Raw genomic sequence first — 72,089 nt, 5'->3', positions numbered from 1 at the left:
AAATGAATGTTGTCATTTTGTAATATAATACTAATCTAATTAACATGTGAAAGGATTAGCTGCTATGGCATTGGATGCTATAGAAACCTCAGGTTATACAGATAATTAGAGACTGAAGAGGACTCTACCACATGATCCTCCAGGGCATGAATAAAGACAGTTATGCTAGGCTTCTGCTCTAAACTGTCCCTTGGAGAAGCTCATCTCTCTTCACTGACTACAGTGAGAAGTTATGGAGATTCGCCTAAGCTATAATTGGCTGGTGTGTATTCCCCCTAAGTACCAATGCAGAGACTTCCACCAACTTCAGTGGAACTTGAGTCAAATTTCTAGTCCATCCTCTGCTAATACAGTATAATTCATGAAACTATCTCACATTAAGAATTCTGTTATATTGTTTGCTTGGTAGAAAGAGAGATTCATAGCCTCAATTAATAATTCCCATTTAAAATTTAATTTTTATTATTAAATATGTAAATCTGCTACCCATAAATAATTCTAAAATGTTAATAAAATAATGTAATCTCCAAAGTAAAACAGAGACATACAATGTGTTCATATCTCATTTTGGAGGGTGAAATGTGTTTGAATACACACAGCATCTGTATGTAAAAGTATATAATTATTATTTCAAACAACCTGGAATAATATGTAATCAGCCACAATGTAGTATTGAATCTAATGGAAAAATATTCAAGTGACATTCTTTTTGAAGCTAAAATAACTTTCTTGTTATACCTGAAACATAAGAAGGACATGGACCTGTTGGGGCAAGTCCAGAGGAGGGCCACAAAGGCGCTGGAGCACCTCCCCTATGAAGACAGGCTGAGAGAGTTGGGGTTGTTCAGCCTGAAGAAGAGAAGGCTCTGGGGAGACCTTATAGCCCCCTCCAGTACTTAAAGGCACCCTGCAGGAAAGATGGGGAGGGACTCTTTATCAGGGAGTGCAGTGATAGAACGAGGAGTAATGGTTTTAAACTCAAAGAGGGGTTGTTCAGCCTGGAGAGAAGGGTCCAGGGACACCTTAGAGCAGCCTTCCAGTATCGGAAAGGGGCTTACGAGAAAGCTGGAGAGGGACTTTTTGCAAGGGCACGTAGTGATAGGAAGAGGGGTAACGGCTTCAAACTGGAAGAGGGGAGATTTAGATTAGATATTAGAAAGAAATTCTTTACTCTGAGGGTGGCGAGACACTGGCACATGTTGCCCAGAGAAGTTTTGGGTTCCCCTTCCCTGGAAGTGTTCAAGGCCAGGCTGGACAGGGCTTTGAGCAACCTGGTCTGGTGGAAGGTGTCCCTGTCCATGCCAGGGGGGTTGGAGCTAGATGACCTTTAAGGTCCCTTCCAACCCAAACCATTCTATGATTCTATGATCAGACAAGAAAATCAATACAGACAAGTAGATTAAAGAACAGTCTAAAATCTGAAAAGGAAGTATTAAGAAATCTTTGGAAACCAAGTGAGATGAGAAATCAATACTGAACATAGACTATCAAACAGAGAACATAGAGCCTATGTGTAGCAAAATACCTGAGCTGAATTCTAAAGTAAAGCTTTTTACCTAGACACACTGTAAGACTCAAATAGGAAGTGGCAAGATCATCCTAGCAAGGACAGTTTTGAAGTCGTGATTCCACTGACATTCCTCTTCACTTAGTAGTATCTTTTCCCACATACCCTTCTCTTATCTCCTTGTTTCCCCCCACGTTGCTCTCACACAACTGCTTATGAAGCCATGTAAACTGCACCAGGGAACTCATCCAGCCTAAAAATAAGCCTGCAGAAAATAACTACACAGAACAGGAATGAACTGTTGACAATGTGGCAGGAACAGCCTGACCTGGCACTCTTACTAAGAGAAAGAGATGAAAAACTGTGGCCTAAATGACCAAATAATTGTTTAATGTGCTATTCAAATATAAGCGCTCAGCCCTCCATGAACAGTTACTATACAAAGCAAACAGAAAAAGCTATTTAGTTTAGTTTCCTTGCAAGAGATCTCATGTATCAGTCTACAAACGTGGTATATACTTACACCTCTTGTTCTAAAAGAGGAAATATTGGTTTTGTGCCAATACTGTATGCTTCCTACTTTTTTTCAATGGGGAAACTAATGCAAATTTTTACATTGGCCTTCCAGGTCTGCAATAAGCTGGTCTGGAGCAAAGCGGATATTTGAAATGGATGAGTATTTTCTCCTGAGCTAAATCTGAATCTTAATAGGAACAAACCAGGTTCATTTTGGTTGCTAAACCACGCACCTATTAGTTCTTCAACCCTGAGGGAAAAAGCAGGGGGAAAGTACAATGTAAATTATTCAACCTTGATGGCTGCTCCTCAGAACCTGTAGAAACTAGTCTTTTAACCTACCTTGTGGCAATGAAAGTCTGAAGAGTAAGTGCCACTGAAAAAGGACAATCAATAAGCAACATAGGTCATCCAGACAGACAGACACCAGAAAAGTTTGTGCTTGCCTCAAACGGGTTTGTAAGTCATAAAGATGGAGCACAAAATTACCTGTCACCAAATCTTCCTTCCCTCTTCCTCCAGGATGCTCAAGTATTTTGCCTTTACACAGAATGTTTGAGCATTCCTCGTTTTCTACTTTTCATGGAAAGAGGGAGAAAAATGAGGTACATTTTCGTTGTATGTCTTATTCCTTATGCATACCTAAGATTTTCTTCTAAAATTTTATATATCTGCACACTAATCACAGAAAACTGTGGGGCCTCCTGTAAGCAGCAATCAGCAGCTGCAACAATTTATACTGTGAAATGTTTGGGAGTTTGCCAACAAAATGCTTATTGTAATAAAAAAATGCTGTCACCAAGGTGAATAAGAACATTCCTGATATTTTAGTGGGTAAGGGAAATTAAAAATATTTTAAGTTATGTGGAAATAATACTAATATAGGTGAAAACAGGAAAAGTACAAGAGATAATTTGGATAACTAGGCTACAGAAATTGTGTGGGGAAAAAGAGAGGAACTCACTCCAGTGATCCTTACGCATCCCTCTGGACAGTGAGGAGTGATAAAGAACACATTTATGAATTCAGCTCTCGTTCTATCACAGATTTTATTATATTTGAAATACATTTGTTAAGTGTCCGTGTGTTTTTAAGAAGGACATTACATTAGAACGAAGAAAAAGGGGAAAATTCTTAGGACATTTTTAAAAGACCTAATATTTACCTCTTATCCTTCAGTTGGGACTGGGACACTTCATTTGCTCAAGACAGTGCCCTGCTGTTCCCACCTGAAATCATGACAATAAAGGTGTAACTAAATGTCAAAGAAACTATACCTCTCTTAAGACAGCATTTCATGGACATTCCTGCAGTCCTGAAAATCACTTTGAAGGAAAGTGATGGCTGAGATGCCACAAGCTATACTAAACTGATCATGTATTGATACAAGGTACTACCCGAACGTGCCATTACTAGGTATGTTACATTGCAATGGTAACTAAAATTCCAACACTGAAGAGATTTTCTTTTTTCTAATCATCATTTCTGTTTCTAAGGGTTAGCTCGTGCTTATTTGAGTTTAGAGCAAATACTTCTTACAATTGCTGTGTGCAGTCCTAGGTCACGAGAGCGCATTTCCATAAAACCAAGCCATCAGTAAAGAAAAAGACTTTTAAACCTGCCCAACCAGTGTATTCAGGCATACTAGGAAATAAACAGAAAAAATAATTCAATTAACGGCAGCTTGTGAGTGCCCAGTTCCCATCTTAGAAGGATGAGGATCAGATTATGAACGTTACATTTTATAGCTTTTAGGATTCTGTCATCCTTTACGTAAAGGACAAGACAACAAAGATATACCTGGTCATACTTTGCCTGAAGCAATACTACTGCCAAAAAAGTCCTACCCAAAACAGAGGTTTATGCAGCAGAGTTGTATACCAGGAAGGAGACCAAGAACACATTATCCGTCAGGTGCTCTGCAACTACGTGCTACATGTTTATTTTCCCAGGAACACATATTTACTAACTACAGCATAACAGTACCTAATGATGACTGGTCCCTCGTCATCATTGGTGGTGCGAAGGCAGAGAGCTGTCTGCCAGCAAAGAAATTCTCATACCAGAGGGATTCTCTAATGTCAGAACTTAGTTGCTGTGCCAGCTTGTGCAGCTAAACAGAACGGCTGAACGCAAGACAAAACTAATAATGTACAAAAAGGCCTTAGTTAAGTACGTTGAAACAAGCAGCAGCTCTCTGTCATGGTCTGTATCATTGCTAGCATGCAGCCGTCCCTTACGGAAAAGGAGAGGCAGCAGCAACCGGAGGCAGTAAGACCTCTGCTAAAAGCAGGTTGGAGGCCCGCTGTCCTCTACCAGACTTAGCTCAGAAGCTGCCCTTTTTCACCATTCTGAAATGGTGAGACCTGAGGACGTCCTCCTGCATTACGCTTTGACAGCCAAAAAGCTGCCCTTTGAAACGGTTGTCACTAAGTTAATTAACTGAGTTGCTAAATGATTAGCATGAAAATAATAACTGTTTGGATTTTGATAAGTGTATTAATTATCAACGGAAAAAAAAGGTCTGAGAAACAATCTTTCTCAAGAATTACTGTACAGTGTTTTGTGAGGCTGTGAAGAAGACAAGCAGCTGTTTGTATGATCATATAGTTTTTAAGTTATGCAAAGGCAATAGGATGCACGCCTGCCATCACAGAACAGATACAGCTTTGCACTATATTTGGAGGGTTTGGGATAGGACTACAGAAGAGATCACTAAAGGAAATTGCAACTACAACAATTCATAGGAGCTAACTGTAAGCCCTCGTAAACTAGCCTGTGCCCTGGGGACACAGGATGAAAATCTCACCTATTGCTCCCGGGAAGCGGGCTTGCCCATCTGCAGGTTCCTCCCTCGCAGCACAGCTATTCCCCTTGTAACACAAGGATGAAAATTCTGCTTCATTTTACTCAGGTGATGCTTGAAATTAGTAGCAGTTTGTTCTCCCCATGTTCATGCAACTGGGCTGACCTAATCTTGTCCTGAGCAAACTTTCAGGAGTACATGTAGTTATTTTACGTATGAATTTAATAAATGGATTTCCATCAAATATAAACCAACCAACAGAGGAACAGCTTGTATAAAGCTATGCACACATCTGCCGTCATCACAGACCACTCGGGCTTTGCTCTCATGGTTACCATGATATCATCACAGTCCCTCAGAGCGCGTACTGCCTTCTCTCACACCACAAATGTCAATTATTAATGCCTGTTCATCATAACAACACATCAGCTAGAAAAGCTTGCTGTTTCTCCCCATATATCTTAAAAAAAAACAACACCTCCCCCCCCCCCCAAAAAAAAAAAACCAAAAAAACCCTCTCAATTTCTAATACAAAAGTGATTGTAGGAAAAAAAATAAAAGTATTTGCAGATGTCCGAAAGGAAGTCTTTGCCTCTCCCGGATTAACTGGCCTGCTGGTTACCCACAGCAAGTGTAAGTGGGTATTTATCACTGGAGGAGAGACAAGCAAGGCAGGTGGGAAATGTTTATATAGGCTAGACAACTAACTGTTCCTGGTGCCAAAACAAACAGGTGCAGATTTTATTGATGCAACAAACATGGAAACAAAACCAAACAAATACACAGTTGATGGGGTATATTTCTGTACCACAAAAACAGTACCTACAAAGTAAACCAAAAGATGTTCTGTTTCCAGGTGGAGACACTTTCAGAGGTAGGACTTCTCCTCTACCTTCTAAATTCCAACATGAAGGATTACACCCGGGGTTTTTTAAGCAAGTTGTCCCACAACAGGTGTTCCAGTATACCTGAAGGGAATAATTTGGCATATTTAGATCACCATTTTTCTTGGTGGTCTTACCTCAGATAGCAGCCTGAGGTGTGTCCTAGTAGTACAGCCAATGAAAAAGCTACTTTAGCTCTCTCCAATGATAAGAGTACACTGGACTACAGAGGGGGGTTAGTCAGATTCAGAATCACACATCAAACTGAAACCCTAAAGCAGATGCAATCTGGAAGCTTTTTGTTTTCAGTGAAGTCAATCCTTTCAATTGCCCCCATGTAACCAATGTGGTTCACATAGGAGAGCAACGTTAGGGTGTGCAAAGTAAAACTAAACCAGAAGATGCTCAGCAGCTTCCAGTGGTGTTCCATCTACAAAAACAGCATAGAGCTCATCTGGAACAACCCATCCCACGCCTGAAAGGGTACAGCATGAACTCTGGAGCCCCAGCACCAACTGTTTTACTCAACAAACTCATTTGGTTAAGTAATAACTCCTACCAACTTCACTGAGAAACTCTAACCTAAATTTTTAATATCTATTTTGGCCCAAATTAATTTCATCTCCTTTTCACATTTTTTAAACAATTTAGACTAATAATTTACCTTCCTGTTAAACTGTTTGTTCCATATAGGTCAATGTAAAATATTTGTTTGTTAAGCCTATTTTAAGAACAAAATGTCCCTGCCCGTGGCAGGGAGGTTGGAACTGGATGATCTTTAAGGTGCCTTCCAACCTAAATCATTCTATGATTCTATGACGAGTAATGAAAACTATGGCAACTACGTTCTGTGGCAAAACACGCATACTACCAAAAACCAGATGCAATGAACTCTGCTTTTTAAGGCTATGCAAAGACTTTACCAGCTTTCTAAAAAGAGCCATTTGATAACATCTTATCAGAGCAGCTTGAAATTGGCTGTGAAGGTACCTATAAAATCACTGAGCAACATTACATGTTCAAACCTTATGCATGTTTTAAAAAGTCTCGTAAACTTACAGGAAGAAGTATTTCAGCAATTCTGGCTCAAGCTCTGGGGTGGATGGAGAAGGGCAGCTGTTTCACACTTGAATAAAGATGAGATGTGACACAGGGGTGTCAGTTCTGGGGAGCTGGGGTTACATTATTTCACTGTAAATTACTGTCCAGTTGGATTTCCAGGCCAAAGATGTACAATGAGATTATCCCAGATATCCAGCCTCAGAGCTGATGAGACCACTAATAAATGAATAATGGTGACTGGTGAAGCAATATCATCTCATATACCCATGACCGTGAAAATTACTACCTACAGCATATTTACTAGGTACTTCATTTCACTAATCTGGGGTATGGACAGGCCAAAACTAGGGAAGCTTTGGCAATCTTTTTACGCTACTGTGGAGCTTTGGGCATCCACTCAGTAACAGACCCTTTATGGTGCTTGGCTATAGAGAAGGCTAGATGGGACAAACAGCTTTCCTTTACACTTGGGGAGGTACACACCAATTACCTTTGAACAGCAGAATCACTTTTGAAAACAGCCAAAGGTCCCTTATTGTGTCTCTGTATCTCAAAAGCAGGGTGGCTGGTGCAGTATACTTTGACTCCCTAGCTTCCTGTGCAGTAACTTCTGCAATTAATCCTTGAACTCATTACCTGACCTGAACTGTGAAGTACTCTGTTTCTGATCTCCCAGCTGCACAGATATGTAATCTTCCCACCCCTAGAGAAGGGAAGGCAGAAAAGAGAACAGGATAAAAACTAACGCTTCATTAAGCAACATCAGATTCTACAAGGATTTCCTGCAGTATTGCAGCATCTGGCTATGGAACACCACGGTACAACGCAGCTGCTGCCCGTTTCCAGGACATTCATGTGATGGACAGCAGTGGTTATAGGCCCACCCACTCCTCCCCCCAGAGCAGCTTTCATAAAACTGATTTTCTCCTGACTACACTGTCTATAGTGAAGGAGAGGAATGCATTCTACAGGAAAAATAATATGCTCAGTGCAGCAGGTAATCGCTACCGTGTGACTGCCTTTTATTTGAAATATTGAACGTTGTGTAGGACTAACTCTATGAAACACCTGATGGTCTCAGCTCTCAAAAAAGTCAGTTATGTTCAGATTTTTAGCTCTGAAGAAAGTGTCTTAGAATCCTGAATGTTTTCATATACTTGTAGCTGCTCTTTTTCATCTTTACCGCTTCTTTATTGTTGTCCTTTTTGCTGGAAATATCTGCAAATTTGTCAAAGGTTATTTGCTAGCTTTTTTGAACATGTGCTGATCTGAGAAGTAGCAGATTGATCTTAGCGACAATTATTTTTAAGAGCTTTCATATGCTAGGCTATTGCATTTTCTTTTAAGAAGTTTTGCCTCAATCCAAATCTTATCCACTATATCCTATCATCTTTGGAAATTTTCTAAGTTATTTAAATAAAATTCTCTATTTTCTTTCCTCTTTTTCTTCGCAGTTGTTGCCTGTAAACTAAGAATTCCCAGGTTATTTTTCCTGTTACTGTCTCAGTAGTCCATTTTAGTGTCCATTTACCTGACATCTTTTAGTGTACCGGCCCCACTCTATTCAAATTATTTACTTTATTATTATTATTTTATATTTATTATTTATATCATACATTTCTTGACCAACCATCTAAAAATGAAAATGAGAAATCCATATTTCAGAGCATGCTGTCAGCATATAACAGTAAACTTGCAAGTGTTACTTTCTCAGCCACTAAGTAAAACAAGAAGAAATTGTTACATTAGAAAGAAAATCAGAATATCTATACATGACATAGACTCATAGAATGGTTTAGGTTGGATTGGACCTTGAAGATCATTGAGTTCCAACCCCCCTGCCATAGGCAGGGACACCTCCCACTAGACCAGGTTGCCCAAGGCCACATCCAGCCTGGCCTTGAACACCTCCAGGGATGGGGCCTCAACAACCTCTCTGGGCAACCTGGGCCAGTGTCGCACCACCCTCAGAGTGAAAAACTTCTTCCTAATGTTCAATCTAAACCTGCCCTCTTCCAGTTTAAAGCCATTCCCCCTCCTCCTATCACTACATGCCCGAGTAAAAAGTCCTTCCCCAGCTCTCCTGTAGGCCCTCTTTAGGTACTGGAAGGCCACAATAAGATCTCCCCAGAGCCTTCTCTTCTCCAGGCTGAACAGCCCCAACTCTTTCAGCCTCTCCTCATAGGAGAGGTGCTGCAGCCCTCGGATCATCCTTGTGGCTCTCCTCTGGACACGCTCCAGGAGGTCCATGTCCTTCTTATGTTGGGGACTCCAGAGCTGGATGCAGTACTCCAGGTGGGGTCTCACTAGAGTGGAGTACAGGGGCAGAATCACCTCCTTTAACCTGCTGGCCACACTTCTGATGCAGCCCCGGACATGGTTGGCCTTCTGGGCTGCGATCACACATTGCTGGCTCATGTTGAGCTTCTTGTCAATCAGCACCCCCAGGTCCTTCTCCTCAGGGCTGCTCTCCAGCCATTCCCCGCTGAGCCTGTATCTGTGCTTGGGATTGCCCCAACCCAGATGTAGGACCTTGCACTTGGCATTGTTGAACTGCATGAGGTTGGCTTGGGCCCACCTCTCCAGCCTGTCCAGGTCCCTCTGGATGGCATCCCTCCTCTCCAGCTTGTCTACCTTGCCAAACAGCTTGGTATCATCGGCAAACTTGCTGAGGGTGCACTCAACCCCACTGTCCATGTCACCGACAAAGATGTTGAACAGTACAGGTTCCAGTACCAACTCCTGAGGAACACCACTCGTCACTGCTCTCCACTTGGACATCGTGCCGTTGACCGCAACTCTTCGAGTGCAACCGTCCAGCCAGTTCTGTATCCATTGAGTGGTCCATTTGTTGAATCCACGTCTCTTCAATTTAGAGATTAGGATATCGTGCGGGACAATGTCAAACGCTTTGCACAAGTCCAGGTGGATGACATCAGTTGATCTTCCCTTATCCACTGCCACTGTAACCCCTTTGTAGAAGGCCACCAAATTTGTCAGGCATGACTTGCCCTTGGTGAAGCCATGCTGGCTGTCACCAATCACCTCCTTGTTTTCTAAGTGCCTCAGCAGAGTTTCCAGGAAGATCTGCTCCATGATCTTGCCGGGCACAGAGGTGAGATGGACTGGCCTATAGTTCCCTAAGTCTTCCTTATTTCCCTTTTTGAAAATAGGGGTTATGTTTCCCCTTTTCCAGTTGGCAGGATCCTCGCCAGACAGCCATGACTTCTCAGATATGATGGCTAGTGGCTTAGCGACTTGATCTGCCAGTTCCCTCAGGACCCGTGGATGTATCTCATCAGGTCCCATGGACTCGTGCACCTTCAGATTCCTCAGGTGGCATTTGTACCAGCCAGCTCCTTTTTTGGTGGTTGAGTTGCCATCCCTAGAGGTATTTAAAAGACCTGTAGATGTGGTACTTAGTGACATGGTTTAGTGGTGGACTTGGAAGTGCTAGGCTAACAGTTGGACTCGATCAAAGGTCTTTTCCAACCTAAACGATTCTATGATTCTATGGCCAATAACAAGCATACAGGTGTTTATTCAGTGCAGATTAACTAAAAAATTAGTAGGCACATGAGCATGCAGAATAATTATTTGTAATTTCTTAGAAAATATTTTGCTGAAGTTAATCTACAGAAAGTTTGGGGAGATCTGAACTACTATTAAAACCAGATGGAATGACTCATTTGTTAAACTGTCAGGAAGAATCATGTTGATCTTTCTTCTCTTGTGAAGTAACTCTAAGTACTCTACCTGCACGATGAGTCAAAGTTCTTCTCTATACTTCAATTACCTGCCTAAAAGAGCTGTGATATTTAGCTCAAGCTCTAGATGAAGGCACTATAACTCTCTGCAGCTTCTCCTTTGAAACCCCTGAAGAACATTTTCATCTTAACTATTGTGTCTATAAAAATCTTACCAGACTACCTGCAATAATAGCCTACAAGTCAAATTTATGGGCTGTGCATGCTATGTTACTGCAGAAGCACATGAGGACATGGTTGAACACCTCAGCAGGAAAACCTGCTTGAAAATCTTTTTCCATGGCCAAGTATCAGAACACTCATTCAGGAAATTGTACATGAAATGGGAATGACAACTCTTCGAGACTGCTGCCATCTAGACAGAAGCAGGTCTGAAACAGATATCTGAACCAGAAACACCATACCTCATTCTATGGTCCATACAATGATGCACTCATGCCACATCCAGATGTCAGCAATACCTGTCTCCCTATAAGTTCTTCCGAACTCACTGTTCCCTCTCTCATTTACTACTTTGGCCACACCACAGGAATGCAAGTTACCTGCAAAGAAAATGCCCATCTTTTCCATAGACACTTATGTATTAAAAAACACTATGACTTTTCATGAGGTGCCCTAGGGAACATAGCTCTGTCTGGAGTAAGACACAGAGAGAGAGAGAGAGAGAGAAAAATAGTCTGGGGAGGAAGATAATACTCTGTGAAGAGGCACTTTCTCCCTCGTTGACCAGAATATGTTCACATGATGTAAAGTATAGCTCTTCACTCAGGGGAAACATGGCTGCTGAGACTATGTCCAAGGGCATCCTAGTTACTAAATGAAGCGTGGCTGGAGACACTCAAACTTTTATTCATGTTAGAAGATGGACAGAAACTACCTGTTTGTTCAGTGTGATTACAAGTCCTAAAACATTGTGCAAGTAGCCAGAGTGACTGTCCTGATTGTCAGGCTGACACTGACAAATCAAAAAGTTACGGCATCATCCACTGAAGCTGTCTGTTGGCAGGCAGGGTGAATAAAACTAAGACGCTACGCAGACAACTCAGGAGCATGTAAATTATGTGAGGATATTCCTTGCTGGATTGCCATCAGGGGAATAAGTTTTGGGAATGCTGTTGGGGAGAAGTAGTAAATCTGTCCTTTTCTATGCCAGTTTTGGGAAGGAAATTTTGAGTTTCTCATCTAAAGTTCTCAATACTAACTTCATGAGAAGTATTACCACCTTCAGGGAGGTACCTTCACATGTTATCCCACACATTACTGCATATATTTGTCAGATCAAGGGTTCTGTAAGCATTGTCACTTGTGACCAAAATGTGGGTTTGGGCACTTATGGATTTATTGTTGGGTTTTTTTGTTTAATACTTTCCAAATCCAATCAGTACACAAGATTGTTTAAAGGCAGTATCAAAACTGTTTCCTTGTTTGTTTCTGTTGTTGTTGTTTTGTTTTGTTTTTTTTTTTGTTTTGTTTTTTTAATTAAAGCTTATTGCTATCTTTCTAGAAAAAAGCTGCAAATTACTTTTGGTTTGGATCACAGGTATCATTGGCTGTAATTGAAACCTCAGCACTTTCAAGAACAAGATTGTTATTCAGGCGTTGAAAGATGAATATACGAGCAAAGATTTAAGCAGGTGTTTGACATGTATTGCCTCTTAGCATAGAATGAAAACATTCTGAACGGGGATTTTATTTTACATTTTGTGTAGAATGAAGCATATTGATAAAATGTAGCCAGGATGATAATAAGTAGCCTAGTCTATCTCCAGTTTTCGCAGCTTTTTCCATATTGCCTCATCTATAGCTTTTCATAATAATTTGTGTCTTTTCTTACATTAGAGATAGAAAATATTCAGAATCTTTTCCAAAAGTCTTTTCTGTCTGCTGATCTTTTACTCAACAATAATTTAATCCTAACCAAAGCTCTCAGTCAGTACTATATTATTAGTAGTATTTAATAATAGTATAAAGGTTCTAAAAATTCTATTCTCAGTATTACTATTGACTTCCTGCATACAAATTTCCAATCTCTTCACGATTTTTTTTCATTCCCCGTTCTTTGATCTAGTCTATTTAAATGCTGAACTCTTTCATTCTGTGCTTCTATAATACCTAGAAGTTGGTGCTTTAGACATTTTCCTAAAATAATCCAGCCACAATGTTTTAGAAGGCTCATTGTTCTGGTGTAGCCCAAGCATGATGTTTCTAACTGCTGCCAGTACTGTTTAGTATTCAGATAAAGTAACATTTATACTATTATATATCAAAATGGCAATAGTAACTAGAGATTATAGGTATTTAAAAAAGAAAAAAGACACAGGATATACATAATGCCTACGGCTCTATTTATAGGAGTGAGGATTTCTTTGTGATCTTGTAGTGACAAATGACTCAACCTAGCTATACTACAACATCCATGAAATTTTCCTAAAATTACATTGCATAATTAGCAAGCAGCATTAGCAAATTCACTGCAGTTTATAAAATATTTAAAATAATTACATATGATTATGTCATTAGTCCCTAAAGCACAGAGCAAAAAGCTAAAGTTACTGTATGAGTCACTCAAACACCAAGTCTCAATTTTTGGTGTCAATTGATTGTTGCTGACTGATAACAAGTTTTTATTAAATTTGATTAATATAATCACTCTTAGTTTGGTGGCAAGTGGTACAACAGGTGTGTTTTTCACTTCATAATTAACTGCTGGGTCAATTTAAACATCAGCTTATTAGTTTAATAAGACACCAAAATGTCCACAGCTCAGCTGTTCTGGGATCTTCCGGGGTATGCAGCCAGTCTCTCAAAGGAGCATTGCGATGTGTGCAATTTGGCTTCAAGACTGATTACGAAAGGCTCGGCTTTTGAAGTGAGTGATCATCATCTCTCCAATGTAGTGAGTTGGTTTTAGAAAGCGTTTTGTGGAAGATGCTCACCTTGTTAATTAACTGAAAATATTACCCTGAGCAGAACCCTTAGCTACTGCAACTAGACTGCAACCTGCACCCAAGGTAGTTTAGATTTAATTCGAGTACCTCTGCGTTAAAATTCTGTCTCCTTGTGCATTGACCTTACGCTGCTCACATGTTCCTGTCCTTTTGCTCTAGTCCTATCAGAAGAATGAATGAGATTGACTCTACAAGTCTTGTGATAAGGCCCTCACATAGAATAAGACAACAGTCAGGTGTAGGTCCCTTCTCCAGTGTCTTGCTGGTTATTTATTCAAAGGAGGCTAAAAGGCAGACTAAATCCTAAATCTTTAGGGCATTATCTTGGAAATTAAAATAGTATAGGAATGAGGACTCAAAACTTTCTTCAAATGGAGCAGGGTACTTGACTGCTTTTAAGTACACAGAAATTATTCTATCTCCTGGCAAGGCACCTTCTTCACTGAACTATTAGTTTCAGTGGGGTAGGAATATAAATATCGATAGTAGAGAGAAAAGTCATATGGCTTGGTTGCTTAGCTTACATGAGAATTCATGGAGAAACGGTTAGACATCTAGCCCACTCCCTCTTTCAGTTTCTCTCAGATGAGTTTGGGAAGTTGTCTATTAAGTTTATGAACTTCTGTGAATCCCATTCTTCAATATTTGCTTTCTCAATACACTTTATAGAAAATTTAGACACGTAGTATAGAATAAGGAGTATAGAAAGACTGAAAGCCGAAATGCAGAAAACCATGAATTTGTTCTTCACCTGTGTTGGAGCTAGTATGCTGGAGTCAATATCCTTTACATTTAATGACCTTTAAAAAGCCAATACTAATTTAGATGGGTTTATCTGAGGGAAAGAAATGGAAGAAGCCCATCACGGCAGAACCATCTACCCAAAGCTGACCAGTTCTCCATGCATCTCCTGAACTCTAACAAATCAAGAGACTCATGTACGCAACAGATACAACTGGGCTCAGAAACAACGTATTTCATGATTAATCACACATTATTGCTCTTGTTCATTGCTTTCAGTAGAAGTAGTTCCTTCTCAAAGGAAGAATAAACTACCCTACAATTCTCAAAGACATTCAATTGCTGCAGTTAATAGTCTATCTCAGGAATCTCTTGTTATTTAAAAGCCATTATTATTTAAAAATAATATTGCAGCCTGCAATTCCACAAATCTAGCAGGTGCAATGATCCCTCTCCTGAAGCCTCTCCTGTCAAATACAGATCTGTGTGTAAGAGTGTAAGAGTTCACTCTAGATGTGTAAATATGCAATAATACACAAGTCAACTTCAACAAGTAACACAGAAGTCAACATCAGAGACTCTTAACGTACCATTACCTGACTATAAAGTATTGTGACGTTTTGACTAATGGTCTGCTAGGCTGACACACACCTACACACAACAGAAAATCACCTAGTCTTATAAAAAAAAAAGAGAAATGATATCTTGAAAGGCAGTTCAATTCATTAACCAACTTTATAATTAAATCCTTGTGTATATTATTTGAATTTATCTTGTTCCATTCATTAGATCCCATAATATTTTTTGGACCTTATGTTACATAATCCTACCAAGTTTAACACCATTATTTAAAACGAAGCACAAAGAGAACTATAATTTAGATGTTAATGTTTCAAAAAGTTTTCAACTTGTTAGTTTGCTCCTAATAATAGATGCATGCCTGCAACCATTTTGCTTTGTTCTGGTGCAAGTACTAAGACTTAAATATTAAGTTTAATATATATGTATTTAAACTTTGCTATTACCGTTTCCACTTCCTGAAGACTAAAAATGGTTGTCAAACTAAAACTGTAAAAATAGATTTATTCTATGTTTTTTATAGATTAGAGCTTGCTACTCGTGCATCTACTACAACTTCAAAAGCATAATGCAGCATGACAGAACTTTAATATTTTAATATGTAAGGATGAACTGGCATGCTTTGTATATACACACTTATTTGTTGTGACACATGATAATAGGACACAGCAATTGTTTTTGAAAATTACGGTTTAAAGCTGTGATACTTAACATGTTCGTACACAAGGGATTAATGTGTTATGACTGGTATTTTGAAACCATAACCATAATATTTAGAAATTTGCAAATGATTGCTGTAAATTTGAAATTTAAAAAAAAAAAATCAACACAAAACTTCAACAAAACTCTTAAAATACCGTTTATGTAACTGGTTTCCATTCTTGACAACTATTTCACATTTAGACGGTAACAAAAATAACAAGTCACAATAGCACAAGTGGAGGCTTTTTGTTGGTGTCAGCAGTGGTTTTGCTGCAAAAAAATTACAAACTGGGTAGAGTCATGAACTCTCCTGCTCATCATGAGATCTTGAGATCAAGTGTGACCCTTCCCTAACAATGGGACGCACTTGCATGGATAAAATTCGTAGGCATACACTTCTAAAGAACAGAGTATTGGCCTCACTGTATTCCTGAAACCAACAGGATCAGAGTTTGCCAGCACTGAATACTTCAGAGAAATCTAATAGAAATAGTCTAATAAAAGCCTAATAATCTAGTGATCGTATCAGGACTGTATACAGATATATTTTTTGTTCACACTATAGTTATTTTTACTTCTCTACTTCATGGATATTGAAATAATCTTCACCCTTCTATTTCTTAATTAAAGGAAGGATGACTTTTAAGAATCTCATTAGTTTTCAAGATGTATCTTTCATTTCTTCTATAATCAATCCTTTGTCAAAGAATATTCCCAGCAGCAAGTGGTATCTGATATCAAATAAAACCACATAATAAACTAATTTACTTTTTGTCTTAGGTTTTACAGTAGTTCTGTATTTATCTTTTGAAGAGTTGGAGGGGTAGCATATATTTGGGTTTCTATTTTCTTCAAAAATATATACACAAACTGCATTTTGAACCACTGTCTACAGCAAACACACCCTGTCGCTAGGAAAGGTTGTGTTCATGTGTCATATCACACTGATGGTGGACACAGTTGGTACCATGGTCTTTCCTACAAAACTTGACAGACAGTTCTGAAATATAGCACATCCTGGTATGGGCTTTGGTCTATTCACATTTTCTCCCAAGGATTTGTCTGCTTTTCTATTTCTTCAACCAATGTCTTACTGGCTTAGTCAGAGAAATATTCAGGATGCAATTTTCTATCACCTTTTCTGCAGTTTTATGTTTGTCTGGCCAGCTTCATTGGCTTTTACGTATATATATATATATATGTATTTTTTTCTAAATTTCCAGGTGTCACTAAGTGGATTTCACTAGAATTCCATTTTGCATAGGCAAACCCAAGAATAACAGTCCTGTTTGCTTTCTGTAATGCTCTTCACAATGTTGCCAATTTTTACTAAAAGATACAGTACTGCATGTATATGCCTCAGGGGCAACGCTACTCTTAACACCTCTAATGCTTACTGCTGCATTAAAGTAGGGCTGGCTAGATTTTCTGCAGCATGCTCTTTATTTCACTGTAGTTATACAATATCTGCCATTGCTAGCCTAACTGCATTGTTTCATTCAATAAGGAGCTGACATTTTCCCTGGTTAGTGTCAATCTATACTATTGACTTTTTTGTAGTGCTTTAATTAATCTGTGCATTGCAAACTCTGATCAAGTATTGCAAGATATTGGTACAGACGTACAAATAAGCAGCGCTTAACAGATGGCCTTGAGTGCCACTCCCATTTTCTGGAAGGGTGCCGGTGAAAGCACCTCTAATACAGAAAGCATAGGTGCATATTTAAATGTTGGGAAATTCCTGGTCTGTACCCAAAAGTGAACAAAGTCGGCTGTGTTACAAACACAAGAAAGTCAAATCAGACACACCATCAAAGGTAACTGGTCTTGTACATAGATTCAGTCTTAAATTTGGAGAGGTGAGCAAAACTAAATCTAGTCTAAGTACAGAGTACCAACTTCCACAACTTTAGAATAACTAAAATCAGATATAAGTTTTGTTTTCAGATCCTTGAAGAGCAGGCCATAACAAAGCCAGATGAACACACAGTTTTCCCCTGGACTCTTCCCCTGCAAAATATCAGCCAGGCAGATTCTTTGATGTGACAGCAGAATGGAGAGATCCGTGGGTGAAAAAATTATTTTTATGGGGAGTTCAAGGCAAAACGTTGAAGGTTTCTCAAGACATTCAAACCTAGCAGTTGTACGGCGTTCCCTGGTCACTATGCCAAGCCTCTTCTCATAACAGTCAAACGTGTTCCACATTATTCTTCCTACCTACAGTTGAGTACAACTGTGAACATGACCCTAGGGGCTGGTGAGTGGGATGTTTTCAGAAAAAAGACGTAACCTGTTTTGGAAACAACATCCCCCAATATACATAGGAGAAGGACCTGAGCTTGTTTGCTAACTCCTAGCACAGAACCATCTATTTTCACCATTCTTTGGTACAAAGTTACTGAGAAGTAAGGGGGTTGGACTAGGTGACCTTTAAAGGTCCTTTCCAACCCAAATTATTCTATGGTTCTATGATTCTAAGTAAGGAGGCAATTACTGTGGGATAAAGTAATCTGAAGACGACTGTAGAGAACTTGGTGCAGCACTGTACATTTTGGAAAATTCATATAGGCTTCACACTGGGGCAGCTCATCTTTACCACAACAAAACAGGTACATCTTCCTGTTAAAAGTATTGAGAGAAAAGTTTAATTTTCTTTGGAGCATTTTAGAATTTCTCTCAGTTGTCTGCACTCCCCCAGTCCATGTCAGGTAAGAGAAGGGTGTGTGGGGGAGAAGAGTATCCACTTGCTGGGAGCTGGGTAAATGAGAGCAAAAGCAAAAAACACCAATTACAATGCAATTACTCCTCAGGCATGACTGTACTGGAGTGCTACCCACTCACCAACTGCCCGTATCTGTGGGTTGTCTCTAGTTTAGCTTTACTATAGTTAAGGAAATGTTGCATTACTTGTGGTTCAGACAGACTGCATGAATTTAAGTACTGTACTGGTTCTCCTCGTTATTTTAAAAGATGTGCTGCTTTTAAAGCTTTTTTTTTTTTTTCTTGGAAGACAGACAAGTACAGCTACTTTGACTGACAAGCACAAGACAGATTTATCACTATAGACCCATTTGGTTTGTTATTTTTATATCTAAATAGCTGTACAGATAAATTCAACATGGTTAATGTGCTATCTTATAAAGCATGGTACACTAGGCCAAAATGAACGCAGAACTTCCCTCAGTCTCCAATTATGTTTATTAGGACTTCTGCATCCATGAGTTATTTGTTGGAATAAAGTCAGCCTAACTGAAAGAGCTTTGCAGAATGTTTAAATTTGTTAGAGAGTCCTGGGAACACAGTAAAAGCTAAAGGGTCGCTCTTAGGCAAGTGAGCTAAATTTTGAACTAAGAAACAGAGGAGTTTGTATGATATTGTGGAGAACTAGAGCACAAGAATAGGAGACACAGGATTGAAGAGCATTAATTTTTCAAATCTAGTCTCAGCCACACAGATAGAAAATACGGGCTGTTAAAAAGAAAAAAAAAAAAAAAGGGCACAGTGAAAAGAGACAAGCGGCTGGTTACTTTCTTCCAGGAACAAAGGCAGAAAACCACAGCTCTTCGTTTTTGGTCATCCTTCTGTGGGAAGAACAGCATGCCCTTCCTTCCTCTGTATTTTCTCGTCAAGAAATCCCATAGGTTTTTTCTCTTTTGATCCCCTCTGCTACTTCATAAGGAGAAGTTATAGTAGGCTTTCAGAAGAACGGTAAAAGATGTTTCTAGCCCAATAATACTTAGTGTTTGACAAGGTGCTTATAAAAAGGAAAGGGCAGCATCTACTAGACAACAATGTAATCTGCTTAGGTGTGAGGATTAGAGAATTCATTGTACTACGAACATAATGAGCAGGCAGTCATTTCAGTAGAACTTGGTGACGTCAAATATGGTCTTTTGAAGGTCAGCAGTTGAGATGATCTACATTATTACAGGTTTAGAAAAGGACCAAAAGTTCTTTGATCTGCATAAAACGTCCCATAAATTATTTTGTTGACCTTTGCAAATAATTAATTTTAAAACACTATATGTTTTGGTGATCTACCTCAAGATAAGAGAGGTCCATGATTCAGCACCGGCTGCAGCCGTGTTCACTGTGTTCTAATTATTTATAATTGTATATCTACAGTTAAATCTACTTTTTTTTTCACATAGGTTGTTAAAGCAGATATATAATCTCTTTCTTAAAAGATATTTCTCTGATATAGATATATAAAACCTAAGTGTCTTCTTTTTATAAAAATGTCTGTAGCTTTACAGATGAGGCAGTTCTGTGATATATATTTTTTGTTTTTAAATCGAGCTTTATCAAACCAACTAGTTGTAAGATTGGGGTTTCCATGAAAATGTTATTATGAAAGATACATTTTGGGATTTTTAGCTTTTAGCATAACAAGTGAACATGATAAAATGCAAAATAGGTCTGGAACAGAGGTTCTGTAATGGCCCAGAAATAAGCATAAAGTCTCTGAGGATTTCTAGATACGGAGGTGATCTATTTTCACTTCTGCAAGAGGCAATAAGAAGATCGGTCAAGTGGGGAGAAAAAAAAGGAGAGAGAAATGGCAAAATGTCTGTTTATATTAATAGGAAACAAAACCAGGACAGAGTAAAAAATGGAAGTTAACACAAGAAGAACTGAGAAATACAGAGGAGGTACTTAATTGTATAAAGAGAAGAAAGAGGAAAAGAAGTAGGAAAAGAAGCACAAGAGAAAAAAAAGTCACAATGGGTGGATTTGATTCACTCTTAATCAACATATTGAAAGCATCCTTGACAGCTGACCAGACTGGAGATTTGTCCTAAGTAAAGGTTATCTTAAAAAGCAAAGCTAAATCACGTTTGGTTCCACTTAATTATTTAAAAAAAAAAAAAAAGAAAACAAGAAAGAAAAAGTGCGTACCGTGACAGAATTCCATTTCAGACTAAGCAAGAGGAAGAAGTTATACTGGTATGTCAGTGTGTCTAGTTCATGCAGCAAAAATATTATATTTTGGTATTAGTACTGATCATCTCAACTGCTCTTTCCATCATATGAGTCATCAGTGACATAGATATGTATTTTAAAGGAGTTATAAAAACATATTCACAAAATGACCATCTCTGAATGATCATCTCTACCTATCGATGAAGACATTCAGACATGATTAATGTCCTGACCTAGGAGAGTTATTAGTCACATGCTTAAATGAAACTTAATTTCTGTAAGATTATTCATATGCTTGAATTTAAGCAAGTGCTTCATCATAAAGGAGCCTAAACCCCTGTGTAATCCTCTGCCTCGCATCACTCTACTTGTGCACACTGTAAAGCGACAGCCACTTTGCTATTGTTATTTTGACTACTTGCTGCAACTCAGGAGGTACTTTGTTCATTTCAAGTATTGCTCCATCATCCCGAGAATTTTGATTTGCACTTACACTAGCCCATATTCTAGAGGAAGGTTGCAAAGAAGAGTTGCCCAAAAAGTTAAATGACTGAACAGTACTCTGGAGGCCTGGATGCGTTTTGTGTTCCATCACAAACTTACAGTGCGACAAGAAGTTAAATATTGCAGCATTTACCTTTTAGATACCTTGCTACATGGTAGGATGATGAAATTATACCTAATCAACAGCTCCTTGTTTTCCTATACGATACACAAGAAGAATTAACAGTGCTAGCAAAATTAATAAAATCTAAAATGCTGAATGAGGAGGCACCTAAGCCATCCAGTAGAAAATATGCGAAGGGGGTGTGACTTACATATGTCCTCCTTCAGCTGTGGTGTAACTACCAGCAATTTCTTCCCACTACAGAATCTACATCTGCAAAACCTCTCCTGGAGGTAGGTACTCACGGTGACTGTTCTTCAGGACACACAATAGAAATCAAGCAGCATCACAATGCATCTCTAACTTTTCTGATAGTATAATGGTTAGGAACCTCACCCACCCTTTGACGCACCCAGGTCCAGTTGCCTTCAGTGAGCAGATGCATCAGGTCAATAAGAGACTTGGTTTCAATGACCTTGCAATTATTCACAGAGACGTTCTCTGTGCCTTGGTGAGACAAACAGCAGGTAGTTACTTGCACATGTAATTGTTGAGAAGCATTTAGGCAATGACTAAGGCCAAGCTCTTGTTAACAGAGAAAAACACTGACAAAACAGTGCCTTTAGTATTATTCTATGTTATTGAATAAAAATAATTTTAAATCAATAGCCATTTTGAGTTGTACTTACCATCAATAAAAAAATTTGGGAAGAAACGTATTTTCTGATTAACATTTTGTTTGCTGCCCAGAGGCTGATACTATGAGTAAATCTACAAGTCTTCTAGTTATTTTCTGAAAGGGTTGGTTTATGAACAGTGAACTGTAATGAGCTAAAACATAATTTTTCATAATTTACTCTATGAGCTTTAAAATGATACAATTATGAATACTGCAGATGTCAATGTACATATACATGTAGATATGTACATGTAAAACTATGATTTCTGTTATCTACAGATAATCTTATAATTTAAAAGTATAAAAACTGATCTGTTGTTTTTCTTATCACACAGGGCTTTGGGGTTTAAAATAATTTAATAAAGATTTCAGATGAAGCTGGAATAGTTGGTGACTCATAGGTCATCAGTGGGTGGCAGGTGAGAGAAGGGAAAGCCTAAAGCAGTTAAGGTTTTAATGAGACACAGAGCTAGTTTTCAATTCAGAACATTATTAGTTATTATTTTTTCCTGTTATTTTAACCAATACACAATGTTAAATATATTCTTTTTACTCAACTTTTGTTTAGTCTAATTTGTTCTTCCCCTTTTCTCCAGAGATTTTCTAAGCAAAAAGATTCTATCAGAGTTTCAAAAAACTAAAGCGTTAGTAAATATAATGAAATTTTAGCCATAACGTTATTCTTAAAAGAGAGGACTTAAAATAAAATAAAATAATTAAAAAAATCATTCAATTATCAATTTTGATTCATAAAACTTCACAAGTTTTGAGTAAAATTACTATGGCAATATCATAATTTTAGTGATGCATCTTATCTTATACAGCATGTATTTATTTAGAATTGAACTTGTGAAAAGAAGCCAGAATTTGACAAGCTTCTACAATTTCCCAAGTAAATTCAGTTGAATATGTTAACCATTTCTTATTTCAAGAAAGCTGTCTGCCCCAGTTTAGCTGAGATTTCATGACAGGGGTAGAATCCAAACGCTTGGAGAACTGTTTTAACATACCAGACAGTTCTATCTGAATTACCCAAAGTGCATCCCCAGTTGAATTGCTGAAGCTGATACATTTATTGTCATTTGGTTTCAGCCATAATCTTATGATGGGGAATCTCTCTTTCTCTCACCCTGTAGATGGGAGGCAGGCATGTCTATAGCAACAGTTCCTTCAGAGAGGTTAACGAATGTATGAGTCAGTTGGACTGACTGAATAACAATATAGTGAAAGGAATATGCAGCATTGTCCCTAACGTCAAATAGAAGCCAAAGATCATGTTTAGAGAGTTTTTGACTATGTGAACTTCTTTGAAGGGCTTCTGGTCCTCACTTTCATAGGCCTTCCTTTCATAGGTCCTTCCACAGAGAAAAAGCCTGGCTTCATATTTTTTCCCCTAGGAATCTATATCATCACTGTACGCTAGCAGGACATCTGATTCATTTACTTCTCATTTAAAAAACAGAAATAAAATGGTTCTGGTACTCTCCATTCTTCTTCCACTCTCTCTAGCTTCTCCAACTACTTCTAACAACTTTAAGGAGTAAACATTACCTCTCCTCTTCACACACAGGAGCAATAGAACCTGTTGTGCTAAGCAGAAGGACTGGAGGACAAACAAAGAATATGGCTTACAGTCTGCCAAAAATCAAAACAGTTTCACAGAGATTTTCGTTATCACAGCAACTGAGAGGGAAGTCAAAAGAAAGCCTGAAGATGTGTTCATACACACCTCTGCACCCCATTTATTTTCACAAAATTAATCAAGTGCTGAGATTGAAATCTCTGTGGCTCAACTCTCTGCCTGACAGTCTGGAAAGACAGATGTCTCTCCGTTTCCACTTGCATAGGACTGTAACTTACCTGAAATCCTCAGCTTCTGCCTGCATCTGGAAGAGATATGTTTTCTTACACATGCTCTGAATAAGTGTTTCTCACAATGGTAAAAGAAAGAAAAACAAACCAACCAACCAACCAGCTACCAACACAGTAGCACCACAGAACTGTGCTACCTTGTCCAGAACGTTTTGTGGAGAACTGACAGCGTAATATGAACGTTTGTTACTCTGTTCCTACTAATTCATAAGGGAATGCCCCGATTCTGCAGCAAAATGACAATTTGATGCTGAACTCTCCTGCTACCTCAACTTCTATTAAAAAACCTCCCCAGCATGTTGAATGTCACCCCCAAACTGAATAGAGGCAAAAGATTATTGCAACCTAGAAGACTGATCTAAGATCACATCTAACTCAAATCTTGAAAAATCCAGGATTTAAAAGCAATGGTTCATAATTGTTATTCTACTACTAACAGTTATATGAGGATTCTGGTCCAGTGACCTCACTACAATTACATATTGTTATATTGGTGCATTGAGAGAAACAAGACCGTTAGATTATAAACAAAGACAGGAATGTGCGAACTTATTCATCCTCCCTGTGCTTCCACATTAGCATCTATGGTGTCTCATACACAGTATCTGAAGGCAAACATTAATGAACTTCATATTTTAAAATCTCTAATGGGAAAGCTGTCCTTGGTCAATTAGAATAACCCCAAGGCTATACCTGCTATTGGCATCAGTTTAATGATCTTTGTGCACAATATTTCATTAAGACCTTAGAGGCAGTGAAAGTGATTTTATGTTTCTTGATTTTCTATTTTCTTTTTCTGCAGAACACACATTCAGTCATCCTGAAGAACATGTTTTCCACATAGCCGCTTCTATGCATGTACAAGTGTCTTATGTAGGAAACACAAACAGCTGTCCTCCAACATAACAAGGTAGGAATAGGGATTCCTTTGACCTGGATTACATTAACAAAACCTGCAAATAATTCAATGATTATTAGTAAAGATATTTTTACGTTATTAACCAATGATTTGTTATTCTTGCTGTCACTGTACTGAGGCCAGGAAATGAAGGTATTTTGCTAAGTATTGTACACAGTAAGGGAGTTCCTTCTCTTTCAAAAAATAAAGTATTTGAAATTTTAAAGAGAAACAAAGGAATAAAATAAAAATAGAATAGAAGAGTGAAACAAAGCTGTTCAGCATGGCAGGTGGCTATCTCAGTACACCAGGGATTTCGTTTTTGTATGCATGACGGTGAAGAAGCACACCGAATCACAAGTGATTTAGAGTGATTTTATGTGAGATTAGAGCTAGGCCCTTCAAAAACATGCATGCTGTTCAATTTCTAGGAGACACTGGTAAAGAGATAGTTTTGCATGCAAAGTCTCAAACAATTCATATTTTAGCTGAGAACAAAAGCAAAAATCCTACTGAAGTGAAGCAAAATGGCCAAGTTATAATCTATATCATGGTTTCCAGACAAAATTTGCATAGTTCTCTCCCTAAGATTACAAAGATCAAATTTAGAATTAACCAGAAAATGATAGTTTCACAACAACAACATTAAAGTTGTAGCAAATTAAGGGTTAATTTCTAATAATAAACTACACCTTTGTAACTTGCAATTCTTTTCATTTGCAAATATAGAAATCCCAGAGAGCCTGCTCTTACTATGGAACTTGATATAGCACATTCATGATGTTGTATATAATGATACCCAACCATTAAAAGAAACGATAATGTAATATATAAACTAGGAAGGTAATTTTAGAGCGTTAGTTAATAATACGTCCTAAAGCACTGAATTTTATGCATTTCTTTTAAAAAATCCAGAATCTATGCACATAATTCTCTCACTATCTTGGCACTGCACTTTTTAATCAATATTATTTTTCTTTTTCCTCTTTTTCACCAGTACTCTATGGTCATGGCAAACTCCCCCACCTCCAGCACACTTGAATTATCCTAACACGTTATACACCAGTCTAACAGGAAACGTGCTTGGGATTCCGATTTACGCAATCACAGATTGGTATCCCAAGTAACTAAACCACTCTGCTTTCTCTCAGGCACAAGCTGAACAGTGAGGAAAGGGTAAGGAATCTCCCTGGCTCCTGCTAGAGAGTTCTCTGTGCGGGACCATTCCAGCCCACTGGAATGAGAAGTTCTCTGTTACTGTCCAAGCCCTTCTGTCACCATTGGCTGGGTCACACAGCACAAACCACAACACAGCCACTACCACCAGGGAACAGGACTGCAGAAAAACTGAAAAGACTGCTTTGTCTCCAAGCTTAAGTTTTCTTCTAGTTGTGTTCCCCTTTGCTCTCATACTAAGTTCTGCAAGTAGCAGAGGTTCAACACGATGATGAAGAATTACCCAACTGGGGCAATTTGGCTGCCAGCTAGTGAAAGCACTCTAGGAAAGTAAAAAATAAATATCATACTTGTATTATGCCAGGGCAACAAGGAAATTGAATTTAGGCTTTCTAAGCTGTCCTTCAAAACAAGATATTATTAGCCCTCTTGTCTGAATTTCTGAGAAAAGGTAGCCAAACTTGAACACTGAACTCAATTTTCTGGTGCATAGAAAAAGTGTGCAGGACCCTTTGGAGACTTAAAAAATGTGATTCTGTGGAAATGAAACCATAAGTCTTTAATAGGAAATAGGTCTGCATGATGGTAGGCTCAGCTGGAATAATGATACCTCCTGACATGTAGACTTTAGGCATCCCAGCTGATATTTGTGGTAGAAAGCTAGCCCTTTAGTCTCTCCGGCCAGCCAGTAAACTGTGCTTAGCTTGTATTTTGGACACTTGCATTACACACCACGTCTCCAAAATCATCGATTGAGGCACCTCGAATAACAATGCAAACATTGTTCTTATTTGCACAATTTTACAAAGTGATCAAGAACATTTTTTACCTTTGTGAAAAACGATGATATACTGAGACCTAGGAAACGTAGTCAAGGAAAGGTTCTGAGGATCAAGCCAAGGGGGCAGGCATACTGAACGATCGCGAAGGAAGAAACATCAGATTCCTGAAGGGTAGATCAAACCCAATGGGTTCCACCCATTTGATCGTCACTGAAACAATATGCCCAAGCTGGATTGCACTGAAATTGCTCTTTCTCTTCTAGGAGGACATGCAATGCTAGACTTTTTCCAGAGAAAAGGAGCATGGCTTCTTCCATATATAGCAAAGGAAGTCATGTCCCGAGATGCAGTTCCTTTGGAAGAATCTGTTAGTAAACTTGACAATTAGTCTGTCTGAATGTCATAAGTAAGTAAGAGGAAAGTGCAGAATTCTCCCGTCTGCCAAGCAGAAATAAAGAGAGGAATGTTCATATGCTAGTAAAAAGTTTTCTGAATAGCCTCTGTTGTACTTGACCATTTCCTTACTTTTTCTTGGACTTTTCTCAATTTCTAAATTCCTCATTAAAAAAAAAAATATATTTATACTGATCCCTAATAAAAACTAGACCAATGTACTCCCAAATTCCATTGCAAATTGATTGTGAAGGATTCACTATTTACTAGAGAACAGTGTTCCAGATTTCATTTTTAAATTCTGCATTGCTTCAAACTATTACTATGTTGAAATATATTTTGAAAAGTCTCAGGTTCCTATTGTGTACAGAGTACTTTTAAAAGGAAAGAATGCAATGCAGGGGTGCTTGTTCTCGTCTGCGATAAGCCTAAAAGAGCAGGTAAAGGAAAACACTGTGCACTTTCTTATTGTTAAAGTCCTCTGCTAAAGTAATACAAAACTTCTGTCTGTTGAACCTGCAGAATGAACCTCATGAAATATAAGATGCAACTTCAGTACAGTATAAAAACTTTTTCATTCTTCTGTTCCTCCTCGGAATTACCTACAGTGACCTCTACTTCATGGAATCACGATAATCTTATCTTCATGTATAGGGGAGGTAAAGTGATAGGCAGAAAATTATCAAAACCAAGAGGCTTGCACCCTAGTACCCAGACCTCTTCAACTTTCAGCTGCAGACTTAGTGTTAAAGACTAAACTTTCTGCTGCCAGGCGACGCAGAGCAAAGAGAGAAGGTGGCAAAGTACTTCACAGCTCTCTGATCCTTTTTCCCAACCTCACTGTAGGGAGCCAAGGTTTAATACATTGTAGTGTAAGAAAGGTTCTGCTAGTTGAGAAGGATCCCAAAACAACCACTCCCTCTCCTCCCTTTCCCTGAAATGTCCCAGCCTACTCCCTGCCTCCAATCTTCAGCATAGATTTAACGGGTCTGGGCGGCAGAGCAGGTACAGGAGGCAAAACACTATCCTGGGTACTCTCCAATGCATATTGTGCTTTATGATGTCCTATGAACTCAGGGACATTGTTTTTCTCTTCACTGTTGTTTCTGTGTACTGTACTAGGGGAACAAGTGATCATAATGAAGTGAAAGTCAGATCCTGAGATGGTATGAATCACTATACAACTCACAGCAGTGAACAAACCAAGAGACGAATACAGTTCTCCATATCCTATATTGCTTCAAACATTCCTCTGCTGATTTCATTGCTGAGCATCCCTTGCTGATAAACTGATCAAGTTAAGCAGTTTAATAAAAATTCATTAAAAAGACTACTTTAAAGCTAATAGGAAACTTGTTCACTGGTATCTTTTTCCAGGCTCAGTCAATTCTACAAAACAATTGCAGAAATCTCAAAATAAGACTGTTTCTGTTTGAAACTAGTTTCCTCTTTCCCCTTTCCTATCCTTCTCACAAATACACGTACAAAATAAAACTCCTAGAGTTCTTTCTCATACCTTCTGATGGAGCTGGTGATAAGTTTATCACATAGAGCTGGAGCTGCATTTTCTAGTTCTGAATCATACTACTAGGTTTTACAGTAACAATTATAGTATCCCTTTCCCTCTTATTGGAAAAAGTACGAGATTCAAACATATTGAATTTATCCCTTTTCCAAGAATCTGACTAGATTTCAGCCTTTAGTTTCTACCGTAATAAGTATCTCCGAATCAGTTGCCAAAACTTGAGCATTTAACTTGCACCTTTCTCTTAAGCTGGAAATGAATCCTGAGCATGCAGCATCACCTTAAAATATATTTCTGAGGTGTGGGAGGAATTTTAAGATCTGGAAATGAACAAACCACGGAAACTGTCTTGAAGCCAAAATACGATGATAGAATGACATAGTGACTGCGTCATAATTTTTTTTTCTGGTTATAGCTGCCAGCGTTCACTCTTCTAGAGATTTGGTATGTGTTAAATAGAGCAAAAACATAAAGTTTTATAAAGGATGTCAGTTTCTCTTAAGAATTAATCGTTCATGCTTTAGCAGATTTTGATACAAAGGACAAGTATAGGAAAATTCTTTCAGTCCTAGCTTTCAGTAGTTTCAAGAAAACCTCTTATAAATGGTCTACTTTTAATTCCCAGTCTGCAAGGTAGAAATTAGAGTCAGTTTCAAGCTTCATGCTAGTAGTAGGTTGGCTCCATCCAGCAATTAGGAACACACCAGCTGCTCACTCACCTCCAACCAGCAGAAAAGGAAAGGCAATTGGAAGAGCAAAAGTGAGAAAAAACTCGTGGGTCAATAAAGACACTTAAATAAGTGAAGGGAAAAAGGAATGAACAAACAAACCACCCACCACAAGTGATGCAAAGGAAATCACTCACCACCTCCCACCGCAAAACTGATGCCCAGCCAGTCCCCAAGCAATGGCTACCTTGGAAAAACTACCACCCCACCCCCCCAGTTTTATTGCCAAGCATGATGCTATGTGGCATGGAATAATCCCCTGATCACTCGGGGTCAGCTGTCCCAGCTGTGCCCCTTCCCATCCTCTTGCCCACCCCCAGCCTACCCACTGCAGGGACAGAGTGAGAAACAGAGAAGGCCTTGATGCCGTGCAAGCACTGTTCAGCCATAGATGAAACACCCAACACTGTTTTGGTCACAAATCTAAAACAGCACTATACAGGCTACTATAAAGAAAAATTGCTCCATCCAAGCCAAACCCAGTACAGAGCTTCAAGCACTGCAAAAATTAAGAGTGACTTCTCAACTTCTGGTAGTATTTTCCTGCATTTTTAGTGCAATTACCTAACAACAATAAACTACAAAACCCTCTGTACTTATTTAGATGAATTGTGTAGACAACTGCACTCCTGAACAGCTAGGTTTTAGCTGTTGACAAAAGTATTTCACTTGGAAAATTGCATGTCTGGTACTATAAAATACTGCTCATCTAAGGACTTGTCATTGCAAGCAATTCAGGTGCCACTTCTTGATGAATGTGGGGCAACAATCTTAACAATCACTTACGCCATCAGGATGGTAAGGCCAGGCTTGTGCAGTAGGTCTTGGTGAAGGGTGTTCCCAATGTTCACTCTAAACTTTCAACTATGATGCAGTCCAGCTGTTCAATAAGGTTCATTCTAGAACCATATTATATCTTCACTACGTATTCAAAAGTATTTCATTTGCAAGTAAAATTTCATCCAAGTCAGTACAAAAGCTATTATTTGCCTCAGTGGAGCTACCACAAGTTCTGGTAAAATCCTACCTGGCCTAAGCCAAACATTTCTCATTTTAACCTTCATTTCCCCGTATAATTCGTTAGCACTCATAGTGCGGTAAGTGTTGTCTACATGCTTCACTTAACCCTTTCAAAAGTAGGCTGCTTGTTCAGTGGAGCTCCAGACAGCAGAGCGATTGCCTGTAAAAACTGTCTTTGCAAAGAAAAGACTAGAGATTTCATGACTTCTTATTTTGGAAACAAACTAGGAAACACTTAGGTAAGAATCACTAGTCTGTCACCACAGAACATTGGTACTGTATCAGTAGAAACAGACATTAGATCTATTGATTTTAAGACTATTCTACTTTTCTCTCCTAAATACTGATTTTGGTTGTTTTTTTTTTTTTTTTTTTTTTTTTTTTTTTACAGCAAAAGTACTGTAGGAAAAAGAAAAAACAAAAGACCCTTTCAGCTAATGCCGAGACTGGACTATCTCAAAGTTTTAAAGCTGCTTACAAACACAAGATACATTGTCTGAAACACTTAAGGATCTATTGAATAAGTGATGTGCACTGCAATGACATGCTGAGTTGGAAGAGAGTCAGAAGGTAGCAGGACATGAGGGTAACTGAACTGAGGGAAGAATCAAGCATGTTGCTGAGAAACATACTAAACGCTGGACATCTATTCTCTTCGGGTGACATTTACTCCATATATGGGTGCTGGCATAATTCAGGGGTGAATTTTGCTCTTTATACAATTGCCTACACAATGCAAAACATTTAAAGGGATTCTCCAATGAAGAAAGAAGGGGTGGGGTGTGTCTACAACGGGTTAGATGAATACTTCAAAGTACTTTCAGCTGGCAAAAGCAATGTATTTGTAGAACCCAATACCAATATCTTTATTCACATTAATCTTGTGCTTGGGGAAGAAGCTCTACTAAATAATCCTTTTTAGGCTTTTATATGAAGGAACAACCACGTACAAGGACAAAACTGAGCAATTGTGATTGTTTTCCTTTTTTTTTTTTTTTTTTTCATTCTCAGTAAGAAAAAGCTCTAAAAGTCAGGATAACTTGTTGGTTCAACAAGGGTCTCAGAATTTAGTCATAACCAAGCCTTAGGCAAGCCGGTACTTTCCATATGGGCTACAGGGGAAACGGATGATTAGCAGTAGTTAGAGTGCTATGCTGAGCACCTTTTTAATGAAAAAAAAAAAAATCGGTGTTTTGTTCCTAAAAGCAAGGCAACAGTCTTTCAAAATCTCAGCCTGAACTGACTCACAGAAATCCATGATGAAAAGTCTTTCTGCTACCTTGGTTTCATCACACTCCTCTCAATTTTTTACTTTCTTCTGTTCTGGGTCTTTCCTTTTCTTCCTCCTACCTCATCTTTGATTTTCTCTCTCTCTTGCCTATGGCCACCATTTTTGGCTCAAATTTTCATGGGAGGGAATAAGAACCCAAGTGAAATTCAAAGCATGAATTCAGAGTCTGATTTCATAGGATCCTGGCAGCCCTCAGCTAGCCGTAGTGGATTAGCATTCAAAATAATACGTAAACAGTTACTGAAATAATAAAACAGTGGTCCACAATATCATCTTGTGTTGGAGACTGATAAAGCTTGGTTAAGTCTGGCAAAAGACAGAGTACCTGCAAACCACAGGAACTTCAGGAAAAATAGTTATTTTATCAATTGTTGATAGATGCCTGTCTAAAAAACCCAAAACAACAACAAACCAACCAACTAAACACAAAAGAAAGAGGGCTGGAGAGAGGGAAAGCAAAAAGGAGATGAGGAAAGGAGGTAACAGGAACACATTCTTTGGAAAATGAAAGAGGAAAGAATTCAGGCTCCTTGCTAGTGGGACAAGCCCATCAAAGCACAGAAAGCAATCATGTAAAAAAAATATATTTGAACATGAGGTGCAAGTTCGTGGCTTATAAGCTGATTCTGTTTCTCCTTTTATGTAAAGCTGCATGTGTGGTCTACCGGGAGCTTCACAGCCTCTACAGAATTTTGTATACCTTTTTACATTCAAAGTTACATATACCTGGATTCTGGCAAAGTAGCCACCTTAAGGAGTCCTTGCCATCTTAGTTAGCTGCTGCTTTTATCCCTTCTCCTCAGCTGACACAACTGTTAATGGCACGGGGTTGCAAGTCACTGGACTAAATACATTTTGGTTAAAAATGACCTTGCCAAAACAATCCCTTAAAAGACCCCTTTAAACCAAATCATTTAATAATTGATCCTGTTACCTGAATAGCTTTATAAACTATTGTCTCACTTAGACTGAGGGGAAGTAGAAAGTTATCAGGCGAGAGCAAGTACAATCAGCTAATGGATAGATGATAAGGCCTCTTGAAACCCAAATTTCGATCAAACTCTTTGCACTGTAGCATTACATTTCAGAACTCAGCCTTCTTAGAGACAATCTTGTCTTTACAGAAAAGCAACTACACTAAGTAAAATATCACAAATAAAGTGGGGGTTTTTAACATTTAAACAGTAAGATATAAGTTACACCAAATAAATATTCTTATCCAATAAATATTAATCTTCATACACGCTGAAGTCAAGCAGCATAAAAAGTATCCTCCTAAATTAAGAACTTTAACAATCTCCAAATTATACATTCTTCGTACCTCTAAAAAGAAATTGATTTTAAAGATAAAGCTGATGTTTTTCTTTTAATATAGATTTTTTTTCTATTTGTAAATACAAGCATTATTCATACTTCAGAGTAAAATTTAATCAGGCTCTTATAGATGTATGTTTTCCTTTGGTTCTTTCTTAAAGATCACAGTTATGAACTATATATCTGTATGTGCAGTATGGCGTGTATAGGAGAGGGAGAAAGCTAAGAGTTCTTTCCTATGATTCTTTACCAGACACCCCATTTCTATTCCTTAAAAATAATTAGAATACCTTGCCTACTGGGAAAAGCACTAATTGGACATATCTGCCATTACTGTGCTATGTCACAAAGTGAAAAATCCTCACTAATGGTTCCTGAAACGCCAATCTGAGGTCGGTGGCATTCGATGATTCACAGAAGACAACCATCTCTGTAGATTAATTATTTTTATTTTGTTCAGACTATGCTGATCTACTTTGAACTAGTCAAGGGGCAGTTAATAAATGTCATTTACTTCATTAAAAACCAAATTTCTCATCTGTTGTAAATAGTAATCAAAGTACATGTAAGATAGCAAAAAAAGTGCTGTCTATAATGCCCTCTGCTTAGTATTACAAAGCACTACGAAATCAAGCTTTAAAGTGGTATACGGATTTTTCAAGGAATTATTCTGAGCTACACTTTTCTGATAATATGGAAAAACATTGCAAAATAAAAAAACCCTTCGATCCTCATATGCCAGGTGACTGTAGTAAACAGCCGGTCAGGCAGCAGAAGTGGGCCATCACCACTTCCAGACTGAGGACTGAGACAGAAATAGGTGGAAGACTCATTAGTCTAGGAATCGCACCCAGACTCAGACATTGAGCTACACGGGAAGCCATAAGCATACACAGACACAGCATTAACAGGGTTTGGGGTGGAGGGAAAAGCACTCAGGCCTCTCTAGAAGGTATTAGGTTAACACCAACTGCACAGAGTTTTCAAGAACCTAACTCTTCCATTTAGACACTTAAGTACCTAACCGCCTTTTACAGCCATCTATAAACTCCTCCACTGATCAGATAGCTGAAGCTTTGAGAAATTAAAGGCTCAACACGCAAACCAGAAGTCATACGGAAGACAGAAGTATACTGAGAGAACAGGTCTCTCAGGCTTTATTTGATATCTTGCACATGGAAGACAATTCCATGATACACAGCTTCAAAAGCTAAACTGGTTTATGAATTTTCAACTCTCCTATCTTCACAATCTCATTTATATCCCTGCAAAAAGTTCTGCCTCCTCACTTCTGCCAAAACAATTGTTTTAAACTGCACTATTCACTGTAAGCAAGTTTGCTTGTAGCCAGGGTTTAAAAAAAAAAAAATAATTGATTTTTTACATTTTTTTTTAAATTGAGCTCCATCTGACTACCTTGGGTGAGGGTGGCTATGACACACTGGGTTTTGATTACTCCAGAGTAATTACTGTAGAACAGATTTGCCTCCCTGAGCAAATCAGAACATTTCCCAAGTCTAATCTAACCCTACTGGATAGAGAGAACTAAGAAAAAATTAATTGTTTTCAGCATGTAGTCTTTTTCTTTGCTGTCTAGGAGGGGCTATCCTGTTAAAAAAAATAAAAATCCCAGTTTGCTGACCTTTTATCATGTGCATCATAGTTCTGTCTTGCTGAGCAATCTGCTACTGGCTGCATACGTTGCGTACACTGAAGGTCCCCAATCCCATTAAAAGTGAGACCTGGGTGTCCATTGTATCCCCTGGGGAGGAATACAGGTGCGTGCACCACAGGGCAGCAGTGGTTCCCTGCCGCCAGGAGTTCAGGTAGCCCCTGGGGCCCCCACATCCAAGCTAGCTAAGCCATTCAGGGATCAGCCAAAGCCACCCTCCTTGTCCTGTTTTCATTGCGGTGCAGCAGGCCAACTCACATGTAAAAAGGTAGGACTTCAGTTCCAAACCCACAGGACATAATTCAGAGACAATCTTCAATTCATTTCCTATTTTGTCTTAATGCAATTTCTCTTAAAAGATGCAGTTTAACCCTCAGGGGTTAAATGTGTTTTACTGTAACCCATATTGAAGATAAATCCCTTTCAACACCAAATGACTGGCAGAACATTTCTAACTCTTATGACTAATGTAAACTTTTTCTTAAAGCAAGGGACAGTTCACAGAAATATTTCTCAGTTACATTAGCATAAGTGAAAAGTAAATTAATTGTTTTCCTTTGCCAGAGGCAGCATACTACCTGAGACTGGGCAGGACAACAGAATTATCCTCTCATTTTAAGTGCGATAATAGTTTGAGACTGTTTTTCTTCAACCTCGGACTAAACTCTAGTGAAATTTTTCACCTCTACTTTAGGTTCCCTCTTGGCAGAGAAAAATACGCTTATAATTATAATGTTCTATTTTGGCAAGATTATTTCATATACATAAAATATATGTAATGGATTTTTAAAATGTAGAACAGTATTAGTAAGAAAAAGTATTATCAAATATGAATAAACTTGTTCTTACCTCTTTGCTCACGGTTGCCCTCATACCTTAAATGCTTGTTTTCAGACTCTAAAAATAAGAGAGAACACTTTAACAAAACAATAAAAAAAAGTCTCCACCATTTGACAAGCAAAAAAAACCCAGAAGCTATGTAGTGTTCTTACAGTGGATTTCTACATAGCTGGCTTCTGTATATGAATTAAAAAAAAAGGGCATTAAAGGAATTTGCTTTAGGAAAATCAATTGTCTCAATGGACTGGTGTTAAAATACTAAACCATGTAATACAAGAGGTAAGAAAATTCAATACAAAATTCAATACAAAAACAATGTACTTGCTGTATAACTTTAATAGCCTTAAGAAAGGAATCTTAATACTGACATTTTATTAGTTCTGCTTAACGTGTCAGGATTTACAGGTAGCCAGTTTACAAGGAATAAACCTTATTCAAGGTCTAGATATTAAATTGGAAAGAAACAAAAATCTTCTTGCACCAGTGAGCATGAACCTCACATGAACATGAGGTGAAGAGTTGCATGCTATCTTTGGGAGGAGCCTGTCTTTCATCATCTAATCACCAATATAAATCTCTTGAAACAAATAATGCACACAGCTTTTCCCCTAATTTTGTTACCTTAAAGGTAACTAAATGAGTCTAACTCTCTACTCTTGTAAATCCTGCCTCAGAGTTGAAAAGTTAACTGCTTCTTCAGGTTCTCTTCTACGATTACTTCATTTTATTCTTCTGTATTCTTTATTTTGTCCTAAACTGGGCTAAGGCATTACGAAGCACAATGTATAAAGTGGAGAACTTGTATTTCAATAAGACTAATACGAAATATTAGAAGAGTCTATTAGCGTTCCTACTTCCACCAGCTTTCTTTGGCAGGCACTCCTCAGTAGGCTCGAGACTACATGTTGGTACAACACAATGTATTGGTGCTGTGGGCCACGATTACCAGTCTACAAGTTTGGTGCCTGTTTTCTGGATTCTGGGCCTGACATTATTTTCGTTTTCCATTATCAAGAGTTTAATTCTAGCTTGTGCCTTTACAATACCAACACTTCCTTTGTAGATCAGAAATAGATCATAATAAAACCCAGAAAGAGCTTCAATTTAATTACAATTGGTGCAGCAATAGAAATTTGATCCTGAGACACTTCAAGTAACTACGAAGTAAGACAACAATAATTTCTTATCCTGCTGTAAAAAAAAAATAAAAGGGTGGAGAGGCACAAAAAAGGAAGAAAGGGGAGGGAAGGCGGAAGGCTTAAAGGGGAACAAAAGGAAAGTGATATGTTTTCTGTTTCCCAACCAGCATGGAGATCGCAGCATGCTTCAGAGGCAGTATTTGGCTCAGAGCACTTCTTTTGTCCAGAGACAAAAGGAAGTAGATCCATGCCTAGTCTTATTTGTCTCAAAGTATTACTCCAAGAAAAAACTTGTGGTTTTTTCTGTAGGTTCATTCAGCAAGTTTAATTAAACTTATGAGGAATTAAATGAAGAGATAAACAAAACAGATGGCTAATTTTATACGGAGACTGCATAGGATTAGATAGAAAAAAAGAGATTAGGACAACAAAAAGGTTTTTTCCCCAAAAAAAGGTATCAAGAATGAAGAACACAGTGAATAACACTCCAGAGTTATATATATTCAGGTGAAATAAAAAATATCTATTTTGCATAGGCTGTTCTTACTCTGGAACTATACTTTGAAGTAAAAGCAAAGTAAATCTTAAATATGAGGCAGAAAAAATAAGGGGGATTTGAAGCATGTTTAACATCTTATTATCACCTCATCTTTCCTTTGCCTTTTAGAGATACCTATCTTTTTTAAACAGAAAAAAAATTCTAGCTTTTGAAACTGGTTGCTATGTGGTCTGAAATCATGTTCCTTGGTGCTGTAACTCCCCACGTCCACTAATCACAAACTATATCAAACATGACAGCCACCTCCATTTCTCAGGTCTTCGTGATTCCTCCTGCCCCCAGAAGGCATTTAACAGTGTACAAAGGCAAGAAAGGAAACACATTTTGATTGGACTTCAGTGTTTTTAGCCCTCAAGGAAAAATTAGGATTAGATACCTAGAAAACGGAATATCTCCCTAGAGCTGCCTTTATTTTTCTTTGTCTTTACAGATTTCCTGACTGGATGCTGAAGACAAAGTTAATTTATCTTTCAGTTTTTAATTGACAGCCCAGAAAGGGGGGTTGGGGTGGGAACCAAAGATGTTATAAGATTACTCTTAAGAGTCTGATTCATATTATAAAGTTAATGGGGGCTGAGCAAAGAACATCAAAATGAGCAAAAGCCAAGTCCTATAAAAATCTGAGTGGTCTCACCTCTTGTTAGCTTCAACAAGAACGGAGGTGGCTTAGTCCCTAGAAGCCTGCATCAGCTGTCTTTAGGACCTAGAGAACAAAGCAGTACCAGAAAAAAGATAAAACAGAGTAAGAAAATCATTCCTTGTCCATAAAAGTGGTCTTGTATTTAAAATAAAACCAACATAGATCTATCATAATAATTTAATATTAAGCATATACTGAAAATTACTACTATATATCAGCCTCTAGGCATGACACAATGGCCAAAGAAAAACATAAAAAAAAGAGAGAAAAAAAAAAAAAGGCCTTGGTTATTTACAGACAGACCTGAAAAGGTCTCAGGAAGTCTTCAGGTTCTTTTTCAAAGTACAAGGATTTTTCTTAGTGTAAATTCACTCCACATAATTCCCTATTGAACCATACCTATCTATCTTCATTGAAAAAACAGCTAAGTCAAATCCTCTAGTATTACTGCCGTCTACGTCAAACGGGCCACGGGACCATTTGAAGTCTTTCACTCAAACCTGATTTTCTTTTATTTTTTTTGAGACTTAGAGGGCCTACCATGTTTTACACTCCTGAGAAATTACCATTAATTAAAAACAATCAAGTCTCATATTTGATCTATGAAACTAATATCTGAGTATCATATCTCTAAAAATACAAATATATAACCTCACCATAGACATACTAGAGCAGTCATTACCAGCAGACACTGTTACCAATGAATTTTCTAAATTGCGTATGCTTTTTCCCTAGAGATACATGAGTAACTCCTGTGTCTTTTCTCATGGAATTTTATTTATGAAAAGAAAATGTTACTGGCAGGATAATCAAGTCACAGATTTCAATTGATCCTTCCATTTTTTTCAGTGAAAATAGAGGTGCATGTTCCTTTGTTAAATGTCTCAGTTTTTGTTGGTGTACCACTCTGTGCTGGTTCATTCGTAAATAAATACAGCAAAGATTTAACAGCACCTTCTGTTTAGTTGTAGGTGTTATTGCAATCGGAGATGATAGCTACTAGCATTTAAATGATTTTTCTGGAGAAAAGTGGATAGCTTAAAAGTTGGTTTTATGGAAACATATTGGAACACTTCACATGCTCCAGAACAGCTGAAATATCTGCAAGAAATCCACCTCCACTACAGTGTTTGAATGTATCAATAACGTATAGGTCAGAAGCACAGGTGTCAGCTTTCTGGATAGGAAACGTTGTACGAGTTAAGGGAGCAGAAGTGACCCAACCTGTGTGTTGCTGGAACAGGGCATCTCATGGGTCACCTATGTTCTCAGGGTCCATCTGTCCATGTTGTATTTCAGGTGAAGGGGTTTTAATTGGGTTTCATTATATTTGAATTTCTATTTATATAAACTTTTATATGAAACATATGCACACGTAGACACAGAGAAAGAATTAAAAGCAAAATAATAACAAAAAAACCACACACCCTACCCAAAGCTATTTTTTAATCGGTCTTGAGCCAAGAAATCTCTTGCCAAAAAAGATTATATGTGATGCTGGAGTTAATATAACCATCCACGAAATTCCAAGAGCTGCATACTAGGCACGGTGATATGGCAGATAAAAAAAAAAAAAAAAAAAAAAAAGGGATTACGGTCTTTGAACTTATTTTCCATACTATTCACAGTAAATGCAAGACATTGACAGAATTTCAAAGCAATTTAGCATTTAGATTACAACTGCCGTGTAATTTGGGAAATGAAAATATCTACTGGCATACTTCCTAATTTGTGGGGAAGTGATCCCTTTGCAGATGAGACTTCAGAAAGATTCTGATGCCCATCTAGAAAGGCGCAAGTGGAAGCCAGAGATACTGAGAGCCTGCGTATCCCAATTATCACATCTGCTATGCCAACACACCTCTTACAAGCATCCACGTCATTCTATTTCAAATGTCCAGTGTTGTTCTATAGAAATCAGTAGGGGCTATGACTTTTCTAGCAGCAGGAACCGCGTCCTGAGTAGGAGGAGATGTGGGCTGGAAACAAAGGCCTACGTGGCCAAGATCACACGAAAGCTGATGAGCAACTTTAAATAGGAGCTTCACGACAAGCTGGATTTATGCCCATCAGTACTGCACGCGATTGAAAAACACACAAAAATCCAAATGATGGATTTTGTGCTTGATCAATTTTCTTATTTATTTTTAAGCTTAACACTTCAGCAGTTCAATAGTTTGGTAATTAAAGAGCCAGGAGTGCTGGGACTATCCTACTGTGGACAGTTGTTTCCTGTTGGACTAACCCTAATGATAATAAAATCAAGTAGTCCACGTTTCTTTCAGCTTTAAGGAGAGAAAAGTGTGGGCCAGAAGAAAGCCATACTAGTACAGAAGTCACTGCATTACAGTATACGAAGTGTGCTCATGTTCTCTTGAAACTAAAACGTTTCAAGGAGCCTTTGATCTATTTTTGCCTCAGTTTATCTGTTTGCAAATGATTGCAAAAGATGGGAAGTGTTCTGGAAAATAATACAAAAAAAACCCAAACCACCCCAAAACCAAAGCAAACAAAAAAACCCAAAGCATGTAAAGAGTTTTAACGCTATCACTAGCAATGCTCAGCTTTAATTAAAACACTCCTATTTCTATGATGCTTTAAAGCGGAATTTGGTTTTCCTAGTTTCCTTTTTACACACTGCTATTTATGAATTCGAGGTGGTAGTTGGTTTGACAGAAGATACGACTCTTTTCAAGTTACTCATGTTTGGATCCCTATGCAGAAGCTTCTATCCTTTTTTTAAGCATTAAACTCATCTTCTTCTCTGTCTCTTTTTTTTTTTTTTTAATGAATGCAGAACTGCCCTAGATTTTTAATTTTTTTAATTAATCTTACTTAAACACATAGCAGCAATACAGTGATTATAAATGACCTCTGAGCTATCTGTATATACTAAGCTAATCTTGTGTTGTTTTAAATTTAGTTTCATCTTTCCATAAAAAGTCTGACTATTGCAAAATTATTTTGAATTACTACACGTACTGCTGGAATACTCTGCATGTGCGCGTGTGTGCGCACGCTGGGGCCGAGGACAGAGACAGAATTGCATATTTCTCATCCGAAGGAGAATACAGACAGTGAGAAAGATGTAGCACGGTATGTTCTTGTCAGAGATCACACGCAAACTGCCTAAAACACAGCTTACGATCCTCCCACAATGGGATATTTTTACTACCCTTAATGAAGCTAGGCAGGTGTTTACAGTTATGATGTATGTCCGTCTAAAGTTGGAATTAAGCACAGACACAAAATAGCAAGGCTTGACGCACTAGACCATGACATACTGTACGCACTGTAATTAAAATAAACTCTACTCCTGAAATTTTTTTGATGAGGAAACAAGAAAAGCTACGAAGATGCATTCTGGTTTGTGGAGACCTGCAAACTATTTTGAGAAGTGTAAAAAAATAATTTGCAGAACGAACCAAAATTTTCAAAAACACCTTTTTAGCCTTGGCTTGCTCTTTGCCAGGTGATTTCGGGGGAGGAGGAAGGAAGGGAGCTTTCCATCTGTTGAGGTGTTAGGATTCTAAACACGTTCCTGAGTTAATTTTGACTCTTTAAAGTGTGAGATAAGTTAATATACTCTAAACCAATATATCATGTCAATCAACAGTGCTTTTCTCAATATCAGCCCACTCACTTCCGCCTCCTCCTTGCAGGCTCTAGAGGCTTCTTGCACTAAAACTATGTTTCCTTTCCGAAATGAAATGTTCAAGCAGTATCAACAAATCATAGATGTCTCTAATAAAATAAACCTGAATAGTGTGAATGGAAATAAAGAGGCAGACATTGTTTATTCACTTTGTGCTGATGTAGCATTTTACCTAAATAATTGCAAACATTCAGAAATAAAGTAACACTTTTTTTCTTTTGGGTTTTTTTTTTTTTTAGTTCTTGAAAAGTGGAAGGGAAAAACATTGTAAAGAAACATTAACTATGTTATAAAATAATACTAAAATAGATATGTCTCAATATCTTTTTTCTGCATCCATTTCCAGTCTTTTCAAACCAGGCGTAGAAATCTCTGAAGTATATTAACATTTGCCAGATACTATAAATCTGAAATATCTGGAATATAATATCATCATCTTGTCAGAATATATGAATAAATTTACTAAGTCTAGGCCTGCCTAGTCCAAGTCCTTTCCTGAAGGAATTGAAGATCACAGTGGGCGTACAATAATTGCCTCTGTGTTATGCTTTAAGAATCTTAGAGACTTACGGAACCTAGAAGTTGTATCTGGGCCATCAGGTTTAGTAACTAATTTAGGAAACATACTCCGTAAATTTGCCTAATAGCTTTACATTTTTGATTTCCACAACGTCCTGTGGTAATGGGTTCTACAATTATAAATTGTGCAAAAAGTAATTTCTTCCATTAGCTATAAATTTATTTACAAGCTAATAATTTTATTCAGTTTATCAATTTGTATACTTGCATATCCCTGTCTTCTCTTCCTTATATCTTCTCCAAGCTGCATAATTGTAATTTATTATAATTCATATTATAACCCATATGAAATATATTCCATGCTTTTGATCAATCAAGGACTTTCTTGATCCTACTAGATCCTTTTTTGAAATTAATCAAGCAAAATTGCATGAAGTATTCAAAAATTTAAATTTACAAAATTACACAACTTTACAAAAAGTTTTATCCACCAGCACAAATGAGTTCCTGATTTGCTTTAAATTCCTCTGCTGGTAATGCCTAATATTGTTTGCTTTTTGACCAGTGATGAATATTGGGCTGATTTTTCAGGCAACTATTTGTAACCATTCCCAGCAGGAATCACCCAAGTCTTTGGAGTACGGATAATATGCCTAGAATTCTAACCTACATGCATAGTTCTCAGATACTGTAAATAATCAAGATATTTGCTCAAAAAGGAAAAAAAAAAAAAAAAGAAAGTGAGCGTTTGTAACCACAGTATCACCCCAGAGAATATCAAGTTTACTAGCTGAAGTGTCAACTTAAGTATTTAAATAGCTGAAGAAAAAAATCTTGTAAATATTGGTCTCTCACTTCTCCCCTCCCCCTTTGTTAACAAAGAAAAAGAAAAAGGCAAAACCAACACCACTCCCATCAGCCCCTCCAGAAAACCAAACCACCCTAGAGCTAATTTCAATATGAGCCTCTGATGCAGCAAAGTCTTGGGGACACATCTAACTTTCAGGATGAGTCACATCACTGTGACTCAGATCGATAGTAATTTTAATGTGCAAAAAAATTAAGACAGTCTTCAAGATCCTTACTTGTTTAGCATCCTGTTTCAATAGGTATTGCCTTATGGTTTTACCAGTAAAATGAACAGAAGCTCAGCTGCCTTGATAAAATGGTCACGGGAGAGAACTTTCCCCCGTGAAATCTGTGGATTCTTGAAACTAGAGATTTAGCTTAACAGAATATGCCCAAAGATCAACAGGTAACATCCCATTACCAAGAAAATAATGTTGATTCTTTCTTATTTTTATCAAAATCACTGGAAATAATCACACGAGTTGGCCCTGTAGTTTTTTTCTCCACTAAACATATACCTCTAAAACGTCAGCTTACCATCTGGTTTAATATAATATGTACATAGGACAAAGATTTGGTCAGGTAACCATTCTGCCTAATGCTTTTATTTACAGTATTATGAGTTCCACACACAAAAAAAATCTTATTGTATTGTCTCTGGTGCATTTTGAATGACGCCAAAAGTTAGAGACCAAAGTATGTAACTGTATGTTGTTGTTTTCTAACTTGTGGCAATCAGGCTATTACTTCAAGTTTTAAAAATGTCACCGTCTTCTGCTGGCACAAATACAATACAGGAAATTTCACCTACTCCCCAGGGACTAGCTTGCATTCGCGTTAGAAAGGAAACAATATGAAGTCAATAGAGAGGAGTGGCTAACTCTAATAACTGTCAATCTGAAATCGAAGGATGGAAAGGAAATACAAATCATTGGAACTCACAAAGAAACAGATCCTAACTAATAGCATTTCCGGGGAACTCTGAAAGTTGTTAATTTTTTAAAATAGAGACACATTATTTAGAATTTATTTATTTAGCATTTTAGAATTTTATTTGGCTGTTATTTATTTAGAATAGAGAAACATATACAGACATAAATTTATTACTTGATGAGATTTTTTAAAAATTTTAATAAAGAGAGCTGAGAATGGGCATGTGACCAAAATATAGAAGTCTAAAAAAAAAAAAGAAAGAATAGGATGGGGGAGAGCAGGGAGTGATTTCTCCACCTCCCCCCTCAAGGACTAAATAAGACATTTAGATTTCTAAGTTCTACTAAAGATCTGGATGAAAAGTTGTTTTACCAAGTTTCTTATTAATACCTTTTAACTAAATTGTTCCATTGAGTGGCACACCTTCCATCCACAGATTACTTGCACCAGACTTGTCAAGCATCTTTAAAGAGAGCAAGGAGAGCGTGGGCCTGCCCAGCTGACCATTTCTTACAAACTGGAGAATCTCCAGCAGTCCAAAAGCTGCTGCGTTTTGTCTGTGGTAGGAAGGGAATGCCAATGGAGGAAGGAAAGGCTGAGGTGCAATGCATACAGTATTGCCACACCAATGCACTCATAACTGAAGAGATTCCAGACATTTACACCCAACATTTCATCCCCAACAGCTGATCTAGCCTCAGAGGTTCCTGGAGCAATATAAGGAGTTGGATTAGCTCCTTTCACAGAACTGTAAAAGCTTCATGGCCCAGAAAACGTTGGATGACAGAGAAGGGATTTTCATTTCCCTAAATGGCACTATAACCATAGGCATCTAGGGATTTAGAGGGTTTCAGATCCTTCCCAGGCACCCTGTACTGACAAGGGAAGCCAAAAAGGGACCCTTGCCTATTTCAGGTGTAAAGGCAAGCAGGCATCAGGCCAGACCCCATTGTACTTCAGGGAGGCAAAATAGGCATTTGGGAAACACAGCAGCCGGAAGAGATACAACAATCAAATAATACAACCTGTTAAAACATGGCTTTCAGTATGGTTGCATTTTTATGCTAACCCATAACGCTTCACTGACAACTCCCATGCATAGTTCATCAACAGTCCTTGCCCTTTTGTAAAATAGTTTCTTAATTTCTCATCTACAACTAGAACCGTATTGATGTTATAATACTAACTTGAATTGTAAGTTCAATAAAATGCAAACTGAGGTTAAGAAAGGAGAAAGGTCAGCCTGTCAATCTAACAGCCTATGTGGTTTTTTGCTATTTGAGTATATTAAAAATACTTTGAATTTTATGTATATACACATCTCCTATATATGCTTTTATAATGCTTTCATCTATAATCTAGAGTGTCATGTTCACTTTTAAACTTGGACCTATTTTGAGGAAGGCTTTGGTTCTCACCCACTCTTAGCTGCCCAATGCAGACATTTTTCTGTCTAATAGTAATTTTGATCGTTCATACTCAGAAATTTTCCCCTTATCATTGAGTTGTGTTTCTCTTGTTAATATTTAAAGATGCTTTACCACAAGCATTTGGAGCAAAGGAAAAAAACCTTTAACCATTTAAATAAAGCCTTGTAAAAATAACTTCAAGTACTTAGTATTAGGAAAACACTAACATCCTGATTCTCTTTCTCCCTCTCTCACACATGCACAGAGAAAGACTCTTAAAAAACATCACACAGGGAAAATTAATTTTTGAAAAGCTAGCAAGGACAAAAAGTATGACCTTTCATAATCAGAAAATTATTTTTAGATGTGTAAAGAATTCTAGTCATAGTCTTCCCTGTACAATTTTAAATTCAAACACTGAAGTTACAAAGGTAACTTTTGTTCATAATGACACGCTGCAAGAACTCTACAAATGGTTCCTCAAAACCTGGAAAACTTTTGCCTTTCCAAAATTCAATGGAAGACTGGAAAGTAAACAATAAACTGTTATATTTACAGAATAGAAATAAAACATAAACAAATGCTTATAAATGGAGTTCACGCCTTCAAGAACTTAATCATGAACAGTAGATGTAAACATCTAGAATGAATATATTATCAAATAAAGTAAATAAGTGCATTCATGGCATAAATTTCATCTTGCTTAATTCAAATTAAATCTAGGAAAAATCCATTGAAATGAATGAAAGACTGATCATAGAAAACAAAAATCTGGCCTACTACATAATGGAAAAAAAAATGTATGGACAAAAGTTCGCTCTAAAATAAGATGGTTGTCAAGCAAACCAAAGCTAAAGTGTAAGTTTAAATCAAATTTCCTCAAATCTAATAGTGTGTTAGGGGCATTCAAATCACCAAAGACAACCCTGACTTTGACACACTCTCTCTCAGAGACAGTCCAGTTTTTTATTTCTTTCTTCTATTTTGTTTAATAAGAAAAATGTGTTGCTCAGCTTTGTCTTTGAACATGGACATTTTAATTAACAATGAAAATACTCCAAAGAACTTACAGTTTCAAGAGCTAGACATTTTTCTTATTTGCCTTTAAAATATAATAAATATTTTTTATTCCCTTGATTCCACAGGGTGACAACTTGAAGATTATTACAATGACTGACTACTCAGCATTCACTATTTTTAGTTGCATGTCTATCAGTTGGAAGGCGACAACCTTTGCTTTTTAAATCTAAGCACTGAAGAATTTCTGAAAGAAAACTAGAGTAATTATTACTTTCTCTTTCACCACTCAGCCACAGAAGAAGAGTAGAGCAAAAAAAGTGACTGTAGTAATTAAATTAATTGTAATTCAGCAATATAGGACACATGCAACACCCAAGAGTTGAAAATACATATAACCATTTTCTTGCTTCTGTTTTACAAAATTTGCATAGACTGATAAATCCAGTCTATTAAAGAAACTAAATAGGTTACCTAGAGTGTCTTTCAGATGTAGCTGTGGTATAATTCATTGTGTTTTCATCAAATAATCCACCAACACCTTGAATCAAGGGATAAATATCCCTATAGCCATATGGGATTTAATTCCCAGATTTTTGGATGTGATTAAGGACTAGACCACACAACTCTCAGAGGAAATGAATTCCAACACACTTTTATTGCCCTCGTTATATTTACATATGCACTGAACTTCAACTTGCTAGAGGAACCTGAAGGCTTTTTCAAAATTCACACCACTCATGAACAGACCTTAGGCTTCCCAGTGTAGGCAGGGAATGTAAATAAGGCACCAGTGGTATCACTATTTTCCAAAGCACAGCTCTTATGGGCTGACACGTACTTTCTGACTTCTGTTGATAGTAGGGTAATCCTGCAATAATTGACATTGAAGGTTTCCAGCCCAATTTTTGCCAATAGTGAAGTGAAAATTAAGTCGTAAAAGAAAGAAGAAAAAAAACAAACCCCAAACAGAAACATGGCAATAATTCTGAAGACTACATTCCCCTACTAGATGTCTGTATTGGATGGTGCTGTCATCTTAATGTCATATCATCGGAAGGTGCATTTTATAATAAGTATATGATGCCATAGAAATGGATTTTACTTTTCTTTAGCAAAGAAGTAGCACCACGTATGCTGTTTGCATCACAATGGGATAAGTATCTTCATTATTAAAAATGCCTTGATTAAAAAAATTACTTAAATGCTCAAGTTCAGAGACTGTAGGTTAATCTAAGGGCTAGTTTATCTGGTAAGGCACAGCTAACACAGCTGGAGAGAATACTCATAGCACTGTAGTTATATCCAAATAGCCCTGGAGAATAGACAGGTTATCCCTGTAAAATTAAGGGTTTTTTCAGTCCTCAAAAGTATACTCTGGTAAGACTACGGTAGATGCTGGAAAAACCTCACTTGTTCCTTAGGGTAGAATTCGGGATACGTGAGACTCATTCACTTCTTTGACAGATTCGGTCAAACAAGCATTGCAGCCATCAGCTCACTACCTATGAACCACCCAGCTACAACTGCACTATAGAGCACCCCCCAAGAAAATATCATTACATTCCGTCGAATACTATAGCTAATCTGAAATTCACACCTAAAAGGGCCTAGTAGAATAAAGGAGTCGATACAAATTAAGAGGAGAAAGCTGTGTGGATAGGTCTGGGACTTGGTGAATGTCTTTTTCACTATAGTCCCTTTCACAGGCTCTGTAGACATAAGCAATGCAAAATAAAAAGCTCTCCTCTACTTCAAACAAAGGAAAGGAAAACCTGGAGCTAAGTACAAGAGTAACTTTCATAGTAAGATAGAGCTGGTTAGGAAAAAGTCAGCTGGTTCAGTCATTTGTCCCGTACTTTCTGAAGCAAGTCCATTTAACTTAGCTCTAAGACAAGCTGAAGGTTAGACGAATAACAGTATGTCTATGCTGCTATTTTATTAAAGATTTTCTCCAGTGCTTTGTTCCAAGTATTGAATGAGAACACTCCAAGAAACACACGTTAATGATAGTGGACAATCAGCCACGTAAACTAGTTGGGCCTGCACTGTAGTAAAACATTACATGTAGTTATACTACAACTAGATACTCTTTGAAGCAGGAAAAAAATACTCAAACCCAACAAAAAATAAAATTGCATCACTGAAGGGGTAAGAGAGACAGACAGACGACATTTGAAAACTTCAAGGAGCTTGCTTCTTGCTTCTGTAACCTGGCAGTGAGGCACCTCCAGTTCTGAGACAGCTCTTAAAAACCACTATGAGTGGGTTTAATTGTTAGACAAAAGTTTCTTTGTTTTGAAATTTGCCACATAAACTGTTGAACATCATCAGTTACTAGCAGATTCAAATAATATAAAAAGCTATCAGTTAGTTCAATTGCGGCACATCTGTGTGAAAAGGATGTTAATTCAGCCAACTGATAACTAAGACTGTCAAATTATGTCACTCATTAGCAAACAGTCATTGCACGGCAACATCTTTTGATTACTTTTCCAAGCCTGTTTAGATTTAAGTGACAATCTGAAGAATAACTCTCATTTTCCACTAGCTTCCAATTACCTGTTCCTTTATTTTAACCACTTCTATAAAAAATTGCAAACGCCCTTTTACTTTAGCATTTGCCATGCAGAACCATAAAATATTTTCTATAGCTGTAATTCTCACAAACTATTAGGAATGTGGGCACCAAACACTTTTTTGGAAGTTAAGTCCAGTATAAAAGTACCTGATGCATTACCTAATGGAGTATTTTCTGTGTTACAAATACATGTCGAGAAGCCAAAATACTCCTGAGATATAGAGACTTTTGAGAAGATATATATTACTAAAATAGATAAACTTAGCTTTCCACCTGGGCAAGTTTGTTCATATAATCTCAGCACTGAAAGGTAACAGACTATGAGAAAACACTGAATAAATAACAGCCTGCTGAAAGACTCTTGGATTTCCCACTATTTTTTTCCATTTATCTTGAGAGTTTACTTAGCATCAATACTGAAGATCAATACTGATCTTAATTGCAACACTGATTTCAGAAAGTATCTAATATACAATGAGGTAAACTGAAAGCATCAAAATTAACATTAAGCTTTTTGATCACGGTATCAGAGCTAAGCATATTGGTTTGGGGTTTTTTTTGAGTAACCTGAAGTACTAGACTCTGTTGTGCTTGTTCTACCTATTTATCTAAGAACAGCTGCACCTTTGAGGAGAATGCAGCACCTTTGAGGAGTATGGGGAACATCATATTTCTGATGGCTATTCTGCTCTATGACAAACCCGCTGGTGGTTGTATGTTTGTAGGCATCGATCGCACTTTCTTCTTCACAGTTTTCTTTTTATGTGCTGTCCGGATTCATGGTATTTTTACCTGTCTGTCATCTTACTCGGGTAATTTGCTTTTTCTCAGTTTGAGTGAGGGAAGAAACATACTTGAAAAAAAGGTGTTTGCTTAAAACCTGCATTTGCTTGGCTTTTGGAGAAACAGCACCCATTGACAAAACTACACGTCTCTGCACTTCAAAAGTAAATAAAAGAACAAATTGGTCAAGGTAGGGCAAAACTAACATACTCCGTTTCAAAGATAAAGAGCAAAAACCACCTTTAAGAAAGTACAAAAACCCCACCTCATATGAAAGCCCTAAAAAGCACATATAATACTCATGGACAAATATTTGTGAGAAACAGAGTACTTGCAGAATATAAAAAAAAAAAAAAAAAAAAAAAAAGAAGAGAGTAGTGATGTTTCCAAATAGTTGAAAGGTGACTGGGTGATGATGTGATGAATAGTGACTGGGCTGAATCTGCTGAATTTTTGTTCCCTGTCAGGACAAGCCTCACTAGATGGCACTGTTACACACACAGAGACGGTGCTGGAGGGTTTATTTCCCTTAGCGTACAAGAGAGTTTATAGTTAGAGGGGAAAGAAAAGCTGCCAATTGCAGTTGACTGTTGGCATTTGACTTTCTAGGACGCCCTCTGAACTGCAACTATTTGAAGGAATTAATTGTTAAGGCAGAGATGCTCTCTGGAAACAGACAGGTAAAATATCCGAGTACAGACATTGTCTGAATGTTGTAAATAGGACAAGTGGCATCTAGACTACACCAAACATTACTTTTCATTCAAGCGTAGGGTTCGGATATCTGTTACCGTACGTACTATTACTTTGCAAAATTCTCACATTATATATCTTAAATTTACTTACACTCAATTTCAGCTATTTTAATATCCACAGATGAATTTGGAGACGCTAACTTAGTGGTTTGGGTAACTGCAGGGAGTGCGAAGAAATTAGGAATTCAAGCTAAGCAGTTATGATAACAAAGTCTTTGGGGCAGCCCAATAGTGTAAGTATCCCCAAGGCTTTCGCACTGCAAAGCTGTGGGACCAGGTTTTTGTTCAATATAGCAAGGTCTCCCAGGCAGTCAGCCTCCTCTCCCACGAGGCAGTGTAGTGGACAGAAAATGGAGCACATCATACTTACAGTTCCATGGGACACTTCTTTAGATTGATGTAAATACAGAGATGCAAGCAGGTTTTAAAGGTACAGACCCATATTATTATGAAAGCAGACAAAATAATGATAGCATTCCTGAAAATGAATGGAAGCTGGATAAAGTGTCACAACACAAACTTGTCTACATTAAGAAGCATCAAATCAGTGTCTGCAAGGAGGGGGGCAAGTGTTCTGGCAGCCAGAGCTATTATAAGAAAAAAAGCAATGCAATTGAAAGCAGATGTATTACCTGGTACCAAGTACAGCCCGTTGCCAAGAATAACAAATCTAGAAATAATGAATAAGCTGCTTAAGTTATTTATATGTGACTAAGTAGTTTGGAAAAAGAGGAATAGGCTTTGATTCTACTCTCTTTTACTATGTTTAAATAGATTGATGTGTCGGTACCGGTTCTGTTATTATAAAGCATACGCAATTCAAACAGACAAGACCCTTCCTTACCAGAGACTCTAGTCTCCAAAACCCTGGGGAACTGATACATGTTGATGGAGAACCAGGTCTCTAGTTTGAGTAGGCTGTGCGCTGCATAATTCTGTTTGCATAGGTAAGGCCCCCCAAAATAATCATTTATATAAATCTTTTAATGTATTCACCAGACGTGTCAAGGTTCGTGCTTTGAGCACGTGGCTAACACACTTGGTATCAGCCTCATGCTATCTCTTCACCTCATGTGAGATGGCATATTTTGGTATAAAGAGAGATCTGCTTGGTCACCTGCCTGTTTACATCACCAAAGCGAGAACTTCATTCTTACCATTTCTTCCATTGCTGCTAGTTGTCAAGAATAATAACATTTTCCCTGGATTACAATGGAAGTGAAAAGCATTTTCTCACAAGTGATAAAGAAAGATAACGAACCTTCTTCGACTATTACAAATACAAAGGAGTTTCAAAGCTTAAGCAAATGTTCTGAAAGAAAGAGAAAGGTAAAACAAAATTTGAGGATTATATTCATACTTCTAAGTTTACTGAGAAATTCCTAAATTGATTAGCTTAATTTGTTTTCTAACTTCAACTCATAGTGGATTTTCTGACTTTGTAGATCAAGTTTCAACTGAGAAAAAATTAGAGATTTTGAACTCAATTAAAAACGATGTTTTGGCAGAACTCCTGAACAACACCTCTACTATAAAGAAAGCAGAAGAAATTTCAAGACATGCGTGACAGGAAAGAAACATGATTTTGACATTGCAGTCCAGCCACTGCTACTCTAAAACATTATTCTGGCTAAATGAACACCCTCTTTTCTTTTTTTTTTATTGAACACCCTATCCCTGTGTTCCAAATCTTTTTTGCTTTTCTTTCCGATAACTCCATTTTTCAAATAGATACCCCCAAAACTCCTGATTCAATCACATTCACCACCCAATCATTCTCTTCTCAAACTGAACACCTTTCTCTCCCTCCTAAACACATCCAGAAGCCTCTCCACAGTAACTGCTTCCTCTTTGTGGATGACTGCTACTCAAAAAACCCCAACAGGATCAGCTGATCTTTGCTGGGGGAAAGAAAGATAATGGCCATGGGAAAACAATGTAATGCAAGTCCTGATGTAACCTGAACAATACTTCTACTGCACAGACTATAACAATGACAGCTAGCAACACAAATATTGCTTTATACATGCTTGTGAACTTTGACAAGTACATGGAATTGCTATTATGTGAATTCCTTCAAGAATAAAAATAAGAGCAGCTAGGTTCTACACATGAGCCCTTTAGTTAATGCTTTCTCTTTTCCAGAGGACAGGTCAGCGAATGGTAAGATCATTAGAGGACATTGAGGTTTGGAAGCTAGACATAAAAGAAATCTTTTATTGTGCGACATGAGGATCTAACACAACTTTGCAAAATGTAAATATATAAACAAATATGGACACATAAACTTTCAGAAATTCCCAGGTGCTCACAAATAGCTTGGCTCCAAAGGCAAAAATTCAAGTCAGCACCTTGAAACAAGAAGTTATGAAGAACGAAATGTGTAGAAGTTCAGCTGAGTAGGGCATTTTTCAAACTATTTTACATTTTTGTGTCAGACTGTCTCTTTAATAACACACTGTGTAAGAAACAAACGTGTAAGGAGACAAATCTGCAGGGCAAGTTGCTAGATCTTGATTTTTTTAAATTAGGCACATAATAAAATGCCTACAAAATTATTACATTCTGTTGACTAAAAGTAATGCTATGCTTAATAACAGACGGTGTGGGTTTTCTACCTTGCGGTAAAATTAGAATACTTTGCCAGTACAGATAGCGATTTTGATCGGACAGAACACAACGTATTGGTTCAAATATCGCAGCAGCCTTTTCTTCTCTCACATATTTATAAACAACGAAGCAATATTACAGCATACATGCACATGTGCAAGGAAAACTTTTGTTCTTCTCAAACTTTGTTAACTTTAAAAACCTAATTTCCCTCAGTACAGTTCTTTTAAACTTATACCAGTGTAAGAGAGGAAAATGGGACAAACAGGCATAGCTTGCCTAAAATTGAGAGAAGTAAGAGAAGAATGAGGTCTATCACCTTTAGCTGGCACAAACCGATTTATGAAATCAGAACCAGGTTTATCAGATTTATTTTTAATGCCTGTTGAAAAAAAATAAAAAAAAAAACCCCAATGCTCAAAATACATTGTTCTAACTAGGTGCAAGTAAAGGAAGTTAACGCTTCAGGAAGAAAATAAATCCAGATCTTCCATAATAAATGGAGGCTTGTGTCTGCACCGCCAAGCAATTGTTTTAAAAGGCTTCCTGGGCAGGTAACTCTGGCCCACTTTATACCCTTAGGGCATTTCAGCCACTCATTGGTTGATGATTCTTTCTTTGTTTCTCTCCTCAATTTGAACTGAGTTCAAGTTGAGTTCAAATCCAGGCAGATGAAAAAAAAAAAAAAAAATCAAAAAGAATAGCCAAATTCTACTCGCCAATCACCATCACTCCTGATTTCTGCTCCTCTACACAAAGTAGGTAATGTTTTTCATTGACCATGGGAGGAATCTGGAGTAGCTCTACTGAAGACACTAGAAGTGGCTGAATAATATTCAGCAAGTCAATGAACATTATAACCTTTCCCCATCTTGAAAATGAAAATTTCCTACGGCTGATCCTCAAGATAAACTTCTTTGAAAACAGCAGAGTAGTATGGTATAAAGCCAATAAAACTGAAAGCATAATGTGGCTTATGTTTTTCTTAAGCTATTTGCATACAAAAGTATGGTCAAAAGTATGGATGTGTACAAATACATGATATTATGATGGATTTATGAAGAGTTTATTCTGAAAAAAAAAAAACAAAACACCAACACACCAAACCCAACAGCATTAACTTTTTAAAATTCTGATTTCATTATGCACACTTAGATTGAGGTTTGTGTTTCTCCTTATTTGGTGAACCATATGAAGGACAACGAGCATGAACCTGAGAACATCTGCAGTATATAAACCAGCTAAAGAGGCTAAAAATACTTGTGTCGTATGCAGTCATACATTGCATTTCAATTTCTGCATTCATTTGCTAGACTAAAGCACTATTGGCCTTAATTAACTTTATATTTAGTACACTTAAAGCAGGTAATATTTATGAAAATATTTTTCATTACTTTTGGCATTCTAATGTCCAAGTTTTCAGCTAGTATAATTTGGCTGAAGAAATCAATGAATCGTGACTATTTACACCTGACAAAATTCAGCCATTTTTCATGGAAACCATGAAACCTGACAAAGCAGGGGGTGTCTATAGTATATAGTATACAAAACAAATATACACTAGTTTGCATGTGAAATTTCTTAACACCTCCGTGCACATTTTTCCTAAAATGTTTAGGGTTTTGTAGTCAAAAAGCATTATAAAAAAGATCTACTCTAAAGATACCCAGACATGGGCAGTAATCCAAATAAAACATCCAAAACAACTACTTAAAACTGAATGACTTGTACATGCAAACAGCAAACATGCCCCAGAACTTTTTATTCTCATATGTTTACGGAAGCCATAAACCCCAGCTTCCTAGCAGTCTGATCCTGGGAAACATTACTTACACAATCTTACAGTAAATATGCAACATAACATTAGCCATCTAAAAGATATCAGGGCTACAAAGGTTACCACATGTGGATTTGTAAGGAATGTATTTAGGAATATCACATTAAAAGAATTAAAAGAAAATATACAAATACTAAATGGGTCAATGATTCACTTGTATCTAAGCTTCCATGTGAATAACTCAAGAGAAAATGAAAGAAAATAGCAAGCAACAAATTGAGTAATTGTAGAGTGATACTGATTCCTGACTTGTCAGAGTAATACTGCACTTGCTTTAAAAACATCATTAGGAGGAAGAATCCTACCAACTTCAGATAAATAGAATAAAAGAAACAATGCGGACCTAAAGAAGCTAAATACCCGAACAGAAAAGTATTGAAACTTATGAACGTTCGTTGAACATATGAAAATGCAAGCCAACATCTGGAGAAGATATGTACATCTTCAACAGATGAGGAAACCTGAAAGCAAGAGCAAACAAGCGGCGAGATATTGCGATATTCCAGGCTGAGGGAGAGAAGTCGATTTCAAGAAGAATTTGATTTGGGAATTGGTAAAGGAGCCATTCCCCATGAACAAAACCAGAAAACCTCACTACAGAGCTCCCCTGAAACAAATCATCTGAAGAGCGGTTGAAGGAGCTGGGACTGTTTAGTTTGAGGAGGAGGAGGCTGAGGGGAGACCTCATCACACTCTACAACTATTTGAAAAGACACTGTGGAGAGGTTGGTGCTGGTCTCTTCTCACAGGTAATTAACGACAGAACAAGAGGGAATGGCTTCAAGCTCCAACAGGGTAGGTTTAGACTGAACATTAGGAAAGAATTTTTCCCAGAAAGAGTGGTTGGGCATTGGAATAGACTGCCCAGGGAGGTGGTTGAGTCACCATCCCTGGTTGTGTTTAAGAGACATTTGGATGTGGTGTTGGGGGATATGGTGTAGGGGAGAACTTTGTAGAGTAGGGTAGATGGTTGGACTCGATGATCCCAAGACAATTCTATGATTCAGATGAAATATGAACCTCTAATCTGATCGTGTAATTTATACATGTACAAAGGCGTCAACGGAAGTACTGAGAGTGAAACACGTGGAAGAGGAAAAAAAGAGGGGAAGTCTCTATACTATGCAATAAACTAAAATTTTGGAATAGTTTCCAAATGAAAAGATGGAAGCCAGTAATAATATTCAATCTACTGAGAGACCCTGCTATCAAATACTCTTTAGAAAGATATTTGAAGATGTAGAATATCGCCGATGTTTAAGAGACACGCTACAGAGGAAGTCTCGTAAATGACAAAAACCGGAATAAAACTTGCTGTCCACCATCTAGTTTTATTGGCTCATTTTTGCAATTCAACTACTGTAGTACAGTGGTCTGTTTCACTTGAGCATATATACATGGGGATAAACAACCTGCTATCTCATGAAGGCTTTTAATCTCTTATTTTTAGCATCAAAGACTTTGATTCAACATTAGTAGAAAAGCTTTAAAATACTTGTCCTTCATCCCAAAAGTATTTGCAGCTCCAGTTATACTTTATTTAGCCCACCATATTGATATTAATTTTCAGTGCTGCAAGTTGGAATGTCAGTGTACATTAACACCTGATCTATAAAGGGAATGCTGAGATCTCACTGGAAGTATTAGTCACTGCGCCCTGGGAATGCAGGGTGTTTGTGTTTGTGTTCTTGGCTCAAATGTCTGAGCTAGACATGCCTCGATTCTTAATGAAACATACACACCATCAGACTCATTATGCAGAAAAACTTCAGGATTAGAAATGTTCTCCAACTTATTTAGCGATTACTAACCTCCATGATACATTTATTATTTTTGATGGGCAGGAGGTCAGACCATTCTAACAAACACACAATTCCTTGGAGCATGTATCCTTTACCTATAGGCAAGTAACCTGTTTCTCCCATTTTCTCTCTCTTTTTTTTTTTTTTTTTCTTAAGGAAACTCCTTAGATATTTTCGCTTTTAACAACTAAGAAGGTATTTTAGCCAAGGTTTGCACTGTCACTAAGTTGACAGTTAACTTGAGATCTCATTCAGAAATCAGTTTCATCTTGGATTTTTTTTTTTTTTTTTAAGTTCAGAACTGCAACATAACACAACAAGGGGATCTCAGTCTTATTGAAAGTTCCCTGACTACTCCAGAGGGCTTTTCTACCAATCCTACTTCTAGATACAACCCTAGGTAGTACTTCATTGCCTGAACCACTCTCTTCCATATGCTTTCACCTGCCAGCTGCTTGGACCTCTCTATTATAATAGAATTACTGGAGCTACACTCACTTTCCCCTTTTTATCCCATATTGCTCTTTTAACAACTTTACATTGAACCTTCCTAGTCCCTTGTCTTTTTTTTTACTTTTCTTGGGAATTCCCTCCCCAGAATACATTTCCTCATGAATTCTGTAGGTCTAACTATAATGGTGTCCTTTTTTGTACCCCCAGCCTTTTTTTGTTGTTGTTTTGTTCAAGCAGTGGTCAAGTACCTCCTCCTCTACTTCCAAAGAGAGGTTTGGTTGAGATGGCGATAAAAAATAGAGCTGGTGTATTCTGTATTGCTGCAGTTAGACAACTCCCACAGTTAGCTTGTCACTAACCTTTTAAGCAAAAATAGCATTTGTACATATTTGCTGATGTTTATTATGTACTATTAATTGCATAAGAATTTGCCATAGACTTACACATGATCACAATGAAAACCAGGATGAAAGGAGAAAGAAACACAGTGTAATTAAAGGCAACAGAAAGGAAAGATATAATATCAGATACAGTTTCCATGGAAATAAAAAGCTATGAAACCTTTTCTTTAGTGTTTTCAAACAATTCTCTCTATTTAGACAACTAAACCGGGACTTCAGTTACTACACAATTAAAGTGTCTATGCCAATTTTTACCCTCTCAAAATACATTCTATTATGTTGTGTAGACTTTCTGACCACGGAATTTAAGACAGCTCCTCAAATGAAAAGCACCTGCTCATTCTATAAGATCTTTAACACCAGGAGGTTTTAGAAATTCTCAGACAGAAAAAAGTGAACTTTAAGGAGAAAAGAACAAAAATTTACAGTTGCCATGAATGTACTTGCAATATTACGTTGCAAAAAGGTACAGAACTCCAGGTATCCACTATCAGTTAAAGAAGGAAATGCATAACAGACCAGGAAAAATGCCCCTGAAACAATAAACTGTTATATGAACATTCAGTCTCAATCAGCATCCTGTTTGATGATATAATCTACATCTGCTGCTTGTTGAACATACACTTTGTTGGAATGTAAAAAAAAAAAAATGAAGAGAAGAAGCAGCCTTGTATTTTATTACCTCATTTGATAAGCTGGAAGTTTTATTCATCATGCTCTCCAGGTGCTGGGGAAAAGTTACGTAATACTCCGAGAAAACCACAAATACCTTCTAAATTATTAAATCTCACTTTAATCACGCTAAGTCAACATACACAGAAAAATATTTCACTTTCATTTTGTTCGTCTGGAGCACACTACATATCATTCCTAGAAATAAGCTCTGGAGTTCATATTAAGACTCCGGGTAGCTGCAAGTTTAAATATGCAATTCCATACCTACAACAGCACAAACTTAACATTCCATCTTTTTGCCTTGTTCAGGTAACGCTGCATTTTATGTACATATGTGTATACACAGTCTCACCCATTTCATAAACAGTACCATTTTTATAAATTCAGATGTGTACACACAATTCTTTGCCATATATGAGTAACCTTAAAAGCAGTAAGCTTCTCTCACTTTACACCCATGTTAATACTCTGTGTGAAATGATGGAATAGCGGTCTCACTCTTGTACCAGATCAAAAGCTTAAGCTCCAATAAGTGAGAGAAGCAAAATAAGAAAACCACTCAACATCTATTTTTGCAACTAGCTTAAAATATCTTGGGGTTTATTTTTCTTTCAGGATGTATTTCTCTTTCCATTAGACAAGTTTCACAGATATTTTTAATGCAGATAGCTTTCTGTCTCTGTTTATTTCAACATATTGCCTATACATCTATTCATCTTCTGTGTAAATCAACTCAGGGAAACTAGGCAGTATATCTGGTCAGTGGCACTCACACACAAGCTATGAGCAACTTTATAAGTCTTCAGAGAAGAATCCATATAACATTCCTTCATTTGCAAAGAAAACGCATTCACATAAAACAAGATCTGTGTCAACCTACATACTCTCTGGACTGTGAAGCGTAATATGACAGACCTACAAATTCTTGAATCAAGATAAAAATAGACAATTTACCATTTATTTAGGACCTGTAAAAAAAAAAAAAAAGGAAGAGGAGACATTAAGGGACAGCTGGCTGGACTATTCAGGAAGACTTTAAAGCAACAAGACAGAGGGAAAGGTGCAGACATACAGAACATAAAGATTTAGAACTATATCTTTGTGGTTACGTTACACATAACCAAGGGAGAAATACGGGTTACATCATTTACATTCGCATGCATGTGTTATAAAATAATTGCTTCATTATTAAATTAAAGCCTCGTGGGAAAGACTTTTCTGATTCAAATAGAATTAATCTTTACACTCTTTTTAAGAGCAAACGAGGGAACAAAATTAAATGCAACATGGGCTCTATGTACCTTTTTCACTTGTTGACAGGTTGAAAATAAAATGAACCTTGGATATTCTAAGATCAACAGCCTGACAGATAAACCAGAAGTAGAATGTTAATTGGTGTTTAATTCGCTTTTGTGGTAAAGAATGGTATGATTGTTTCCATCTATCTAAAGAGCATGGGGAGAGAGAATCCATTATTACAAAATGCCTGTTCAAGTGATGCTGTGGGTATATTAGGATGTCCAAAGCAGGTAAATCCTTAATTCAAGAACCACTGTGTTTAACTTATTTTGCATAACAAAATTTTGCAGATATTGATCTGTTAACAGTTACAGAATAATCTTCAAAATATATATCACTTTTTTGTCTGTTTTTAACAGACAAGGGCATGTCCTTGGATCTTTTCCAAGAATATACCCTGTAAGTGACTAGCTATTTTCCTCTGCTATCACTGCAGAAATTAGTTTATGCCTTAAAGTGAGGGGAGAATAAGAACAGAGAAGAATAAAAGGTGCAGATGGACACTCCTCACAGCAAAAAAATTTGCACAAATGTGCAGATTTGACAAGAATGTTAATTTTGAGTACATCTGTATGTCTTCTTGAACGCTAGAGGAACAACATAGAACAGAAGTAAACAATTAACTGGCAAATCATTAGTTTGTGATAAAGGACATACACAGAGTACTGTAGTCTTTTGCATGATTAAAATTTCTCTGAGATTTCATTTTTTTATGACAAGTGATGGAAGAGAATTTTGTAAAAGGTCTATTAGAGACTGAGCTTTTGAAAAACTTGTGGACTTCTACATTTTAAAACAAAATGGAGATCAGAGACATAAGTGTGTAAAAAAAGACACTGGTGAGAACCAGAATTAGAGCTAGAAAGAAAAACAAGCCTGAGATGCAGTGGGGCTAAACCAAATGTGTAAAAAGATAATATAACGTGATAGGGGAACTGGCACTATCAGATTCCACCACCACCACCACCACCACCACCACCCCCCCCCCATTTAATGGTTCATTTTCATCTGGATTTGGAATAGTCTGCTGAAAACAAATAGTACACAGTAGCATGCTATTATAAAACACCTTTGGGAAGCAACTACTATTTCTGTTACTTGTTTTGAGTAATGCAGTCCCTAAATTTCTGTAATGGTAAGCAAATACTGAAGCAATCAACTGATTCTGCTGAAGTAGTCACCAGGGCAAAACTTCTGTGAAAATACAGTAATTGTCAGAGTCTTGTGGTATACGCTTTCAATTGCACACTTTATTCCAGAAATATGTAGTATATGCTTCCAGAAGATCATAAGAGACCTGCAAATATACTTCCAGGGCCTTAACTAAAGCTGAGGTTGTAATACAGAAAAATGAAAAGAAGGACTGACATATACATGGAAACATATCTGGTTTTAATATATACAGAAAACGGGAAAGATGTAGTAGTCTGACTACAGGTCTGTCTGGCAGTTCAGGCTACTATTAAAGATAAGCAGTGCAAACACTTCAGAAGAAAGTGGAAAACTTTTGAAGTAAAAGTTGCTGAACCAGAGAGATGAAAGGCATAGCAAGGAGAAAGGGATAGATTAAATCTGTATTATATTGCTCTCAAATGAACACTAAATACAGAAAGGAAAAGGGACTGCTGAAAGCCCAGGAATTCTCTAACTTAACATTATTTCCAGAAATTTTAGAAGATTAGTAAAAAAGTGTGTATTGTTAAAAAAAAAGATACACCATTTTGAATTATTACTCTTTCCTTTCTGCACTGATGTTACTAGAGGATACCTATAAAAAAAATGTTCTCTCAGCCATAAACGTGTTACGTTCCACACTAAATGGGACAACAAAGCATTAAGAGACTGAGAAGTGGAGAAAAGAAATTATGAAGACTTAATGGGTAAACAGGAATTGTTGAAGAATACATCTGTTAAACTGCTAGCATGACACTGATCATGGACAAAAAAGGAGAACAATTAAAGAGTAGTATAATTACTTCCTGTTAGTGAAAGTTTATGGAAATGGAATATTTGTTAGATATTGTTCTTCAATAATTTTATTATTATCTACTACAATACCAAACAACAACATTTATTTTTAACATTGTGTTTAAGCGGAAAGGTCTCAAATCTTAAAGCACAATTGCTGCTAAATGGGTACACATCTGCAAAAGTCCATTCTTGTGTGGTCCTTTTTATTGATGACTTGGGAGGGGGGGGAACAACAACAACAAAATCAGGAGTGATAAAGCTCAAAGGTGAAACAAAGCTTTGGGAAACAGTTAATAAAGATGACTGATGAAGAGAAATCTCAGGGGTTAATCAGGTTCAAAAAAAAAAAAAAGCTTTGATACAGCTGGAGAATTTAAATCAGGTAATTATCAGGGGATGCAACAGCTGAAAAAGTTTTGGGTAATCGTTCATTAATACCATCAACTACAACATACAGCTGTGATGAAAAGCACAAATATAAGAGCCAAAGATGCCTAAACTGGAACTCTGAATAAGAGGGGAAAGCTAATATCTGATGACAGCTATAGGAATACAATCAAAAAGATCATGTCCTGCCTTAGTATTCCAATAAAAGAAAGCTGCTAAGGAATGAGAAGTTTGGAAAAGAGCCACAAGACCGATTAGAAGATTGGTAAACATGCCTTAGAGAGGGGTTCCAGGATTTAGATCTATTTATCTTAGCAAAGAAAAGGTTAAGAGGTGATTTGGTCTAATGTGTTAAGTAGCTACATGGGGATTAGTAATGCAATAAAAGAGAGTTCTTCAATATCTTTTAACAAGCACCAGTAACTGCAATATGGGTCTGGACAAATATATAATTAAGATTTTTAACCATTAGTATAGCTAACTATGTGGAAAAAAACCTCCAACGACTATGGAGAATTCCCTAATTACTGGAAATATTTTAACAGAAAGATTACTTAGCATACATTACCTCTAGTTTATCCCAGAATGGGATAAAACAGTTCTAAGACAATAGAGAATAGACTGCCACCTAGCTTTATTGCTGCTTATATAATCCTCTCAGAGGCAATTCCTAATTCCTTAAAATTTTTGTTTTCACCCATTTCAGTCACTGCAGCACGTTCCTATTTTTTATATTTGCTTTCCAATAGCATTTCAGTGTTATTCACTCTACCTCAGAAATTCCATCTGACAAATATACACCTATACAGACACACAATACATAAGTTTTATAGCAAGGATCAAAGAAAACCATAAAGCTTCTGTTTCCATAAAGAAAACTTCAGCTTACATTTAGAAAAAAGTTTGACTCAATGAAATATTTTCTCCATGTCTCTCATATCACTCATTGCAAGATATTTTTTTTTATGAAAGCTGCAAAGAAATTTAACAATGGTGCTTTATAAAATAATAAAACCCAAAATACACTTCCATAGTAAACAAAAAGATAATAATACTTGCATCTAACTTGAGTATACATGAACCTCAGGGTGCTTGCTTGGCATCTTCAAAACAAAAGGGAAAATAAATCCTTTCTCTTAAACCATGAAGAGTTGAAATGCATGCTCACCACAAAAAGATTGCTTATTCACATCCCCATTCACCTTGCCAAGATCATACATCCTCTGTCATATGGGAAACTCACACAAAGGCAGGATTTGCTAAACTGTATGGCACCTCCCTCATCCAGACTTCTGCCTTGCACAACGCAAGAACAGTCATTCTACTCCCAGCACGAATAGCACCACTCAGCACGGAGCTTTCTCCTTCAGCCTAGAAATCAGTTGTTCAGGAGTGAACTAGTCTTTCCAGATTCTACCAAAAAAGAAAAATCAACCCAGAAAAAAAAAATAAATCAAAAAACCCCACCACAACCCCCTAAAAAAACAGAACACCTAAACCAAACCAGAACCTTTATCCCCATTCACATATGGTTTCTACAGCACAGCTCAAAGTTACATAGAACCTCAGATAAGTAACCAAAGCCTCCTGAGTTTCCTTATGTTTTACTGTAGATCCACATCCACTGTTAGGTAAAACAGGTGTCCACTTAAGGCCAAATTCCAGCAAAGCTGTCTCAAATGCTCATGATTACATAAGAAAACAAAACAAAGAGAACAGTGATCTTTTAAAATGCTAATAGAAGTCTGCTGGAAAATCCCACATGTAGAAGTTTTAGCGTATTGTTTACACTACTTTTGGGGCTCCATCCACCTTTAGATTGCAGAAAACACACTAAAACACCCATTTTACTTAGTCTGAAGTCCTGTTTTAAAAAAAGGATTATTAATCCCTTACTAATTAATCCATTACTACTAATAATCTTATTATAATAACCTTATTCGTATGACAGATATTACGAGATCCTAGAACAGACCTGGGTGCAATTCTAAGTGTCACTGCACAGGTATTAACTAAGCTGTAGTCCACCAGTGCAACACAAAGTCAGAAAAAAAGCAGCATTGTTACCACGTTTACAGACGGGGAACTGAATCACAGACAACAGTAAACAGAAAACTATTGGTTTTGTCTAGATTAAGTCACCAAGAACCCTTACTCAATGAAAAAGCCATATAAGCCTGTACACACCAGCAGACTCAGAAAAATTTAGAATAGATTTTCTCCACCTAAATCTATGCATTGCTAAAGCAATTTTGAGTAGGAAGGAGAAAAACACACACTTGAGAAATTACAAGCACATACTACAACAACTCATGCAGTTCCTGAATTAATCATACTAAATTATACTTAGAAAGTATGCTATTGTTTTTCTTCCTTTGCAGTTAATTCCAGAATTTGGTACTCTTATTGAAGAAAACTGTGGTCTATAAAGAGCAAACTTACAGTGAAAAAGATGCCCCTAGCATAGCAAATTTACATTTTCCAACAAAAACAATAAATTCCCTCAAAGGAGATAATGAACTGTTTTCTACAGAAAAGATTCCAATGAACGAGAAACAGAAGCTCAGAGCCTTCATCACATATTCTTCTCTTAAATAGATAAAAGTGAAGAAAAAAATCTTAGTTGAGAAATTTAGACAGAACATGCAATAAAAATGTTTGTTAGGGGTTATTAGACACTAAGAAAAATACTCAGTAGGTCAAGTGGCTGTGTGCAGTACAGATGTAACTGATAAAAGGAACAAAGGCTGCTAAATGAGGAAAAGGTAAACAAAGTGATTCAATGGGAGGGAAAAATACATAATCAGGAAATTAGTGGGTTTTGTAACGTGGACTTTTGTTAAATCTTTGAAGTGACGCACTCATCAAACTTTGACATTTTGCAAAAGTCACCTATATATTCATAATGAGGATTTGTGACATGAGATATTTCAGCATTTCTTTCTTACATTTCAGGATTTGGGTTGAGGATGTTTTTTACCCTTTTATTTATAAGCAAATCCTGGCCCTCCCACTGCCATGAGCTGCACACAAACCTCTTCCACAGTGTCAAATTATTGCTGTTTTATTCAGTAAAAAAGTGAAGTTAACACACTATTTTAAGCAAATAATAATAAAACTTCCATTTTCAGAACAGCCAGTGCAATTCCAGACAGAGAGGAAACTACATCAGTAAAAAGGTCTTTCCTTTCCTTGGGCAAAGGCTGGACTAAACCCACAGTTTTTGACACACTTAAGTATTCAGGTAGCCATGAACAAATGAGACCTCTGCAAATTAAAGCACTCCTATATTACTTCTCAAAATAGAGAAAAACATATGCATGAACAGGTGCTATTTTACAGATGCATATGCGAATACCACAAAAAGACGACAACAACATTTGAGAAGTAACGTAAAGAACTTTCACTAAGGTCATGCCGAATAATACGATGTGTGAATTTGTCTGATAGCACATGAAGAGAATTTTAAATGAAGAAATGTCACATACTGTCTGCTGTAGAGACAAATGCTGTTTGCTGCTGCTTCATTAAAATTTTGCCAGACAACTAATGCTTTCAACATGTAAGGAAGTTAAATAAGGATAAGGTTTTAAATGCAGACAATTCAAAAGGGTATTTTAAGATTCACATGAATATTTGGGGGGGAGGAAATCACTATAATTTATATTTAATTTCCTTATATTAATAATTCATTGCCATATCACAATGCAAATGTTATGATAAAAATACTAATCAGTTGACCTCAAAATTCAGCCCAGCAGTTATAATGTATTCAGAACAATATTTAAGCATGCAGTTTAAGGGTACATACGAATCTCTTTTGTGTCAACAGAAGCATATGCTTAAGTGCTCTCCTATGTTACTTACCATAACGTTTTATTTGAGTGGCCTACTCCTATTCTAAATGTAAAAGGCAAAAGGGGAGAAAAAACTAACAAGAAGTTCAATAATAATGCAAAGAATCCAACTGAAATAAACATGTTCTTCCAACTGAACTAAACATGTTCTTACTGCAGTCCTCTAAGTGGGCTAACACGGACCTTGGACACAAAATCTAGGAAACATCAAGTAGGAGTAAGGAAATGATTTAATAGCAACATCTGGCACTAGTGAGGCTTCTACTGATTCATTTCTCCATGATTCAGAAAGGTTTCTGACAAACTGGAAAGGGTTCTGGAGGAAGTTACAAAAATAGTCTTAGGTCTAGAAAATTATGCGCTGCATAAAATTAAGAGTTAAATCAATTTATCACAGAGCCAAAAAGGTAATGGGTTAATTATAGGATCACATGAAAGTATGTATACAAAGAGATTTAGTAGCATTGTAATTTTGTTCTGCTCCCCTCCCCATTGATGTGAACCAAAGACATGAAGCCAATTGTAGATATATTTAGAATAAAAATAAACAGCAAAATCTTAAACAGTAGGCCAGCTAAACACAACAACTGAGACATTTTCTATAACTGAAGGTTCTAATACCAATGCTAAAATAAATATACATTAAACAAAATCTAAGGATTTCACAATGCTTCTCTTGGCTAAATCTTCATAGCTTGTATAACAAATTCTATCACACCAAGTCTAAATCTACAATTGACTATGAGAAAGGATCTAACTGCCTCTTTGGGAATGATTTCTCTAGTTATTGGATCTGCAATTTTGAGGAAACGTTGTATTGCAATACATTGAACTTCCACTTCAAGTTCCAAGATTTCAAAGTTAACATTTATCATTATAAAGCAGTTAGAAGACTTTACGTTTCTTTATATTTTCTGTGATCTATTGGATGAGACCCGACTTCTGGACACATAAAATCTTAAAACATACTTACATGCATTTATTATCTGCTACTTTACCACTTACATTTCTTTACATACTACTTTACATTTACAAACACACACACTAATTTGATTAAACCATGTTTTTCTTTGTGCCTTTGAAAGAAACTTAGATAAAAACTATGCAATCTCATATGTACCATTCTCTTTTGGCAAGTACCTCATGTTTGTCAGCCTTCATGATTTTTTTTTTTTTTTTTTTTTTAAAAACACATCTGCTGCCCAGAAGGAGAAAAAAAAGTACAAAACAACCCTTCGGATTTGAAAACAAGTTGTTACCGTATATGTCTCTTCTCATGTTATAAATAACATCTCAAAAATATCTCTGCCACAGTCTTGTAAGCCTTAATATGCCTATGCTAGGTATGTGTTACTCTGCTTTAGTCCATTTGCGTAACGGTGCTTTTTATTATTGCTGACTCCATTAAGAAAAAAAAAAATTTTGAAAACATTAACAATCTCTTACATGCCTCTGCTGCCACAGCTTCATCCTGATATATTCATGTGTCATCTGCAATGCACTCCGAAAATAAAGGCACAACCAGTCAAAATATTTATATACTTCCTCATGAAATATTTCACACAAAGACTTAACAGGCATAAGTAAGCTATGATGAGTATGTTCACTGATCTTCAGAAAAGTACTTTGAGAATTTCCTGGCATGCAGAAATCAGGAATCTAAGCCACACATCAATTTCTGGAATGCAATGTAACCCATTAGTCTTGCTTTTTCTTTTCCCTCTCTCCCCAGAAAGGATAATCAGCTGACACCAACCTTTTTTTTTTTTTTTTTTTTTCCACAGAACCCACATACAGTGGCATGACCCAACTCATCAAATACGCAGAAACCTTAGCAGGATCAAGAAGTTTGGGTTTTTTTAGTTTGATGGATGATGCTAGTTCCCATAGGTCTTTCCTTCATTCCACTTGCTAGACTGGGATCAAAGTCAAATCTAACATCCATGTTCGTAATTTTAAATTAGATGCAATGCAGGAAACTAACGGTAGAGAGGGAAAGCATGATACTCTTAGTGGCTTGATATTTTCATCTTCCAGCCGTATAAGAAACAGTATGTTTCTTGAAAAATGAAAAAATTCCATATGGACAGATCCATACGACTAGGCTACTAAATTAATAATTAATTTCTGCTCTGAGTAAAGTAGATAGACTGGTACCAGCAAGAATATGTAGGATTTTGTTTAAAAAAAAGAAGCTCTTGTTTAATGACATTTAACTTAGTGGAACAGTTCAAACAGGAATATTTATTTCCTAATTACCTTGTTCTGCTAAGTGCTCTGCACTGATAACACAGCAAAAATTAGAAGCATTCAGGCACCTTTCAGGATCAAATTCCATCACAGAATATAGATATCAGTTAGTGTTACTAATGAAGGGCATAAAGCAAACAAATGAATTCATGTACCATCGGAATTGGTGTACAGAGGTTAAAGAAAATCGATTACTAACAAGTGATACATATGACAAAGGCAGAGGAACACAACCAGCCCAGAAAATTAATCAGCATATAAATTAATCTTCTTACCTAAGAACAAATTGCAGTCTGAAGTATTGCTTTCAATATACCAGAATGCTAAAACTTTCTGCTGGAAGAATACTAACATGGTATAGCACAATTTCTGAACTCCTGAGGTAGACAGGTATTGAAATAAGAAGGAGGAAAAAAGTTCCCAGTTTTCTCTAATTCTATTTACCTAGTCCTACAGGTTTTATTTAGCTCATTAGAGACAGCAACACCTTTGTCTGAATCTTGATTGGCTTGCTCACAGTGTTAAGACTGAACTTTAATAGCTGTAAACTTTATGACCATTTATGCACCAAATAAGCTGTTTCCACAATGCTGTTAAAGGAGATTTAAAAGGCAGAGAGAGACAATTACAAAAAGCGGGTGGTGGTATATATGAATTAATGTCATTAATAACCTATATTTTTCCACTTTCCTTCTGTCTGAAAAGTTCTAGATTTTAGACTCTTACTTACACATATTAAAATGCTTTGTCCTCATAACTCATCCAGCATTCTATCAGCTTACAAGTCTTATCTTTGAAACAACCTACTTAGACATTCCTTTGGAGAAGCACAACTCGGTCATTCATACAGCCAAACATTTTAAGAATGTGACTTTTTTACATTTATCTCACTGTCTAATGGACAATCATTTCCTTTGTTGCTATGGAATATACTATATTCCATCATACCTTATTAGATCTAACAGGAGTAGCAAAGACTGGGGGAGCGGTTCATTTCCCTCCTTGACCAGATGAACTGTTTTGCAAGCAGGTCATTTCCAAACTGTGAACTAGAGATCATTCCAAAGACTTACAGAGATCCAGCCTAATAAATTCAAACAGTTCAAAGCATTGGGCTAATTGCAGAAAGCGTGTAGCCACATTACGAGTGCTATGCCAAAATATAGCAAACCCACTAAATCAGGAGAAGCACTAAGGAAACTATACAGCATTACAACCAAAGCTGCTCATCTTTCAGCTAAACTCAAGTCTCTGTATCATGCTAGCTTTACTACTGTTTTTCACAATTTCCACCTACGTGGGCAAATAGGTCATCTTTATTTCTCCATTTTTATCAGTAAAATACGGATGAGTATTTCCCTCCTCATAGATGGAGCCAAGGTACTGAGCTTCCTTTAGCCAGCCCTTGTGGCCTCCTACTACACAGAGCGCCTTAATCTCTATATTCTTTTGCACGTCCTCATCTCTAGATACTTTTACAAATCTTGAATGAATTGGAAAACATATATTCAGGAACAGTTTTAAATTACTTTCTTAAACCCCTCTTGTGGTTTTGGCTGGGATGAAGTTGAATTTCATACTAGCAGCTGGCATAGTGCTACGTTCTGGGTTTGGGACGGAATAGTGTTGGTAGCGCACTCATATTTTTAGTTGTTGCTAAGCAGTCAAGGCCTTTTCTGCTCCTCATACCGCCCTGCCAATGAGCAGGCTGGGAGGACACAAGAAGTATGAAGGGGACACAGATACGACAGCTGACCCCATCTGACCAAAGGAATATTCCACCGTATGAGGTTCAACAAGGCCAAGTGCTGGGTCCTGCTTTTGGGTCACAACAACTTGATGCAGTGCTACAGGCTTGGGGAAGAGTGCCTGGAAAGCTGCCCAGTGAAAAAGGACCTGGGGGTGTTGGTTGACAGCCAGCTGAATGTGAGCCGGCAGTGCGCCCAGGTGGGCAAGAAGGCCAATGGCATCCTGGCCTCTATCAGGAATACTGTGGTGAGCAGGACTAGGGTAGTGATAGTCCCCCTGTACTTGGGACTGGTGAGGCCCCACCTCAAATATTGTGTTCAGTTTTGGGCCCCTCAATACAAGAAAGACATTGAGGTGCTGAAGTATGACCAGAGAAGGGCAACAAAGCTGATGAGAACAAATCTTATGAGGAGTGGCTGAGGGAACTGGGGTTGTTCAGCCTGGAGAAAAGGAGGCTGAGGGGAGACTTTATTGCTCTTTACAACTACCTGAAAGGAGGTTGTAGAGAGGTGGGGGTCGGTCTCTTCTCCCAAGTAACAGGTGATAGGACAAGAGGAAATGGCCTCAAGTTGCACCAGGGGAGGTTCAGATTGGATATTAGGAAAAGTTTCTTCATAGAAAGGGTTATCAAACATTGGAACAGGCTGTCCAGGAAAGTGGTGGAATCGTCATCCATGGGTGTATTTAAAAGACACGTAGATGTGGCACTTAGAGACATGGTTTAGTGGTGGTTTTGGCAGTGCTAGGTTGATGGTTGGACTCAATGACCTTAAAGGTCCCTTCCAACCTAGACGATCTTATGATTTGGTGATGTCATGCTCAGTATATGAAGCTGGGGGAAGAAGAAGGAAAGGGAGGATGTTTGGAGTTACGGCATTTGTCTTCCCGAGTAAGCATTATGTGCGATGGAGTCCTGCTTTCCTGGAAATTGCTGAACATCTGCCTGCTGATGGGAAGCAGTGAATTCCTTGTTTTGCTTTCTTTGCATGTGTGACTTCTGCTCTACCTGCTAAACTGTCTTTATCTCAACCCACGAGTTTTCTGACTTGTACTCTTCTGATTCTCTCCCACATCTCACTGGGGAAAAAAAATGAACAGCAGCTGCATGGTCCTAGCTGGCAGCTGGGATTAAAACATGACAATCCCTAATAAATTTTATAAAATAATCTTTATTGGAGATTTATAGTGATGTACTTTTATTTGTATTTTATAGACAGGGAAACTGAAGCAAAACATACTCTATAAAGCTATAAAATAAATCACTTATAAACTTAGTTTATAGACAATCATATGCTGGCAACATTAAAAAAAAAAAATCTTTCTCCCTTAAATGGATACATCTTAACAGTTTTGGGATTATTCACGATTAATTTAAAATAATGTAGAGACATATTGAGTGTATAAAGTTTTAAACAAAGCAAAGATAGCTAAAGCATGATATAAAGATGCTTGGTGAGTTGGTTTTTTTCCTTATACTTCTCTAGCTCTGAAGTGTTTCTGGAAAGGATTACCAAATAGAAAGCTTCCATTTCACCCTTTTCATCAAGCAAGTGAAAATTCAAAATCAAAATGTCTCTGAAACTTCGTAAAACATTTAGGTCTTTTCTTTATCTAGAAAAGGCTGTGAATAGACACTAATAAAACTTAGTATCTTACCAGTCAAAGGAAAGAGAAAGCTACCTATCCATCTGCATCAGACCATACTGGAAACAGCTATTTTCACACCCCTTTGTAACTACTAATTTGCCTTTTATTCCTCAGTTTAACGTGTCCTTCACTTTACTTCTTGGGGAACTCCAAACAGTGACCACTACTATTCTTTTGTGTCTTTTAAACCAGGCTAATTTGAGTACATTTGTAATCACAGATCCATAAAAGTGCTTTGATACAAGTAGAAGGGAGCAAGCAGTTAGTACAGGCAAGTTTTGTTACTGTTCTTTATCTAAGAAATTTTCCATAGAACACAAAAATGAAAATACATTTCAAACTGCTTTGTGTGAGATAACTGAATAAAGAGATACAGCAACAAGTTACATTCTTCCCCAGAAGTCTTTATAGTCCTTCAAATTATACAATAATTCCAAGGTGTTTTTATAGGCCGGTCTGAGACATACCCCAACAATACCTAAATGCACAGTCCTTCCTCAACTGAGATGGACAAGGGAAGAAGTCTGTATTATTTAAGCTTTATGTATGACAGAGTGAACGTCCCAAGCAGAATGATAGATATGCAACCGTATTAACCCGAAGAAAATAATTATTCCATTTTGATTTAGAATTAGACTATTGACCAACACAATGAGAATCAAAGTGTGCATTTCTTTCTGCTTAAGAAGGGTGAGCAACTCTTGTTGCACGTTCTGAACAATTTCACTGAAGATGGAGGGGTTACTTCAGTGTGAACCAGAAGGAACATGTAGCTGCAAGCCTAAGCATCTACAGGATAAAGTGCGGAACTGAGGTCATAAGAAGTAAGTTCTCGGGTACACTGGCCCCCAGGACATTGTTTTTCAGTGAGTCAGAACAGCCAGTACACAGAGCTCTTACCTCCTGGTTGATCACTTTGGGTTTTTTGACTGATGTGCAGGTGGGACAGATTTACATGGCAATTATTTTCTATACCTATTTCTGCTAATCTTGTACTTTACTAGTACAACAGTAGCAAAGATAGCACACTAGTGTTGGGGTCAAGACATTACGTCAGGTCTTAGTTTATGTAAAAAATGG

This window comes from Vanellus vanellus (genome assembly GCF_965231255.1).
Source record: "Vanellus vanellus genome assembly, chromosome: 6".
NCBI classification, from domain to species: Eukaryota; Metazoa; Chordata; class Aves; order Charadriiformes; family Charadriidae; genus Vanellus; species Vanellus vanellus.
Note: the sequence above shows the minus strand (reverse complement) of the source record.